Source organism: Chanodichthys erythropterus, chromosome 3, assembly GCF_024489055.1.
Source record: "Chanodichthys erythropterus isolate Z2021 chromosome 3, ASM2448905v1, whole genome shotgun sequence".
NCBI lineage: Eukaryota > Metazoa > Chordata > Actinopteri > Cypriniformes > Xenocyprididae > Chanodichthys > Chanodichthys erythropterus.
Window position 1 is genome coordinate 39,022,608 of NC_090223.1, and position 60,948 is coordinate 39,083,555.

The 60,948-nt window shown below is 40.0% G+C and overlaps 3 protein-coding genes and 1 long non-coding RNA gene across 6 annotated transcripts in view; 1 reads left to right on the forward strand and 3 right to left on the reverse strand.

Moving 5' to 3' along the window:
* LOC137017685 (uncharacterized) overlaps positions 1 to 7,047 on the forward strand; it is a 9,314-nt gene extending 2,267 nt beyond the window's left edge. The window contains exons 2-3 of the long non-coding RNA XR_010894633.1: positions 5,913 to 6,032; positions 6,337 to 7,047. This is a non-coding gene — a long non-coding RNA (uncharacterized lncRNA). The remainder of the gene's footprint in view (positions 1 to 5,912; positions 6,033 to 6,336) is intronic.
* The window catches only part of septin9a (septin 9a), a 103,444-nt gene extending 80,506 nt beyond the window's left edge, over positions 1 to 22,938 (reverse strand). For 2 of the 3 annotated variants that reach the window (XR_010894632.1, XM_067382168.1), the window contains exons 1-2: positions 22,702 to 22,938; positions 11,463 to 11,540 (exon numbers count right to left, since the gene is read on the reverse strand). Coding sequence is in view for 2 of the 3 variants with exons in the window: in XM_067382168.1 (XP_067238269.1) it covers positions 11,463 to 11,540; positions 22,702 to 22,726 (103 nt within the window). In the remaining variant the exon portion in view is untranslated. Of the gene's footprint in view, positions 1 to 7,053; positions 8,010 to 11,462; positions 11,541 to 22,701 lie in introns of those variants that run through there. The other variant, XM_067382170.1, reaches the window with a different exon arrangement.
* A 7,977-nt stretch (positions 22,939 to 30,915) lies between these two features.
* LOC137017686 (uncharacterized) lies at positions 30,916 to 34,171 on the reverse strand. Its single transcript, XM_067382173.1, has 4 exons — positions 34,053 to 34,171; positions 32,910 to 33,221; positions 32,157 to 32,302; positions 30,916 to 31,919 (listed from the first exon to the last, which is right to left on the reverse strand). Exons 1-4 carry the CDS (start codon positions 34,120 to 34,122, stop codon positions 31,830 to 31,832), a joined length of 618 nt encoding a protein of 205 aa, XP_067238274.1. The 5' UTR covers positions 34,123 to 34,171; the 3' UTR covers positions 30,916 to 31,829.
* Positions 34,172 to 40,521: 6,350 nt separating this feature from the next.
* Positions 40,522 to 55,009, reverse strand: LOC137004618 (nicotinamide riboside kinase 1-like). The gene is made up of 6 exons (XM_067365113.1): positions 54,836 to 55,009; positions 53,492 to 53,601; positions 42,485 to 42,556; positions 42,350 to 42,394; positions 40,683 to 40,744; positions 40,522 to 40,586 (listed from the first exon to the last, which is right to left on the reverse strand). The coding sequence occupies exons 1-6, from the start codon at positions 55,007 to 55,009 to the stop codon at positions 40,522 to 40,524; spliced, it is 528 nt and encodes a 175-aa protein (XP_067221214.1).
* Between the last annotated feature and the right edge of the window lie 5,939 nt (positions 55,010 to 60,948).

The following is a 60,948-nucleotide window of genomic DNA, read 5'->3' on the forward strand; positions in this document are numbered from 1 at the left end:
ACAAAGTATTTTTATCAGCTGAAAGGCAGAATACAAATGTTTTTATTAAGTAAGATATTATATAACAGCTTCAGGTTGTGTTTTAGTGTTGGTAGCATGTACTACATTGTCCCACACACACTTCGTCCCACATTTGGTTTGTTTGATGGTGGTGAGTGACCTATTTGGACTATATGCACGGAGCGTTCTTTAGAACTTCCGCATTAATATAAGCCAGCTCGAAAACTTCCGGTGAGATGTCATTTGCTGGTGTGTTGAGCATCAGCACTGTAATACTTAGTTTATAATCAGAATATAGTCACTTAAATAGTCAGGCATAGTATTAATTTAGTTATTCAAACGTAAGACAGCATAAAAAATAAATGTAGACGTACCTCATTGTTCCTCCTCAGCTAAATTCAATTCGACCATCAGTTTTCACACTTTTATGTGAAAAAAAGCTTCAAAAATTAAATATTTATTGTGCACTTTAGTTAGATTAATTGAATAAATGTGTGTTTTTACAAGAGTGCTGAAATCATTGATCTTGCACTGAACTGTCTGACAGCTGCTGTGATTACAAAGGGAAACCGCGGTGCTGCCTTTCTGTGTTCACAATTCACAATGAATGTTATTGTTTTTCTTAAGATTTTTTCATACTTCACATTGACAAAAATGTATTTTTAAACCTAGTTATTTTGTAATGTTTAATATTTAGTCAAAAACGAAGTGAAAAACGATTAGAGGAAATGGCTGATATATGCGCAAATAAATGTTACTTTGCCGCCACCTGCTGGTTAAAGTGGTAACTATTGTCTTTTTCTATTTTTAAATAACTGTTTTCTATCAAATGTTGAATATACTACATTTTTAAACGTTCCGTTTTTACAATGGGGACAATCTCAGAAGGATGAACAAATAATGTTTGTGATCATCACATTAAAATAACATTTGAAGTGCTGTGGAAAAATGCGTGTGTGTGTCTAATTACAGACACGGCGTTTTTAAACGTCCCAATAGCTTTGTCTTTATTGCGATAAATACGACTGGTTTATTAGCAAATTAGGTAAATGTGAAAACTGCATTAAAATATGAATACAACATTAAAAAGTCAACCATTGATGGTTTTGTGTCAATGTACAGCGACTACAGAATGAACAGCTAACAGTTCATAATGCATGCCCGAGCTGGCTTAACAACAACAACCAGGAAGTAACCGTGCATCGAGGGTATGCATCGACGTCACTTTCCCGCCGAAAATGCACTCCCTCAACTGGATTTAATAGGGGAAACTGCGAAAACGCGAGTAAAACAAACGATTACACTAAAGGTTGGGCTTGAAAGTGTTCCTTACAACTTGTCAAATAAACCTCATCCATGGATATTGACATGCAGCCAGGAGTTGTGTTTCCTTACATTTATATGCGCCTGATTTCGATGGCGGGGAAATACATGAAGCAAATCTGCCTGTGAATATTTTACAGTGGGTACGGAAAGTATTCAGACCCCCTTAAATTTTTCACTCTTTGTTATATTGCATCCATTTGCTAAAATTTTTCCTCATTAATGTACACACAGCACCACATATTGACAGAAAAACACAGAATTGTTGACATTTTTGCAGATTTATTAAAAAAGAAAAACTGAAATATCACATGGTCCTAAATATTCAGACCCTTTGCTGATTGGACTTGATTAGGAAAGCCACACACCTGTCTATATAAGTCCTTACAGCTCACAGTGCATGTCAGAGCAAATGAGAATCACGATTTTAGCAAATGGCTGCAATATAACAAAGAGTGAAAAATGTAAGGGGGTCTGAATACTTTCCGTACCCACTGTATATAACTACAATATAGGTAGGTTTAAATCTGCGTAATCACTTAAATTAGTGCTTTATATATATCGTCATATTGTCCAGCCCTGAAACATATATAGTTTTATAGTATAGTTTTTGTCAGCGTTGTTTATTTAAAAACACCCAATTATGCAGAATATAAGATGGAAAATATTTAATTGATGAGATGTCAACACAATATATAACAATACAATATATACGGTATGATTTTACCTCAAAATCCAACAATTTGACACAAAACGATAACTGCAAATCCACGTTTCTCTGCTGGAGTCCAGCTGTTTCTGTGAATTGCAGCAATCCATTTGCTTTTTTCTGTAGCTTTCGGCAGTCCTTAAATATATACCTCAGGTTTTGTGTCAAAGCTATTTGTAAAGTCAATCACAAAGCTCTTTCCCGTTTTGGATGTGTTTTATGTGTTTTTCGTGACATTCATGCTGAAATCCAGTGCTGCCGCTCAGTCTTTTGCCACTTAAGATGAGTTCAGACTGCACGATTTCGAAAAGGAGTCACTGTTCACACTGCATGACTATCTTGGCCAGCATTCAGTCGCTTCTGTGTTCACACTGCACGATGGATCGGCGACAAAAGGTTTCACACTGCATGACTTTACAATAGGAAGAATCGCCGACACCTCACTGAGTTTTCTCGTGAGACTGGGATTATTATTAAAAATGGTAGCCCGCAAGAAGCTTGCAATACGAATGCCTTTGCGCTGATTTGCAGCGAAAACAAGAAATAGAACTGACAAGAAGCCTTTTTCTGAAACGAAGCCATGCTTGCTGATATTGTGGTCTATAACTCCTCCCCGAACTCCCCGCTGCTCTGTATGTTGCTCTCTCATTGGCTGACTGTCATCGGCGATGTAGTTTTCAGTCAGAACACTTTTCACACAGCAGGATTTTGAATCGCCGACAGGTCCAGATATTTAGCATGCGATTCTCTCAGAACGCATTGCATGATTGTCACTCGTGTGAACGAGCACCAATTTGCCTGTGATTTCGCGCATTTGTTGGCGATTTCTCAAAACCTGTCGGCGAGCCAAAATCGGGGCTAAAATCGTGCAGTCTGAACTCGGCTTTAAGCCGCGCACACACTTAACGATTGTAAGGCCAAATATGAATGTAAATTGATACTTATGACTGATCGCGCTTAAACGCGTCCAGTCAAAGGCAGTTGCGTTCAGTCACCGATTAGAGTTGGTGTTCAAATTCCATGTGTAAGTATTTAAATCTGATTCAGTCGCAGGATCGCTGTATGTTGAGCACAGTCTTAGAATGTTTTAGCTAGTCGTGTTGTGTGCCCGGCTTTAGCGGGCGTGATGTAGAGGTCTACAAAGAAGACCCGAGACCCGAGGACCCGGGACCCGACCCGGGACACGTACGGGTTTGGGACTATATTTTAAATGGTCAGCCGGGTCCGGGTCGGGTCCTAATCTATTACTTCGGTTCCCGGGTCTGATTAACATTGTGTGTATACCCGAGCCGATTTGATTCGGAGATCACCCGGCCGTGTTGGGAGTCAGTCAGCGTTGTGCGTGTTTTGTAAATTGCAAATATGAGCCGGGAAATAAGGTGAAAAAACACGAGTGGACCCAGCCATCAGCAGCAGAGCGGGCGGAGTTAATGCAAGCAAACGGTGATCATCGAGTTTTCCTATTCCTATCGTGTGCAACAGTAATGCAAACAAACTTCAAATCTCAAGAACTGCTTGTAGCCTTGCACATTCACATTTAAATAACATTTAAATAACATAGCCTATTTCAAATCATTAACAAAATATGAACTATCACACGAATGTCGAATCTGTGACGCTTAAAGCTATGTTTCAGGTTGCTCCAGCTAACGCGCATGTCTCATGCGAGCGCACTTTCTTTCTCCCGTTTTTATAATAAAATTATGCCATCTTGTTATATCTAAAGTTTTGGTCAGACTCGGCTCAGAAAGCACAGAAATGAACGCAAATAAGTAATGCTAACGTCAGCGGCCATGTCACTGAACAAACAATCGTTATTATAGTTCAAAAGGGCAAACAGTCAAAGTTATTTTATTATGTGAGTTGACTCGAGTCTCTAGATACATCGAAATAATGCAGTTGTCATCTTCGTTTGTCATCGTGACAGCAAGTGAACTTTTAAAGCTGGAAAAATGATAGGATTAAGCATTTCAATCGGCAAGAGAGGAATAACGGATGAACTTTCTTGGCAAGTGCATCAGTCAGGTACAAGGGAGAAAGCTATAGCCTACTAATATTAGGTAAGACAACACGTTTTATTTTCGCCACTTGTTTATTGACTTATTAATAGCAATTTGCTGTGGAATAGACCTAGGCCTATGTGCCGATCGGGTCCAGACGGGTCCGGGTCCAGCTTAGACGGGTCCGGGTAGTATTTATGGCATTTCTCGGTTCTGCACGGGTTCGGGTCCAACTTTCGAAATAATAGTCGGGCCGGGTCGGTTCCGTGTATCACATTTACGGGTCTCTTCGGGTTCGGGTATGAATTTTTGGACCCGTGAAGACCTCTAGCGTGATGGTCGACAGTGACGTCACATGCATACCCTCTATAGTCCATTGGGGTTGGCCCAATTTGTAAACTCACATGCTAATTTCTGTTTCCATAGAAACTAGATTTGTTTGGCTTTGAACAAATGTCATATTAAGAGTCTTTTTTCAGTGCTGCGGTAAGGACTCAAAAGTGTGGGACAGGTGTATATGTAGAAGAAAAAAATCATAAATGATGAGTAAACATAAAAAGAACTTTAAGATGGTGTAAAGTAACATTTATATGAAACTAATTCATTTGAAATAATGTCATATTGTAAAAGAATTAGCTAATTTTATGCATCTCAGCATTGAAACCACAGGTGTGGGACATTAGCAAAAATGGTGTTTAGACCTTTAAATGCTTCAAAATTTCTCATTAAACAGTATTATTAATTCATTATTTTTTTTTTTAAGTCAAGGTGTGCAATGACACTGTGTTTATATGTATGAAGCTTTAGATGACAAATTTTAACATAAACCTTAAATTTCACTACTGGGACTTAAAAGTGTCTGTTGTTGCAGAACCACCCATGAAGCAAGATGAAGTTAAACGTTTAAAACAGTGTGTTGAAGACCATACTTTTCTCAAAAAAAGTTTTGAGGAAGTGGCTTGAGTGTACATGTGTATTTAAGGAGTCGTTTACTGCTTAATGTTGTGAAAACACTGCATTATGGTTATTCGGACAGCTGTAAACAGTCCTATTTCTATCGTCACACATCGTGGCAGTGTAGACGTTATTTCATTTGACACACACAAAAAAACAAGACTATAGCTTGAAGTAACGGAAGTATAGCCTGGGAAATATGCTGTACTGTGTCAAAAACATTTTGTGAAATTTTGATGTGACCCTTGGACAGTGTGATGTATTACATAAACTGCGCTTTTATCCCTCACAGGTTAATTCTAAGATTTTTTCACCACTTCCTGTTTTCCGTCTCTCTCTGTCTGTCTCTCTGTCTCTGTCTCTCTCTCTTTCAGTCTGTCCATCTATCTACACAGCTCTGATTCAATGTTCAAAATGAATTTGTTCATTCGGCTCTGCTTACACCATTTATTAGCTTTCCACTAACAAAAAGTACCATAGTATTAACACAGCTCGGAAACATAAAAAAATATATAATATGCAGATAAATGTATAGTCACTATCATTTTAATCACAATATTATGTGGACTTACTCAAGTATGTTTTCCCTAAACAAATTTTTAAAATTACATTAATAATAATTTTATGGTGTGTTTATCATTCTTTAGCTGTAAATCTCAAAAGACAAAACAAAAGGCAAACCAGCTAAAAATGAAATGATTCAATTACAATATTCAATATTTTAAAGTTTAGGCTTGGGTAAAGTGACAGAATCCTTCAAAAAGTGTTTAATCCTTTGATATTTGTTAAAATTTTTGGTTAAACAAAAGTGATACAGTTGAACATATTTAATGTCATTGGCCAAATGCAATGTAAATCAACCTATTAAACCCATTAATTCAATGTCCTATAAACCTAAAAGATCTGTAAACATTTGCATGTTGCAGGTGCCTTCACAAGTCATTAGGTTTCTCTCCAAAACCTTTACTCTCTCAGCTCCTCTCTGGTGGAATGAGCTGCCAACCTCCATTTGATCTACTGAGATCATCACAACTTTCAAAAAGCAGGTAAGACACACTTCATCCACAAGCACTTACTATTTCACAACCTTAATGCACTTAAATACTAACAAACAAATTTATTTTCTTCATAAAACCTGCCTTTGTACATTTATGAATATTGTTGGCTTTTAGAAGAATTGCTTAGTTCCTCTATTGTAAAGCTACTCTGGATATAAGCATCTGTTAAAAAAAGGCATAATACATTATTCATGTATTAACAGCATCAAATGTGTGCTAGAACCACATTTTCAATTCCAATACAGTATTTACTAATGAGATCATGTCGATTTGTTTCTTTTCTCTTCCCTAGTCCCTGCCAAATCCATTATAGACCCACCTGGGCTGATGGCTAACTATCTCAGCAGTGATCAGTGAGATCACAGAGATCATAAGAGTCATTGCTCATATATTTATCCTGGCATTGGCTCTCACTCAGAGCACCAGGTGTGTCAACTCGGATAAAGCATAAAGGCCGGTATTATATACTGTATTAACTTTTTTGAGTGTTGCACTGCGTTTTTTTTTTTCTGCCCGCCAGAACCTCTAAGAGTCCCTGGCACATTTACAAAAAGCCTGTGTGCTGACAGTGCAGAGCACACCACAGCACTGATACAGAGAGTTTCATCCACACACACAGCTCTCTTTATTGGCTGTTGTTACAGCCTGATGAGCGGGTTCCCTCTTCCAGTCAAAGCCTATGGAAAATCTAGCCCTGTCAACGGAAAATCTTACAAACGCACACTGCTCTGCAGCACCAACGCCACCAGGGACAAAAGTAGTATAGCGTAAATGCTTTGTCTGGTAGACAAGTCAAAAAAGCAACAAGAAGAACTAGATGAATCCGGTTTTAACTACAAAACGTGTGCAGAAGCAAAGTCTTCATTAGTCACAGATCCCAGCTAAAGCAACAAACACAGGACCACTGCCATAAGAATGTTACAGAGCAATGGAAAAGAGCGGAAAACAGACTTCAGCATGTGACAATCTCTTTGGGTTGTGTCCCAATGGTGGCGCACCGGTCTCTTACCTGCGATTTTGTCTCCCTCCATGGCTAAGCACACACCCTCCTCTGCCACATGTAGCCTGTCTCTCCTCCAACCCTTTTTTTGTTGGACTTCCTCTTTCACTCCCAGCGCTCCAACACTTTCTCCTCCTTGTTTGCTTTCCCTCGCTCTCCTTTGGCTTTTCCCTCCCTCTCTCTCTCTCTCCTCCTCTCTCTTTAACTCTACCCCAATCTTCTTGGTTTAATGTCTTCCGTGTGCCGCAATAATGAGCGGACGCAGAATTACGGCATGCCCATGTGCGGATCATATGGAGCGTTCTTGCTTTTTTCCTTTTTCTGTCCTCTCTCGTGTGTCCGTCTCTCTCTCTCTCTCTCTGTGTGTGTCCTCTGACACTGAGGCAGCATTGTGTGCAGGATGGAAACCCAAGGCCATGTGATATGAGCTTTTCGTCCCAAAATATCTCCTCTCAGCGGCTTGAGGAATCCTGGACAGCCCTCTGATTTTCTTCAGGGCTCTGGTGAGTCACGAGAGAAAGGTCGAGGAGATAGACGTGACCAACATCACACCCCTGTGATCGAAAACAAACACCTGAAACACTGACTCAGACCGTAGACAAACATTTTCATACGCTGCCTGGCACTCCTAATTTCAAGTACGGCCAAGACGCACAACGCAGATTCCTTTGTTTTCCTTTGTGTTGCTCAACGAGAGCAAATGCAGACCTCTATTTGAGAGCATTTGAAGTCAGGATGATGTGTCTTGTTCAGGAAGTGAGAATGACCTTTGGCTTTCCTTTCTGGGGGGTTGCAGGGTCGTCTGGCGAGCAGACAGCTGGGAGACGAGCCTAAATACTTGTGAAGAAAAACACCGGCCCAGATCAGTCTCCCCAGACTCATAGCATAAATATATAGATATTGTACTCTAATTAAATGATCTATTTATCAACATGATGTATATAATACAGACAATAAAATTGATTAACAAATGCCAATATGTTGAGTTGACCGATATCTTGCGCTTATAGTAAATTGGTGATTTGTAAAGCATTCCCACAACAGGCCTCTTAACACAGGAACAATACTGCCTCTATGAGAGAATTCATAGATCTACACCCACTGCCAGACTCACAGCCGTAAATTCCCAAACACATGACATTTCATAGACCTCAAAGAGATGTTGTGTCACAGTCTTACTGTAGCAACAGGCTCTGCTAGCAACATACAACACACTCTAGACCACTCAGAAGAGCTAACAGATCAACTGTGCTGTTTAAAATACTTAGAAATGTGGCCAAAAGTGCTTGATTAGTAAATTATTGAAAGTAATAGTTAGGGAATAATTATATGTATTTGAATGGATTTCCATATTTTCCGACCTGAGAAGTATGACCCATGTGAATCATGCAAAGACCTTAAAGGGTTAGTTCACCCAAAAATGAAAATTCTGTCATTAATTACTCACCCTCATGCCGTTCTACACCTGTAAGACCTTCATTAATCTTCAGAACACAAATTAATATATTTTACATAAAAGATATTTTTGATGAAATCTGATGGCTCAGTGAGGCCTACATTGGCAGCATAGCTCTCAAGATCCAGAAAGCTACTAAAGACGTATTTAAATGAGTTCATGTGACTACAGTGGTTCAACTTTAATGTTATGAAGTGACGAGGATACTTTTTGTGTGCCAAAAAAACAAAATAGTGACTTTATTCAACGATATCTAGAGATGCGCGACTTCAGAATACTGCTTCATGAAGCTTTGAAGCTTTACGAATCTTTTGTTGAATCAGTGGCTCGGAGCGTGTGTCAAACTGCCAAAATCAGTGTTTTGAAATCGCCCATCACTAGATATTGTTGAATAAAGTCGTTATTTAGTTTTTTTGGCACATTCTCGTCGCTTCATAACATTAAGGTTGAACCACTGTAGTCACATGAACTGTTTTAAATATGTCTTTAGTACCTTTCTGGGCATTGAAAGTGTTCATTATCTTGCTGTCAATGCAGGCCTCACTGAGCCATCGGATTTCATCAAAAATATCTTAATTTGTGTTCTGAAGATGAACGAAGGTCTTACAGGTGTGGAACGACATGAAATTAAAATAATCTTCAGCTTTACTCTTTTTGTATTTTTACAGAAGAAAGAAATTCATACAGGACACGAGGGTAAATAAATGATGACAATTTTAATTTTTAAGTACATGAAACAGTGTTACGTGCCAGTTGGTTTGAAAGGATTGTAATTTAATTGTATAAATATATAGTCACGCTAATCTGGGGAGGAGACTTATAATGGAGGAGAGGCTTTTGTACACTTTAGTGGTTTTTGTGTGTTTTTCTGCCAAAATATAAGCTCTGTGGCTTAAATAATAATGATAACAATTATTATTATTAAGTACTCAATATGGTCAAAGATGTTTAGCACAGTCTGTGCTTTCAATACAGTTTCAAGGACTTCTGGCATCTTATAAAGACACAGTAGCCAAATATCTCTTGTTTTAAGCAGACGTTCAGACTCCGTGACGCCAGGATATACTTTCTAACCAACAACATGTCATGTTTGTGAAGTGCAGCTAGCATAAAGACAGAACATGTTGACATTTTCCACAGCAAGTCAGTGACCGAAAGTCAATGCGTACAATATATATATATGTGTGTATATATATATATATATGTATGTATATATGTGTATATATATATAACTATAAATGTTAACTCTATTGTAGATTTTCTCTCTCTCTCTCTCTCTCTCTCTCTCTCTCTCTCTCTCTCTCTCTCTCTCATATATATATATATATATATATATATATATATATATATATATATATATATATATATATATTATACATATATGTGTGTTTATGTGTGCGTGTGTTAAGAAAAGTGTTAGCTTCACACTTAAATAATTAACAAGGTTAATGACACTAGATAAATTAAAATAGAACAAAAACTTAGAGAATTATTAAAGTTGTTTTTATGCTTCTTTAAAAAGTAATTTTTTATGTTGTCTGATAGCTGACACACATTAGCACACACACACACACAAAAAAACACAAGCACATGCACATACCTGTAACCACACATACAGTTGGAGCAAATCTGGTTTGTGTTTTATGTAAGAGTAAAAGAGTATGTAAGACTGCCTGGACAGCACACAAACAAAATTAGCTTTAATTAGCATTCTTTCTCCAGTGTGCGTCATTCATGAGCATGTGTTTATGTGTATATTTTGTTTGTGAAATCTGTCAGGCAGATCTCGGGATATTCAACCAGCCTTCATATGCATACATGCTGACTTTGCAAAAGCAGTCTGCGCTTCCCGCTGCGAGAGGATGCTTCAGTGGTGAGATACACACACACACACAGGCACGCATGTAAGGTGTGAACCCTCAAGCAAACACTTATGTGCAAAGAGTCCACGAATGTAAACATCAAAAATCATTTGCACTGTCCACTTCGAGAGAACGCTTCCTGAAAAACAGCAACAGATGCACAGAAAACTGCTCTATGTGGTTTCTCTCTCTCCAGATATATATATAACCTTCTTACAGAGAAAACAACCCAAATAGTCAACTGCTGTAACCACTGCCCCCCAAACACATGCACACAAACATTTAAAAACTGAATTACGCTTTACAAAAACACATTTAGGTATATTTAACATTAACTTAGATCAGTATGACTAATCAGTGACTATCAGTATATTTATACTCTACTGGTTTTGCTTCAAGATCCATATTACACTGGATATCAAGAGGAAATCCAACATGGTACCAAAAAATTGTTTATCGTTCAATTGCAAAATAAATAAAAATGCAACGGCACGAGTGATTTTTTTCACGAGTCATTGAGAAAAAAATATCTACCCAAATTAATTAAGAGTGTGTGTGTGTGTGTGTGTATTCTTGTATATATGGTTTATGAGGACAAAAAAACTGCATAATGACAATATTAGTAGTGATATTCTTTTAAATTAACATAACATGAACAACTTGGCTTTCAAATGTTATTTAAATTTCAACAGTTTTCATCAGCCAATAATTCACCAGACAAAACAAACTGTGTTCAGCATAAACCATGTTTATCGTTGCTGCAAACCCGTATCAAATGTTGTCTGGATCATATTTTTTCTCTTGGCATCTGCCTAATTTAGCTGCTTCTACCGCAGTACTGTAGAGTGTAATTGGATGCAGACATCATAAATGACAACAGAGGTTCCTCCTCCTTTTTTAAAAGCTAACAAATTTTACTATACTAACTACATAATTATACATACATTTGCTTTTTATGTTTTGCATTTAACAGGGTTTTTTCCCTCCTGTCCAGACCCAAGCAGATCAGATCTGTGACCCAATTTCTGGTGAAACCTCTGATCTATAGTGTATCACAATGAAGAACAACAGCAAACCCGTGCATGAATGTGAACACTTACCAGTACCAGTACCAGTAGGACTTGTTGCCTCTCCTCTCTCTGGCCTCCTCAGCCTGCCACCGGTGGACCTCGCAATGCCTGTCAGCACAGAAGACATAATAGAAACGCGTATCAGAATGATCTAATGAGGAGGAAGGATATAGAGGAAGATGTAAAGGACACGGTGTCCAGAAGAAATGAAGTAGAGGGAAGCAGATGTGTTGGAAACATACATCAGAGGAATGAAGCTCTGCCCACTCAATTAAGGGCTGCATGTGTCTGTAAAATCAAGTCAGATGGGTCACAAACACAGAGACAGATCAAACACTGCTGTCTTCTAATCTACAACCCTTCAGATTGGAATGATTAAAGTCGGCATGAAACGGATGTTGTGATAGTCTTTTCTTCTCTATTATGACTGATATCTGATTGAGGCCCCGTTCACACTAGTGCGTTTTTGTTTTAAAACGGCATTTTAAAATGAACACGATCCTCGTCTATATTGGCGCTTCCACAGCGTTTCAGAAATGATCTCAGTCTACACTACACGGCCAAAAACGCATGTCACATGACCGTTCATACACACTGGGAATGCGCGTACATACAGAGTGAACATGGGCAGACACGCCATCGTTTTCAAAAGTCTCCATACGGGGCCTGAAATGGCTTCTCAAACAAGAAAAAAAATGTAGGGTGGGACTTGATTTTGTCCATTAGGAATTGATTGGATCATTGGATGGTTGTGGTTTGCCACTGCTGTGATATCACATGAGTGACAGGTTGCCCTGCCCTCATGCCAGTAAGCACATCTTCAGAGAAGAGATGGCGCTTCAAGTCACTTTATGGTGTATCAGACGTCATACACAAGAAGTGATTCAATTTGGAGTTTTGCAAAGTGACAGTGTTTATAACTCACGACAGTGAGATACAGAGATGAATTTAAAGGTCAAACTGTAAAGGCCAAACTTGTTTGCACAGGTTTGAACTGTAATGTAGGTCATGCTATATGCTTGGTAGATGTGCAAATGATACTGGTAAATGTGATCATTTTAAAAACAAGCTGCATGGGGGAAAAGAGAAATACACAAATGCCTTTCCATAAGTGGGCCCATCTTATGAGCACATCCAAATTATATTTAACCTAAAAATAAAAAATAATGATATTTAGAAACATGAAACTTTTTTTTTTTTTTTTTTTTTAAATTATTTTCATGTACATTTAAGCTCCTAATTCTCATAACCGTAATGCATAAGAGACTTATTCTCATTACTGTAATTGTGGTAGCAATTTCTTGTAATGCCTTTAATTTATGCTGACTGTAACACATTCTATTACTGTAATTTTAATGAGAACTATACAACAAAAAAAAAAAAAAAAAACACGCTGCAAGAACAGAGAACATTATAATACAAAAAAAAATTTTAACAACAGTTTTCGTAAAGAGTTTGACTCATCTTGCCATTTCCTCCGAATATATCATTGAGAGATACCACAATCTATGTGTGTATAAATGTAAGTCCTTACAGTTCAGTAGTTTCACTGATACCGAGAAGTATGTAACAAAGAAAAAGCTAAGACAAGTTGAATGTGTGAATTTCCTGTGTGCCGCTAACATAGGAAACAATGAAACTCTTCGCTAGTCCCTACAATCATAACAGTTAATGTGTTTCACAGGGGACAAGGCATTAACTTGTTTCCATTCAGATGTGTTGTTTTAGTCATCGTTGCTGGCAAATTTCTGACACTTTGGTGAGTCGCTGAGTCAGTTTGCTCTTTCTGCGGAGGAAACTGTGTATTGGCTCTGTGATCGAATGTTTTGGCACCAGTAAAATGTCAACAGTTTGTTAAAGACTTATCTAAAATCTGCTGACACTTGTTAGTGGCATGCATCACAGATATAACAAAATGCAAACATAGAGATGGGGCCATTCGTTTTAATAACGCATCACTCTTGTCTTGTGTAAGTTTAACAGATAAAAATAGGCTACTTCAGAGAAACAGTGCCCTCTGACCACTACGTCGCTGGTTAAGACTAAATCAAACAAGCCCAGAAGCAGTTATTCAGTGCTTTGGTTTACCAAAATGCTAGACCACCAAAACTTTTCCAATGTATCAGCTGCTCTTTGGGTTAATTTTGCATGATAAACTCAGGCTGTCTCTGCTTTTATGCATTTAGATACTGATTTGGTTAGTAATTTGTTTTCTCACATACATAAACAAAAAAAAAAAAAAAAAACATTATAACTGTTTTTCCTGTCAAGCCTTCTGAGACCCTATTCAGCAAGTCTAAACATAAAAGCATAATGTGTTGAAATGCAATAAGCCACAAAGTACAGGAAATATTGACACAATGAAGGTAAAAAGGCTGAGTGACAGAAATAATATACCAGGTATACAATGTATATCATGTAACACTGTTTATATTAAATTAAACCTGCCTTCAGGGTGAATTCATACACGAAATTCAGTGACAAGCTGACAAAATGGATTTATATGTTATGAAGTGGCTGAAAATGTCCTCAGTATTATTGACACACTACAGAGATAAGAAAGGGTGAGATCATTTGGGTTGTTTTCTGTGTAAATAAGAGGGGTCCCTGCACATAACATTGGGACATGACTGAACAGGCCAGCATTGCCAAATACATACGCTCAAATGTGGGTTGCATCACATGCACTATGGCTTACTACTGTAGTTTGTTTAATTTTTTTATTTTGTACATTTTTTGTACAAATAGTGTCAATTTTCATTGTCAGAGTTTTTTTTTAATCAATTTTCTTCATCAGCCAGTGGAAGTAAAAATGCAACACATTTTATCAGTGCTACTTGTAACTTTAGCATTATTAAAGTTTTTACTTAAACAGAGAAGGCAGCAATTAAAATTAGGTTAATTAAAATAAAATAAAAAATTTTAAAAAAAATTGCATTAGTTATGTTAACAGATATAAAACATAAATAAATCCAATTAATTTTTTTACATACTAAGATTCTAACATATGTAATATCTACTCCTAATTGTCTATTTGAATTTTTATATATATATATATATATATATATTATTTGCCTTTGACATCTTTCCAACTGATTTTAATTTGGTAAAAACCCTATTTAAAAACCTATATAAATGGAAATAATTAATTTTGAAATCACTATTATTATGATTAAATGTTTAAAACATTGCACGTTTAGACATCCTGTTTCACAATCATAATGAATACGGAAGAAAAAATACAGACTACAAGTGTAAAAACAAGCTAAAATAAAACCCACAATTGAGCGACAGGTTATCACGCCCTTGTGTCAGTAAACGTCATCAGAGAAGAGATGTTGCTGCAAGAAGGATGGGAAGTTATTTTGTTTAAATATCATGAGGGCATGTGAATTAAAAAAAAAAATCAATAAATTATGTACATTGATAAATCATTTATAATTGCAGCAATATTCCATAAAAACAGGAGTTGTCAATTTTGATTTCATGGTGACTTTGTGTCATTTTTTCTGTTAAAAAACTTTATCCATCCCACAACTATTGTATAAGTAAAAAAAACTGTAGGTTGGTTCTACTGAAATGTGTAATCACTGTAAATCTGTGGCACTATCAAAACATCACTATGTTTTTAAACATCCCAGGGGTGCTTTTCCTTTACAATGACGCAACTCGCTGCTTCACTACAATAGTATAGTCTTGCGGAGCCAGAGCTTCAGACTGACGGCAGAAGGTCTGGACTCTATCACAGCTTTCATTGGCCAAGGACCGCCCAAGAGGACGTTTGACTGACATGTTACGCACCAAATCACAGTTCATTTTGTTCCACGTCATGTTTAGGGGCGTGAAAATGTAAAGTCGATGTCCCTACAATAACAGACCGGCGTGTATCTAATAAATTATTCATTCAAGAACGTTGTGCAAGTTTACTGCAACAATGAAGCTGTGAACTTCACATACTTTTAAAAAAATCCACTGTTTACTTGATCCTGGAAAGCCCTCATAATCACTATTATAAAAACGATGGCGTTCTTCTCCCACGAGGGGGGTTTGGCGTTACGCCATTAGTTTCTAGGCGGGCCACTGAAGGAACACGATACACACGTCTCCCGAACATCCTGTAGAATTCAACCAACCAGATGACGACTTCGAAAATCCTGAAGTGATTCCACTTAAGCGTGCCATATCAGACGTTCAGCCAACGGTCCGTGGGCGTGACGTCTGAGGCTTAGACTAATCATAGGACCCTGCATCTTTGAAGAAATCAACTAGCTAGTCACGACTGTTTCCCGAAACAGTATTGTCACAAATTTGTCGTTCAACCATGCTGGTTAATGATGTCACGCAGGTAGTGGAATAATAACTTATTTTAATGAATCTGTTTGAGATTGAATTAATGCTATATTGTTTTCTATAAATTACAGACATGGAGTTATTTTGCTTTATTTCCAGATTCAATCATCGGCTCATTCTTACATATAGAGCACACAGGCGCACTCTTCAAAAACGGTGTTTAAAATCTCTTAACAAATTAAAAGACGTGAATGACTTTTGTATACATTCGAAATAAAAGATATAGATTGTCAGCTTGCTTATTAAGGATTTATTAAGCCAACTTGTCATGTAAACAAGAACTACTTTTAACCACAACTCGAGAACTGTAGTTCCAACCACACAACTGTGCGATGCTGATTGTGAATGTTCGTTAGAACTATGTTTTCGGGAAACACAGACTCTTTGATAACGGTGACCATAGTTGGGAAACGCACCCCAGCCTGACATAGCAACACCGACTCGACCAGTGTTGGGAGTTTGGGGTGGTTTTATGTCTTTGATTGACCAATGACAGATAGGGGGAGTGTTTGGGAAGTTAGTTTGGAAACTATCATAATTTTTTCAGTTCTATACAGTGATGCTAGCAGAAATCTGTAGCCTTGCTGGACATGTGACACTGACAGTGACGGAAGGTAATCTTTAACTCCTCTCTCCTGATTCTGAGCTATAAACACCTTGTGAGATGAAGTGGCCATTATCAATCCATGACATTTCCGTGTCCACATTCGGTAATCACTAAAGATAACAGTCTTGAGTGACAAAAACTGAAGCAGCGAGACATGGAGGAGGTAGGAAAAGACCAAACCATCTGTCAGTTTCAGTGTCAAGTCAAGTGCTGTCAAAGGAAACATTTTAGCACATGTGAAATGTGTGACATGGTACCGAAAATGACTGTGATCAACCTTCCAAGTCGACATGCCTCTGGAGCAGAGAGGAATTTCAAAGCACTCTCGGCCTGGGTTAATTTTACAGGAGATTTGAGTTGCCGCTGACTCACCTGTCAGCTCGACTGTGATGACAGGGCAGGTCAGGAAAGGGGAGGGAGGCAGCGAAGGAAAAGGAGCCAGATACCGATTAAAAAAATGTGCTATAGTGCAGAGTCTCTATTGCCTCAGTAAGCTCTGTTGGGCAATGATCCAAAATAAAGGATTAACAAAGAGATTCATTCATCCGCTCAAAATCATTCACTTCTAGATGAGACATGGGAGACATTTTTTAGCATGAAACCTAACAGTATTCCACATGGAAGTATTGCAAGCAATCCAACTTGTAGTTTTTTTCCATAGGATCTTCACACTTAACATCGTCCAATAAACAAAATGGAGGCAGAAAATGACTCATAACAGTTCAGAAATCAGGAGTTCATCCAAGCATTCAACTGCTGCAGAAAGAGCTGACAGTGTGTCATGATTAATAAATGATCTGTGTGATTTGCGGCCTGTATGTGTGAACATGTCTAGTGGAGTCTTATTGTGTTAGTGTTTGATTTCTTCTCATTGTGAGTTACTGATTTACCTCAAGTGCTCAGGGTGTGTTACACGGTAAAGCACACATGTGCACACGCAATACAAAGTGTTGCATAATCTTTGAAAAATGTAAATCAATAAACAAAAAACTTGAAGTGCTTATGACTTTAAAGGGATATTTCAGCCAAAAAAATAAAGTCCTGTCATCATTTACTCACCCTTATGTTGTTCCATGTTGTGGTTTTTGTCTTTGCCCGTTGACATTCCTCCAATGGGCAAAAGCAGTTGAAACATTCTTCAAAATATCCAAGAAAGTCATATAGGTTTGGAACAACATGAAGTAAATGATGACAGAATTTTTATTTTTGGGTGAACTATCATTGTTCTTGCAGTGGAGGCCAAGGTTGTACTTGAGGGATAATCTCTGAATGAGCTCACATACACTGTGTGCTGCCAGAGAAAGAAGGAGAAAAAGGACTGACTGATTACATGATCCAACATGTGTGTGCTAGGAGTTGGGTGTGCTGTGACAATGACTTTGGCAGGCCTGAGGAAACGCTACATTCCTGCCAAATCATTGTGTACACAGAGAGTTCGGCTTATGGGTCTGTCGAGATTATAGGGAAGAAACATGCGGCTGTTCTCAATGGAAGTGCTCTATTTAGCGCCGCAGGCTCTGTTGCACAACGAGTAGTGTATATAAAACACTGGGAACAAGCAATGAATGTTCTCCATACTACAAAATGCAGCTGCCACTGTGATACAGGGAAGCAAACATGTTCAGTCACACAAATGAGTTGATGTGATTATCACCCTAAATGTGTCCATTGACAGATCAGTCTTGAGGTTTTCCTTAGGGTTGTAAAGGTCTTTCTTTCTAGGGTCACAAGGGTCTAGGGTCATTTTTAGTCAAGTAAAGTCAAATTTATTTATATACCGCTTTTTACAATTGGTAATTGTTTCAAAGCAGCTTTACATATTAGAAGCACAGAAAAAAAAAAAAAAGAAGTGGTTAAAAATAAGCTGTACAAGCAAGCGTGGTAATGTTTATTTAGTCTATTAATGTTTAGCTTTTTACCAAAATACTAAAAATCACCCTCATTCTGAAAACATCTTATCTTTATGTTCAGGAAATGGAAAAAATATAAAATATTAAAAAAAATATGATTTGGAGTTGTCAGACAACCCCCCCAAGATGGGGTTAGCCAGTCTTATTTCTTTTTCTTTCTTTTTTTTTCTTTCTCAAAAGTTTCCTGCAAATTATAAAGTTAGGTTAGCCTACAAGTTTAGTCAGTGTGCGTAGCCTATCTTTACTAGACTGCCAAAGAGGGGTAACCATAACAACAGAAAGATGCTTGCGTTTTCCATTGCAGTCGGTTTGGGCGGTACACGTCGATGATAAACAACACTGACAAATGATTATGTAGACCTATAAGTTTATTATAAATGTTCACATCACAAAAGTCGGCCTATAACAAAAAAGTTTATTGACATTTGGATAACTGCTATAGTGGCGCGAGACGACGAATCCCGCCAAGAATCTAATTCACACAATGCAAAACGTATGACATCCCAGGTAAAAAAGTAGTATACTTTAGTGTATTTGAAATATGAATGAAGTACATGAATTATAAAACAAGTATACTTCTACTTGTTGTACTTTATTTAAAGAGTATTTGATTTGTACTTTTTAAAAGTATACTTCAAAAAAGATGTAATTAAGTTCAACTTAATAGTCCAAACAGTAAGTATACTAATTTATCAGTAATCAAATTATTTTTGAAATGTACTTTTTGAAAGTGTACTTTGTTGTTAATGTATTTTAAATAGTATTGAAGTTTATTTTTTTTAAGTGTATTCAATTTGACATACTTAGAGTGGCAATTTAGTGTACTTATGGGAAGTATATATTTTTTGGAAATTAATTGTTAGTATACTTTTTTTAAAGTGTACTATGTTCTCACTTCATTAGAAGTGTGACTTCTGTACACTTTATACAGTACACTCTAAAATAAGTGTATTTTTAGTGGCATATCAGAGTACTCTCATAAAATATGTTAAAATACAAAAATGTATAGTGGTAATTTAGTGTACTTTTAGTAAGTACGCTTATTTGTAATACAAAGTATAATTTATTAAAGTGTACACTGATTTCACTTCATCTGTAGTGTAATCTTAGAGTCAGTCTGTTGTTCGTTATCTGGCCGGACTCGGTGTTCATCTTCAGTTCTCTCTTCACAGCAGTTCAGTCAGTGTACTGTTTGAGTACATGAATTACTCGGGGATATTGGTTTGTTTGAACTCAGAGGGAGTGTCAGCCACATTAAAAAAGTTAACAGCTTAAGTCATTTGTGGATTAATGTGTATTGGAGACGCGAACCGTTTAAAACGATTCAGTTCGATTTGGTGAACTGGTTCAAAAAGATCCGGTTACATCGAATGATTCGTTCGCGAACCGGATATCATCACAAACTGCTTTGTTTTGAACTCTCTCTCACAACAGATACGGAAAAGAAGACAATGCTGAATAAAGTCGTAGTTTTTGCTATTTTTGGACCAAAATGTATTTTCGATGCTTCAAAAAATTCTAACTGACCCTCTGATGTCACATGGACTACTTTGATGATGTTTTTCTTACCTTTAGAGCTCTCGGACTAAATCTAAAATATCTTAAACTTTGTTCCAAAGATAAACGGAGGTCTTACGGGTTTGGAACAACATGAGGGTAAGTTATTAATGACATAATTTTGCTATTTGGGTGAACTAACCCTTTAATTTGAAGAACATGCATGTTCACGTTATATCTTGGAATACAGACTTGACTTCCCAGATTACAAATTTGAAAATCCACTTAACTCTGCCATTTTTGATTTTCAAAACAGAAAAGTTCAAGTTCTTGTTTTAGCATGTTCATTTGTGCACTCAATACTTGGTTGGCAGCACATATTACAGCAAATGACTTGCTCCTAGCACAAATTACAGCATCAGTGAAGTGTGGCATGGAAGTGATCAGCCTGGCACTATTGGGCCTTCAGATCATCTGTATATTGTTGGATCGACTGTTTCTCATCTTTCTCTTGAAAATATCCCATAGATTCAGGTCAGGCATGTTGGCTGGCCAATAAAACACAGTAATATCATGGTCAGCAAACCACTTGGAAGTGTTTTTTGCACTGTGGGCAGGTGCTAAAGTCCTGCTGGAAAAGGAAATCAGCATCTCCATAAAGCTTGTCAGCAGATGGAGGCATAAAGTGCTCCAAAATCTCCTGGAAGATGGCTGCATTGACGTTGCACTTGATAAAACACAATGGACCAACACCAGCAGATGTCACGGCCCCCCAAATCATTACTGACTTCAGAAACTTCCCTCTAGACTTCAAGCAGCTTGGATTCTGTGCCTCTCCAGTCTTCCTTCAGACTCATGATGTCAACATGAAATGCAAAATTTACTTTTATCTGAAAAGAGGACTTTCGACCACTGTTCACTGTCCAGTTCTTTTTCTCCTTAGCCCAGGTAAGATGCTTCTGACGTTGTTTCTGTTTCAGAAGTGGCTTGGTAGTCCTTTTCCTGAAGATGTCTAAGTGTGGTGACTCTTGATGCTCTGACTCCGGCTTCATTTGACTCATTTTGAAGCTCTCCCAAGTGTTTGAATCGGCTTTACTTGACCGTATTCTCAAGCTTGTGGTCATCCCTGTTGCTTGTGCTCCTTTGCCTACCCAATTTCTTCCTTCTAGTCAACTTTGCATTTAATATGCTTTGATACATCACTCTGTAAACAGCCACCCCATTCAGTAATGACCATCTGTGACTTACTCTCTTTGTGGAGGGTGTCAATGATTGTCTCCTGGACCATTGCCAAGTCAGCAGTCTTCCCCATTAGTGTGGTTTCAAAGAACAAAAGATACCCGGAATTTATACTGTAGGGATGGTCATTTAATGAAACTCAAATGTAAATATTCTAATATTTTGAGATACTGGATTTTGGACTTTCATGAGCTGTATGCTCTAATCAACAAATTAAAAAAAAAAAAAAAAAAAAAAACTTTTGAAATGTTTTACTTTACATGTAGGGAATCTAGTATAAATGAAAGTTTCATTTTTTAAAATAATTTACAATGAAAAAATGAACTTTTTCACGATATTCTAATTATATGACCAGCACCTGTAGATATGCATGTGTAGTAAGTTGTTTGCCATTGTTCTGTTCCCGGCATTTCAGAGAAAGTCGACTGTTCAAGGTTCCTCCTTTTGCCAATATCTGCTTTTGTGTGTTACTTTAGTGTTAATAATAAAGATCCTTTTCTGAAATGCAATTTGTAATCTGTTGATTTAATGTATTTGAACTGAATTGTAATGTAATACACTTGTAGTGTAATACCAACATTCATGCTTAAGTATAACAAAATGGGGATAAAATTACAAATGAAATGTACTTTCAATTTGTTTCTACCTTACACTATAATAACATTGCACTGAAAGTACGTGTCTATGATGTTTAGGTTGTAATTGAACTTCACTTCAAAAACATTATTATTGTCATAGTGGGACACTTTAAAAGCACTAAATATAGTTAGGAAGTGCATTTGTAGATCACTTGAAATGTTACAGAGGCATACTAAATTAACTGTTTATAGTAATTATAAGTATGATAGCAGTATGCACAAAATGTACTTAAACACAACTATAATTTGCACTGCAATGCCTTTTTAAGTGTATTTACATTAGAATAGCAATACAATGCAATTGTACTGTAAGTGTGCTTAATTGCTCATGAATCTTGATTTTCATTAGTGTATTTTAGTGCACTTGAAGTTTAAAAAAAGTTGTTCCATTTTAGTATACAATTTACACTAGAAGTGTAGTTAAATAGATGTTAAGTTGAAGTTAATACATAATTGAATACACTTAACTATACTTGGATTTGACGAAAATAGTACAAAATGTAGAAAATATACTTAGTACACTTTATTAAAGTATATTTTTAATATAATTCTTTTTCACCTGGGATCCTTAAGGAAATAACCCCTAATTAATAATTGTACAAGACCCCAACGTTTGTCATAAAATAGCATATGTTTATCTAAAAAAGTTCTACAAAATAATTTCAGTAAACCAAGCCAAAGGGTATCTGATTTCCCTGAGCACAGCACATGAGCAAAACTACTTATTCATTGAAATTATGGGAGGTCATTTTCAGTTAATCGGTTAAGGCCTACGTATTAGCCTACAATGCCAATTTCTATTGTTTATAGCCCAAGATGATTATGCCTACTTGCCTTTTTAGAGATTATTTGCATACATGTTGTATAAGTCCTAAATCGACTGTTTATAATAAAAAGAGAATATCACAGCGCAAATAAACTTTTCAAGTTTGCTTTCACTTTTACATAGCGGTATCTAGATTAACTGCTATTTTATGAGAGATCACATCGGTTGTTGACAAAAAAACTTTAGGTGGTCCTGTACTCACCAGAATATGTTTTCTTCATGTTCATCGGGTCCTTTTTCTCCTGTGTATTTCAACTTTAGTCTATTAAGTCCGTATCTCAGATTGCAACATCTGAAATATGTTCGATAGTTGCGTTGAATTTCTCTCTGGCACTCCACAAAGCACATGTACCTCGATCAAAATGTATGTATTTAATTCGTCCTAATACTAAACCAACTAAATCGGTTAGAACTAAACTCCCACACACCTCCAGCTTTACCTGTCCACACACACCTATGGATAACTCCGCCTTAGGGATAGAGATAAGATACCTGAAGGTTTGAAGCTGGAACTGTTTGTTAGTCTAGTTGACAAATAACATGGATAACGTTTTTTTTTTTTTTTTTTTTAAGGTTAAAATTAGTATGACTGTAAATGTAATAGTAGTTTTGTAACTGATAACCAGTTCCATGATTTGGGTCAATATATAATTGAGGGAGTTTTCATGTCCATGAGATTTATCTTGCAAACATGATTATTAAAATAAAATTTTAAAAGTCTTCAGTGTTCTTCATGATCTTGTCTTTACAAATTTCATAGTTAATTATTATGGAAATAATCATATATTTATAAAAATTTACTAGATATCCCTAAAATGTCAACTAAATAACCGTCCGAAATGAATTACAACCACAATCTCATTACCTAAAAAAACATTTAAAAAAACTCATTTAAAAACAGTTTTAATTATATTATTTACATTAAGTTGAAGTAATTGTGAACAATGTGTCTTTTTGGGCAATATGTCACATTTTCAATAGAAATTGACAAATTGAATATATGTCCGAGAAGTTGCTGTCATCTAAGTTACCCATAGCAAATACACCCCAAATACAAGAGTGTGTTTTCCAAATCACATGACCTGCTCCACATGATGTCATTTCCTCCTGAAAAGAAAACTAGCAAGACTCCAAGGTATGTTCTCCCTCCACATTTTCAGTTATTTCACCTAAAGTAGTGCTTAGGGCAAATGTGTACTTATCATATGTCAACAATGTTACTACAATGAATTCATAAATAACTTTGAATTTCAATTCCACTCAGTTGTACATATACTATTTAGAAGAACCTCTCCGTAAAATGCCATGTGGTGTCTGGTGCTAGGCAACCATTTTGATTTTATCCCTAAAAACAGCAAAAATGTCAACTAAGTTACCAGTCACCTATGTTACTCTGCAAAGGTAACTTAGTTGACCAAGAGTAACATAGTTGACATTCATGACATGTTCTTATAGTTTTCAGGAGTTCATTTAATATTCTAATTGTACAGTAACTATAAAATACTTTGCAATAAATATTATAAAAGTAAACTTGTTTTCAGGCAAATGCCACGATTATCTGCTGCAGAAAAGATGTGCTCAGGTTGATTCCTGCCCCACAGCACGTGACAGCACGTCATGTTGAAATAAAAAGAGATATGTGGGAAGATATTGCCAAATCATATCTTACAGTTTTTCTCCATTGGTTTGGCTCATTTCTTGAAACAGAAATTACATTCTCAAAACTACATGGACAAACCTCTAAACCACTTGGCAATTGTTCACAACAGAATTGAATTTCTCATTCATTTTGCAAATTGCAAATGTCTAAGTACATGTCTCAATGTCTCACTACATCTTTGGGAATGATTAAGTACAGGTAGCCTACATTTAGCACAATTTCCAAGTGAATAGATCTTGTTGATCTAAACTGATTGTCGATTCTCAGTCTAATGGTTGTTTGCTCCAAAACGTGTCAGCGTCATTTCATTGTATAAGTCATCACACGCACAATAGTTTGTTCAATTGTCAAAATTAGTCAAGAACATAATACCATGAATACCATATATGAATCCTTGGAACATTTGATAAATTATTACAGCAATTGACAATCAGGTGAAACTAGAACTTGACTAACATGTAACATGTAAGTCAGTTACTGGTTGTCCATCATTATAACTTTTTTACAATTAAGCAGTTGTTCCCAAACTTGTTTGGCTTCAGTACCCACTTTACCTCATTTGTGTATCCAGGTAATCCAGGTATGAAAGTATTTGACTTATCTGACTTCAACATTTTGCCTAAAAACTGCAGCTTACTGTATGATGCAATTATCATTATAATCCTTATTTTGAAGAATATAACATACAATAAGAAAAAGGGTCAAAGAGCTGCAATTAGTGCCTCCCATGTAAATCTAATACTGTGGGTTTTACTGTAACATTTCAGTAAGTCTAGTCATTGATGATTTTCCCCCTCCCCTTTCTGTCAAATACCCCCTGTAGTACCTCTGCATAGGGCTACATGTACCCCAGGTTTGGAACCACTGGAGTAGTGGCCAGTAGTATAATGAAGTTGTGGAGAACATAGAACATTCCTATGTAATTGTCTGTAATGTAGTGTACTACTCTTCTGTATGACTGATTTGATGTAGAGAATAATGGCATTGGAAGGAAACGAGCGACCAGTGAAGAACTGTTAGTTGTGAAACTCCAGCTTTATTTACAGCACTGTAGGCTGCATATAATTTTCACTGTTTTTTGTTTGTGTGTTTATATTACAGTATATTATGCTGTATACATTTTCCTTTTACTCTGATGTATGGAAGTTACTTTATGTGTGTGAATGATAATGGTTACAATTTCCTTGGCAGTATGAGTGCAATATATGATGTCAAACCTTGGAGGCTACTCTTACCCTAAAATCCTGTCTTTTTTCAGTTTTACACACAATTGTATTCTGTTAGCTAGACAAAAACTGTACAGTAACCATTGTCAGTGAAGGACTGGACTAAGACTGAAAGGTGGACATGAGGGATATTTGCCATAGTGACAAAACATCTAAACATTTTGACTTGCAGTGCTTACACAATGCCAAAGGAACTAAGCATTTTGGGGGCACTGACTGTTTAAATGAGAAGGAAATTTAGTTTTGACACAAACAGTTTAAACTGATGTGCGTCTGTATTTCTCCTTTATGTCATGAAATATTCAACAGGTCTTGATTAAATGCAATAAAAGATTAGCTAACCTATAATAATTGATATAGTTTAGGATTGTGTTTGTTAAATACATCATCCTACTTTGTCATGTCCAGTCAACTATGTTACTTTTGTCAACTATGATACTGGGCTGTCAATTAAGTTACCATTATGTTTTTTTAAAAAATATATGTATTTCAATGGTTCCCTAATCTCCAAGTAAATATTTAGATACTGAGTAGCTGTCAAATATATACCTCAGCATAATTTAATCAAGAAAATTATCATGAATCAAGCAGTTTGGAAACAAAATATACAGACTGGTTACTTCAGTACTTGAAATTTGGGGTTTCAATTGAACAAAATGTGTATTTTCTTAATTAATTGGGTATTTTAATTGAAAAGGTAGGTAAATAGACACATATTCTTCCAAGAGTAATGATTTTTTTAAATGTCTGCCATTTACATAAAGTTAAAACTTATAGGTTTTGTCCGTAACATAGTTGACCAAATAATGAGTAAACTTCTTGTTTTTAAAACTAAATATCTGAAATCAATTATGCCTGAGCTTGGCAATTACTAAAAACAAAATATTTCAGGGATGATTTATCAGGGAAGATAATAATATTTTGTAAATAAATATATTTTTTCCCAGAAATAATTCAAACTCAAAATCTCCCACAATTATATATTGACCCATTTGCAAAATGATAAAAACAGTAAACATTTATGAAAAACAATTTAATTATTGATATTATTAAAAATATCAACACATATATTTTCGAGCCAGCAAATATTATTAAATTGTATAGGTAGATTATTAAGATTTAAAACATGAGACAACTTTCCCCAACCAGACATTTATAAAAAGTAACCGTAAAACAGAATAAACTTTTGGTTTATACATTTATTTGTATAGCGCTTTTCACAATACATATCATTTCAAAGCATATACCTTCAGTAGGGGAGAGTGGGGTGATTTGTGCCAGGGGGGAAGTAGTTCCACCCATTGTTTCTGGAAAACCATAGAAGAAATTGGTCATGTGACCACATAATTTTGTAAAGCCATCCATTTTACTCATCCTCCAAAGAAGAGAGACACATGGAAAGGACATTTTAGCTAAAAAAAAAAAAACTGTTTTTTTCCCTTTCAAAGTAAAATTTCTATGATCAAGGTTTTTTGATTGTAGTGAACAATTATAGACAAGTTTGTAAACATTTCACACAAGTTTTAATGCTTTAGCAGGCTACACAATGAGTCTATAGTTAGCATGATGTTAGCTCTTAACTGCTGGATCATGCTAGTTTTTCAAACTTGTGGATCCGGGGTGATTTGTGCCAGAGGGCCTGGGTTATGTTGTGCCAGTGGCACAACTCACCCCCATGTATGATTATTTTCAACATGTTATTAATTTGTAATTGTACATTGTACTCTTACATTTTAGCAGTTAAACTATGTGACATTCTTGATTTTAGACCAAAACCCATCATGCCACACACTTATAAAACACACTTTCTGAAGATGAAAAGCATGAAAGGGTCCAATGTTGTGCAAAAGGCATGAAAACAACCAATATTGTGTGAAAACTGAATGGAGATTATCAAATTATCATAAGATTTGTGAGTGATTTAGAGCACAGCAGAACTCAGTCAGATAAAGGCTTATTAATGAAAGTTCCTATCAAAAAAAATTAATTGTATTAAAAGGGCAACTATAAAAAAAGCCAGTGTTGGAGCAGCAAACAGGTATTTTCATCTTCAGAAAGATCTTTCTTCCTCCCAATATTGCATGAAAACTGTGAGTTGCTTAATAATGTGGAACAACCTTTAAGTAGGGTTTCCACAGACCGGGCAAATTATTTTGTCTGAGACTGATACCAGTTATTGTCACGGATCCCTTGTCCCCAGAACTCCATTTCCCATGATCCTCGTGTTTCCACACCTGCACTCACTTCCCTCATCTTCTCCTCCTCATCACGGATTGCCTGCACCTGTTCCTGATTGTCAGCACACCCTTTATATTGGACTCACTCCCTTCACTCTGTAAGGAACTCAGAACGAGCGTGTCTGAGTTCGGGACTCTTATGTTGAAGTGTTGTCATGTCTGTCTTCACCTTGTGCTTGCCCTCACTCCCTTGTTAGTTACTATGGTCACCCTAGTTAATTGCCTTGATGATTTTCCCCTCCCCCTTGTTACCTCATTAGCCCTCTCTGTATAAATAGGTCCCTGTTTTAGTCAGCGGGGGTTGGTTATTGTTGGAGTTTCTCAACTTAGTGTTTTTTGTTGTTCTCCCATGGTGTTCATGCCTTGTCTTGTCTTGTCTGGAGTTAATGTTATTGCCATGCCTGGATTCATACCTTGCTAACCCGTGGATTACTTTGTCATGCATGGAACCAAGTTTGTATTCATGTGACTTTTAGTGTGGAATAAACTGCTTGCATTTAGATCATCACCCTTCTTCATTTGAGACAACACAGCAGACGTTACACACTCCTTGTCCGTTCTAAATGTTATATTGATGTGTTTGGTTCTGTTGATCTCCTTCGTTATATTAATAAATACCTATCTATTGTGGATTTCCGTTGATGCCTCATCTCTGCAACACCAAACCGTAACAGAAGAACGGACCAATACCGCTGGATATCCACAAAGGATAAGATGGGAATTTTCCTCATCCTCGAGGCTCCAACTCCTTCTCAGCCTCTCGCAACTACATCTGCGGCCGACCGGCTGATCGGGCTCTTCCAGGTTGGCCGTTCACTGGAGAGGTATGTGGAGGAGTTTGTAGAGCTTGCTTTCCTGACTAACTGGTCAGATGCACTTTTGAACGCCCTGTTTCTGGATGGACTGGACGATGACACTATCCGTTTGGATGAACCTGAAAATTCCTTTTCCTTGAGCGAAACCATTAATCTAATTTTGTATTTAAACGGATCTAATTTCTTAGTCGATGAGGTTCAGGATAAGTGTCAATCCCGTGCAGTCCCTCCAGAAACAGAGGTGGCCAGGCCAGTTGGTCAGACTGCTTCTTCCTCCACATATCCCTCCAGTGAAGTGACTTCCTGGTCTACGCTGGACCCACAATCCTCCGTTGGGCCCAGAAGGCGTAGGAGGAGGAAGAAGCCCGCTCCAGCCCTCTCCGAGCACGCTCCAGCCCTCTCAGAGCACGCTCCAGTGGCAGTAGGGATTCTGGTGGAGTATGAGGGGATGGACTGGCCCTCTGCTCCAGCCGCCGCCGAGCCCTCAGCTCCAGCCGCCGCCGCCGCCGAGCAATCCGCTCCAGCCGCTTCAGTCTCAGCCGCCGAGTCAGTCGCTTCAGCCTCAGCCGCTACAGCCTCAGCCGCCGAGCAAACCGCTCCATGCTCCGCTGCCCACGAGCCCACTCCTGCCCACAAACCCACGCCATTCCTCAGGCTCCTGAAGTCCCTCCTTAGCCTCCACAAGTATTTTTTGGGGGGGGGCCAGGTACCCGTGGGCGGGGTACATGTGGGCGCCACACATGGGGGTGGGCTCCGAACACTGCCGTGGCAGCCCACTACACCTGACCCGCCGTGGCTGCCCACTGCTCCTGACCCGCCTTGGCAGCCCGCTGCACCTGACCTGCCATGGCTCATGGACCCGCCCTGGAGACCTCCACTCCTACCCATGCCTCTCCCTGCACCGGTATGAGGTCTCCAGGGTGCCCACCCCCCCTCCCCGGTGTTCCATCTACGGCGCGTGGTCGCGCCTACCGGGAGGGGGAGGTACTGTCACGGATCCCTTGTCCCCAGAACTCCATTTCCCATGATCCTCGTGTTTCCACACCTGCACTCACTTCCCTCGTCTTCTCCTCCTCATCACGGATTGCCTGCACCTGTTCCTGATTGTCAGCACACCCTTTATATTGGACTCACTCCCTTCACTCCTTGTCCGTTCTAAATGTTATATTGATGTGTTTGGTTCTGTTGATCTCCTTCGTTATATTAATAAATACCTATCTATTGTGGATTTCCGTTGATGCCTCATCTCTGCAACACCAAACCGTAACAGTTATAAGACATGGATAAATAAACAAACCTACATTTTCTTAGAAAAACTAAAATCTGAATGTTTATTCTACTGAAATCTTACTGATATGTCACTTGCATAATAATTTGGAACGTGGCATATTCTTATAATTGAGAGACAGCGTTCTATGTCAACAGGCATCTATTGCCAAAGCCTTTTTGCCTGAAATGATTCACAAATATCATATATTGTGTATTTAAGTTTTTTGCGTTTTCCCAAAAACTACAAAATATGACAACCTATTCCAACAGTTTAATAGGGTGACAATATCTAAATAAACCTTAAATGAGTATTTTTGTATTGAATTTGTCTTGCTTTCATATAGCATTACAGTTCATAACATTAAAATGTTCTGTTTTACTTCAGAAATGACTGGCACAAATTACCCCTACATATTCTCCCCAAAGGCACAACTTACCCCGCACCAGGGGCAAGTTGTGCCACGAGACCACTTTTTTTCCAAAAGCTATATTTCTGAAACAATTTATTTCAGATCCAAAGTTATTGTTCTCAGGCATGCACCACATCCTGAAATATATGTACATTCTTAAATTGAAGGCATTACTGCCATGGCCTCACTTTAAAGTCACTTTGAATAAAAACTGGCACAACTCACCCCACTTTCCCCTATAGCTGAGTCTGAATGTAAAAATTTTAGTTGGAAGGACAGTGAACTGTGTTTGACCCAATTAACATACAAAACAATTGTTGTCAACAAGCACAATTGTTTCAAAGCTATGAGTTATAGCACTTGCGAGAGGCTGTGGGACCTCCATAGCGCTACAGGAACATGGAAAGAGTTTAGTTTGTTCACATGGTGAGTATTGCCAAGTTGTGATGCTGTCGTGGGTTTTTCTGTATGCCAGGGCTTTCAGCTTCTGTAAAATGGACAATTTATCTTTAAAGTTTTTTTTTAGTGGTTTTAAACTTGTGTGAAATGACGTTATGGTTTTGGTTTTTGAAAGGCTGCATCACAAGAGAACTTGCTTCATATGCTGTCAAAAACAAAAACTTTCACAGGTTAAATGTTTCCAGTAACTAAGTACACATACAGTAAACGATAGACTTTTTTTTATTCGTATTTTCCAGAAAATGCTTGATTTTTGCTGATGGCAACATTTCCCAGGTACAATCTAAACTACACTAAATGTATTTTTAAATTCAAAAATAGGACTATGCAATTGTTTTGACAAACACTTTTAAACCCACACATTTTTTCACACATCCTCTTGTTTCTGGTAAGACTATCAACAGTTTTTCCCCTAAATGCATTTTTTTCACTTTGAGGTTTCAAACACCACTCAGATATGAATAAAGCCCTTTGAAAAACATCTGCATCTAGATGGACTAAAGTGAGAGGTAAGATTCTCTGAAGGAGAGGCAGATTTCCTTTAAAGGGGTCTTGACATGAATGTGTACACCACAGAAGGAAGTCTGCAGACTCGTCTCTGTCAAGCAGATTGTGAAAGCCCCCAAAGATAGCCCAAGACCACAAGGCAAATAAAAACAGACTGAAACTAAGGGGACATTTTCAAATCCTGTTTTGTCAGTGTGACATACATTTGCCATTATAAACACTTAAGTGTGTATTACTGAAGATATACACTGAGGTTATCAAAATATTTACATAAGACGTTTAAAGACAACATACAAAGTGGATTGCATTACATAAGTCACAAGATACAAATATATGTGTATTTAGAACCCACAAATGCATAGAAAGAGAATCAAAACATAGGATGCCTAAACTGAATCTCTCAATTAATGCTAAAGGATTTTAACTATCATACAAAGCTGAAGAAACACACAAAAAAAACTCTTATTTACATAGAATATAAGAAGACTTAGAATTTAGTAAAACCATAAAACCAGTTTCTCTGAATCTTTGAATGTGTTGCAATATTTCAAAAGAAATTTGTCAGAAAACCAACCTCAAATCAGATTGAACTCAATAAAGAAGGTCTGAATGAGTCACAGCAACATGTATAATATGATACAGAAATCACACTGAATATACTGTGTATGTACTGACCCTGGAACTACATTTACTAAGCAACAGGAAATTATATGGTTGTCAAATAGCTTTGTTATTTATGTGGATGTCTCATGTCCTTCGGGGAATGGTCATCACCTCGTACACTCCATTGGCAGACCTTTTCTCTTCTTCTCTCTTAGTTTTAAACACTTTCTTCATCTGGAACAGAAGAGAGGAACAATCACACTTGCTTATTAACCTAGACATATTTGCTGAAAATGCCTCTTAAAAAATAAGAAGAAAGTATAGGACATAGACAATAAGTTTGTAAAGATATGGCTGGAGATAACCAAGAATACACCCACAGACAAATCTGAAATTAGCACTTTTCCGTTTGAATATGTGCAATGCATTTCTGATGACCTTCAGATTTACAAACAGGTGTATGACATTCACCTTGGGCACCAGCCACACTCCTAGCACAAGGAGTAACAGTAGGAGCACACTGCCAGCTGTCAAAGCCGTCACTGGTATCAGTAAGTCATTCATGCCATTGGACTTTGTAGGACTTTTGGAAGAGGCCGAAATGATCTCTGGTGGATCTATGAAGAAGAATACAAATAAACTTCAGTAAAGCCAAATTCGTGTATCACTTGCTTCAAAACTATAACAGAACATTTTTTAACAAACCGTTATACGATGAAAGTCAAAATGAGTTTGAAAAAATAATAACTTAAAACAAATACTACCGTTTAAATGTTTGATATTAGAAAGAAGCCTCTTTTGTTCAAACATGGCTGAATTTATTTGATCAAAAATATAGTAAAAACAGTAATATTGTGAAATATTATTACGATTTTAAATTACTGTTTTCTATTTTTATGCTGATTTGCTGTTCAAGAAACATTCTTGTTATCCATGTTAAAAAAAGTTGTGCAGCTTAATATTTTTTGGAAATATACGTTTTTCAGGATTTTTCAATAATTACAAAGTTCAAAATGAAACATTTTCAATGTCACTTTGGTCAACATAAAGCATCCTTACTGAAGGTGTCTTAAAAAGGTATTTAAAAAAATAATTACTTAACCCAAACTTTTAAATGGTGTATAACTTAAATGATACATGCATGTATCATGAACTCAAAATTGTCTGTAATTACATGCTGAAAATTAAATCTCAATTAAAAAAAAAGAAGAAATGTTTACCCACCTTGAACCAAAAGAAAAAGTCCTGACTCTTCCATTGTACATATCCCAGAGAGAGGAAGGCAGGTGCACCAGTAAGCCCCAGAGTCTTCAGGACTTAGATTAAAGATGTCTATAGTTAGAGTCTTCTTGTCATTTTTGACTTCAACACGATCTTTGTAGTCTTTATGCAGAGTTAATTTGTCCTGTTTGAAATAATAGTAGAAGACTTCACGGCTGGCCGAACGTCGGCTGTACAGATACACACCCAGCGGTGCAGGTGTTTTAGGTGCAGGACACGTAAAGGTGTAATTGTCACCTTTATATTTGCTCACATCTAAAAATGATTCAAAGAAACAGTCTGGATCAGTTCACAGCATCCGTTAAAACAAACTCAAGATCATTCCATCCATCAAAAAAAAAAAAAAAAATAGTTTGACATGAAGGTTTGTGAGAGAAAACAAAAGAATCATGTGTTGAATGGTGATGAATCTGGCACTAAATGAGACCAAGACCTGGACAGTGAATGTACCTCATAAGATCTGCGATGTGTCACCTATTTTCTTATCATTATATAGTAATATTGCTTATTCCTTATAATTATCAGGTGAATGTTACATCTGATGTTGATAGTTTACGTTTGTTTTTATGCTTTAAAGGGACAGTTCACCTAAAAATTAAAATAAAAATATAAAATATATACTGTTTCTCATGTCGTCTTAAGAACCTTGTTCTGTGGAACATATTATTTTCAAGAATGTTCCAAACCAAACAGTTTTGGTGACCTTTGCCTTCCATTGTCCAATATGGACCAACAACAACAACAACAAAAAAGACATTCTTCAGAATATATTCCTTTATGATCCACAGAAGAAAGTAAGGTCTGGAACGACATGAGGGTGAGTAAATGTTGACAGAATTTTCATTTTTAGGTGAAATTTTACTCTCCATTTCATAAAAAATTGCTATCCATTTAATGTTAAGCAATGCTCTTATAAACCACGTTAACAATTATAAAGTTTTTAAACTGTCAAGCAGCATTTTGAAGTGAAAAAATAAATTTAGCACAGTCTAAAAAAAAGTAGGTCAAATCTAAACTAATGTAAATACTGCTGTAACACTTTGCAACCCACAAATTAAAATAACAGTAAAAAAACAAAGCACTAACCTTTACTTGCAACAAGGTTGCAGAAACAAAGAACAACCAACAACAAGAAGATGCTTTGCAGAGACTTCATTATTATTGCAGAAGGTGTATCTTAATCAGTGACCTGCATCTAAACACAGGAAACTGAAAATGAACGTCAGTCTGCACTGCAAGCGTATATATACATGCTCCAGCCCACAACCACTGATATCACTGTGACACCAAGCAAAAACATTTCCAAGAGTTTCCCTTATAAATGTCAAAAAACACGATCATTGGATTAATTTCACTTGTCAACTGAGGTGATGAGCTAGAATTTAATGGAAAAATGCAACAAGTAAACAGCCATTATGCAGAAATGCTACATGCGCCATATTAGTTCATCATTATTTACTCACCTCATGTGGTACCTAACCTGTATGACTTTCTTCTGTGGAACATAAAATAAGATATTTTGAAGAATGTTGGTAAACATTATTGAGTTCATTCTGCTAAATGAATACATAAAAAAGACTTTCCTCAATATATCCTTTTTTTATGATCCACAGATCAAAGTTATACTGGTTTGAAATGACAAGATTTTGGTTGAACTATCTCTTTAATGCCTACCATTCTCACAAATTCAGAAATCATACACCTCAACTTAAAGGTACACTATGTAACTTTTAGCCTTCTAGTGGTTAAAAAACAAAACTGCCTGTATTTTGCAGAAGAACATTGTTTTGGTCATGCTTCGGCTCTGGTGACTGGGTGAAAGAATATAGTTTTTTCTCATAACTAAAAAAAGAGATTATCCTACTGCTCATAAAACATTCATTAGGCCTTAGAGGCCTATAACAGTTTAGATGGAAAGGATGACTAGCTGAAAACTTTACTGTAGCTATAACCACTAATAGACACAGATGATACTTCCTCAAAAATAGGTTTTAGCACAGCACTACAACCACAATGAAATGACCCTTCACAAAAGATAATGCGGTAACACTTTACAATACGGTTCATTTGTTAAACATTAGTTAATGGATTAACTAACATGAACTAATAATGAGCAATACATTTGTTACTGTATTTACTAATCTTCGTTAGTGTTAGTTAATGAGAATACAGTTGTTCATTCTTTGTTCATGTTAGTTCACAGTGCATTAACTAATGTTAACAAGCTTTTAATAATGTATTAGTAAATGTTGAAATTAACATTAACAAAGATTAATAAATGCTGTATAAGTGCAGTTCATTATTAGTTCATGTTAACTAATGTAGTTAACTAATGTTAACTAATGAACCGTATTGTAAAGTGTTACCGATAATGCTTTATAATGAAATCTTTTAGAGCTACAAATGGCAATTTATCTGTTCAATAAAATACCTAACTCACCTGTTGAGTAACAAAAAAAAAAAAAAAAAAAAAAAAAAAACAGCATCTGTTTTACAACATTTCAAATCCCTGTTCTTGCCATCTCCAAAAAGCCAAGCCAGATTGTTTTATTACGAGCTCTGTCGCATTCAATATATTATTATTTTTTTTTAATTACAAGCGTCAATGTAACTGGAGCAACTTTTCTCTACGGATATGACGAGACACACACAGGCGAGTGACATATGTATGCAATTTCCCATAAAAACCATCCCGTATGGTCTAAAATATAAATGCTTATAATAGGCTTACCATAGAGAGAATCAAGAAGGATTGGTGATGTATTGAGTCATTGTTTAAATTTTGATAATTCTGAACAAAAAACGTTACATAAAGTACCTTTAATATCAGCAGCCATCAGATTTACAACAGTTCTGAGGCCTTATGCATTTATGTTATCTGACTTCAGTTATGCAGTCACTATAAAGCATTAGGCAGCAAGACAGGAAGCAAAACATTAATCATCAAAGAGATTCAAGTTCACATATAGGCCACCACAGATTCAAATCAGGGTCAACTTAACAGCACATCCTTGTCAAGCACTTGTCATCTGGACTGTACAATAGCGCTTTGGGTTGTTTTGGATCTTTCAAAGAACCTTCATCCCAACAAGAAGGCCACAGACCCTACAAAAGACTGGCTCACAAACCTTGGAAGCTCAAACGCACTTGCATGAAGTTGACCAGTGAGGTTTGTTCTAGCAAAGCAAACAAGCATGGGTGAGCTTCCGTATACCATGTTTGATGCTCTCTATGCATGTGCATTGTTTATTGTGAATAAAAGCTGAATTATATCTATTCATAATATATAGCGTGGTTGCGTCTTTAGAAGACTTGAATTAAATGACTAGATTATCTTTATGTCTTTATTAAAGTCCCCCTGTGGTGAAAATCAAGTTTAATGGTGTTTGTATCTCTATGTGGTGTTTTTAATATGCTTTAAGACAAACCACGTGCAAATTCATAAGTACGGAGCCCTGCACATGACATGCTGGAGAAAAAAATTGTAGGATAAAACGTGTGCACAATTTACTTTTTTTCTTGCATGTCATGTGCAGTGCTCTGTACATAAGTCAACACTATTGCTGAGTATTTTCTATTTAAAACTGCAATGAAAAAAAGACAGTCTCAAATCCGCGGTTTGAAATCGCTAGTGTTTTTGATGTCACCAACTACCTTGTAACCATGTCATGGTGCCAGCAGGCTTTAGCATATCATTAACTATGACCAAACTGAAGCAGGAGAGTCTCAAGAGAATATATTTCAGTATATTTTTCTGTTGATATAAAAAAAAATGGGGTAGATTTGGCAATATAGCAGGTGTATGATGTACAGTCAAACCAAAAATTATTTAGACATTTTTGATATATTTTACTAGTGTAAAAATTTGGAACCAAAAATTATTCAGACACTTTGACCTGACCATGTTTTGCTTAATGAATGTGCTATAGATTGTTGTATAACAATCACAGTTGGTGGCAAAATGCACTTTAATGAGAAAGAGAAATAAGACATTAATGAATGCTCTGATAAACATAAATAATTTAAAATGCATCAATCTAAGACCCAATGTGGAGAAGGGAAGAAGCAGATGCAGCGCATAGTGGAGACACTAAGTGAGACGCAGGAGGACTCCAGTCAGGAAGCACCCCACAGTACAGGAGACCTCTCAGCACCTGCTCCAACCCAAAACCACAGGAAGGACTCCCCTAATACTACCTCAGGCATCCAACCTACGACAGAGAAAGTGAGATGGCCCCAAGCAAACAACAACGCTGCATGGAATCAACTAGATGGGGACCTGGACAGAGTGCTTGAGGCCACATTAGCAGGATTAGCGGAGAAGAAGATCGACAGTATGACAACAATCATCATCACCACGGCCAGAGAGCGCTTTGGCACAGAAGAGAGAAAGGGTAGCAGCGGAACTCGGGTAAATCAGCCTAACAGGAGGGCAAGAGAGATCTTGCAATTGAGGAGGGAGATCAAGACCCTCAACAAGCAGTTCAGAACATCAAGTGCTGAAGAAAGAAAGGGCATAAAAGATCTAACCAGTGGACTTCGAGGGCAACTCTGCAGACTGAGAAGGGCAGAAAGGTCTCTGAAACTAAGGAAGGAGAAGGAGGCCAAGCGGGCACAGTTTATTAAGGACCCATACAGGTTTACTAAAACCCTGCTGGGGGAAGCAAGATCTGGAAGATTGTCCAGCCCTAAGGAAGTTGTAGAGGAGTTCCTCAAGGAGAGCCACAGTGATGCCCTCAGGAACCAGGTTTGTGGTGCACACCCAAAGATCAGCAGAACTGCAGAAACTCCTGAGGAAGAGTTTGATACCAGTGAACCAACATGGAGAGAAGTCCAGGACATTGTACAGAAAGCCCGTTCAGCATCTGTCCCAGGACCAAGCGGTATACCGTATAAAGTATACAAGAGATGCCCGATGCTCCTCCGCAGGTTATGGAAACTGTTGCGAAGGATATGGACAAAAGGTATCATTCCATCATCCTGGAAAAGAGCAGAGGGGTGCTTTGTACCCAAGGAATTGGACTCCGCTGACATCAGTCAGTTCCAAACCATATCTCTCCTAAGCGTCGAATGCAAGGTGTTCTTTTCTGTCCTGGCAAAGAGGATGACTACCTACATGGTGAAGAACAAATATGTCGACACATCAGTCCAGAAGGGCGGCATTCCAGGTTTCTCCGGGTGCTTGGAACATACGGGAATCCTCAACCAGCTGATCCGGGAGGCCAAGAAGAGTAAAGGAAACCTAACAGTTGTCTGGCTCGACTTGGCTAATGCATATGGTTCAATCCCACATGGCCTCATCAACACGGCTATGGAACACTACCATATTCCCCACCGCACCAGGGATATAATTACCAGCTACTTCGGAGGATTTAAATTACAGTTCAGAACAGCCCACTTCACAACGCAGTGGCAGGACCTTGAAAAGGGAATCGTGACAGGCTGCACCATCTCCCCCATCCTGTTTGTCATGGGAATGAACCTGCTTATAACAGCTGCAGGAAAGGAATCCAGGGGGCCATCAATGGAGTCTGGTACCCGCCAACCGCCAATAAGAGGCTTTATGGATGACCTTACCATAACAACTTCAACCCATGTGCAAGCGAGGTGGATCCTGAAGGTTCTTGATGACGTGGCAACATGGGCTCGGATGAAGTTCAAACCAAGGAAATCAAGAAGTATGGTGATCAGAAGGGGGAAAGTGACCAGCGAGTTCCAGCTGCAAGTACAGGGGGAGACGATACCATCGATTGAGGAAAACCCAATTAAGTACCTAGGGAAATGGTATGACGCATCCTTGACCGACAGATGTAACGTTTCCAGGACAGAGAAACAGGCAGATGCATGGCTGAGTAAGATTGAGGGGTCAGGACTGCCAGGAAAGTTTAAGGCTTGGCTCTTCCAGCATGGTCTGCTGCCACGACTCATGTGACAATCTATGAAGTACCCATGACAACAGTGGAAGGAGTCGAGAGGCGAGTAAACAAACACCTTCGCAAGTGGCTCGGAATCCCACCAAGCTTCACGTCAGTAGGGCTTTATACCAGGTCTGGTCAGGTACAACTACCCCTTTCATCAGTGGTGGAAGAGTTCAAGGTGGCAAAGTGTCGGGTTGTGATGATGTACCAAGACTCCACTGATGAAAAAGTCAGAAGAGCAGGCGTCACTACAAGATCAGGACGCAAATGGGTGGCTGACACATCAGTGGCACAAGCTGAAAGGGCATTAAAGCTGAAGGACATCATCGGGAACCCATGCATAGGGAGGCAAGGACTCGGATCTACCCACTTCCAGCAATGGGGAAAAGCAGACCCACGGCAAAGGAGGGACATGATTCAAGCAGAGGTCCGACACCTCGTGGAAGAAAGGCGCAGGTCTAGAGCTGTCGAACTCGGAGCACAAGGGGCCTGGACAAAGTGGGACTTGCCGAAGCGGAAGATCACATGGTCTGAGATCTGGAGACTGGAGCCCTTTCGTATCTCCTTCCTGCTCCGTTCAGTGTATGACACCCTTCCGTCACCAACAAACCTCCACAGATGGGGAATGAGGGAGGACCCATTGTGTAGGCTATGTGGAGGGAGGGGAACAATGGCGCACATACTGGCAGGATGCAAAACAGCTCTTAGCCAAGGAAGATACAGGTGGCGCCATGACAAGGTTCTCAGTGCACTGGCTGACATCTTGGAGCGGGAGAGGCAGAAAAAGCACCAGCCCAGTACAAGGCCGGCAACATCTATTCAGTTCGTCAGAGAAGGGGAGAAACCACCAGTCCCCAAGAAGACTAAGAAAAGCCTCTTGCTAGCAGCACAAGCCTGGGAGATGAGGGTGGACCTGGGAAGTAAACTAGTCTTCCCACAGGTTGTGCAAACACAGCTGAGGCCAGACATGGTCTTATGTTCCGAGGAGGCAAGGAAAATAATCTTGATCGAACTGACAGTCCCGTGGGAAGACGGGTGCGAGGAGGCCTATGAGCAGAAAGCCACCAAGTATCAGGACCTCGTAGAGCAGTGTAGGGCCAAAGGGTGGCAGACCTGGCTATTCCCAGTTGAGGTCGGGTGTAGGGGCTTCCCGGCACAGTCTGTGTGGAAGACACTCACAGCTCTGGGCTTACAAGGTAGGGAGAGGAAGACAGCTGTTCGTAGGTTGGGTGAGGCAGCAGAAAGAGCGTCTTGCTGGCTCTGGAGTAGGAGGGAGGAGTTGAGCTGGGGGCCAGGAGGAGGTGGGTAGTGATTGGCCACCACTGCCGACCCGCCAACTGGAGGGTGTTGTGGTTCAGGGTTGAAACACCCTGTGAAAGTTGGACGCCACCTGACGACATCTTCTCCTGGCTGAAAGCTACAGTCATGTACTATAGTTAGTGACTGGGTTAGACAGCATCAGTATAGATGTATCCAATAGTACACTTCCTGAAACAGTCAGCTTGTTGGTCCTCGCGATCTAGGAATTAAATTCAAAGAGAGAAAGAATTGATGTTAATTGCAAAATGATCATAATTGCTGTGATATTAGTGCTGAATTACTCACATAATAACTAATCTCTGTGTAACCATAAGCATTTACTGAATGTCTGCAAGAACTGCTGAGAGCAACGTCTCTCTCTTCTGTGTGCCATCCAGAAACTCTGTATAAAGTGCAAAGACTTTCAGCCACCCACAATTCACCACAATAAGAGTAAATTAACTCGGTGTGCTTATTGAGCTTTAAAATAACACAGAACCTATGTCATTTACAGCTTCTTCCATCGCTTTTCTGTTTTTCAGGTACATGGGCCAAACATACCTGTCACAGATCCCTTGTTCCCTTGGACTCCATTTCCCAAGATCCTCCTGTTCTCCACACCTGCACTCACTTCCCTCGTCAGCTCCTCATCTTCACTCATCACCTGCACCTGGACTTGATTATCTTCACTCCCTTTATATGGCACTCACTCCCTGCACTCCTTGTCGGTTCTTTGTTGTGTACATGTGTATGTTGGTGTTCCTGCCTTTGTTTATTGAAGTAAAGAGTATATGTTTGTGGAAATCCGTATCTGCCTCGTCTCTCGACCTACATACCGTAACAGAAGAACCGACCAGTACCGACCGGATTTCCACAAAATAATATGGAGACTTTCCCCGGCTCCCTGGCTCCAGCTCCTCCAAAGCCTCTCACCCATCTTTCAACCGGCGATCGCCTAATCGGGCTCCTGCAGGTAGGTCGTTCGCTGGAGAGGTATGTGGAGGAGTTCGTTGAGCTTGCTGCTTTGTCTGACTGGCCTGAAGCATGTTTGATCTCCTTGTTTCTGGATGGACTAGACGACGACACTATCCGTTTTGGTGAACCCAATTATCGTTTCTCCTTAAGCGAAACTATAAATTCCATTTTATGGTTAAATGACTCCAAATTCGTAGTTGATTGGGTTCAGGATAGGTGTCTGTCTCTAGTCCATCCAGAAACATGGTTGGCCGGGCCAGTCAGTCAGCCACCGTCTTCCTCCGCATACCCCTCCAGCGAACTCCCTGCCTGTCCTACACGGAACCCACACTCCTCCACTGGGTCCCGAAAGCGGAGGAGGAGGAAGCAAGCCGCTCCAGTCCCTCCAGAGCCCGCTCCAGTCTCTCCAGAATCCGCTCCAGTCTCTCCAGAGCCCACTCCAACCCTCTCCAAGCCTGCTGCTGAGCTCTCTCCAGTGTCCGCCAGCGAGCCCACTCCCGTTCCAACGGGCATTCTAATTGTGTTTGAGGGGATGGACTCTCCAGCCGCCGCCGCCGAGCCTGCCGCTTCTGCCCGTCGCGAGCCCTTTATTATGATGAACTTTGCTTTAAAAGTCTCTAATTCAAGAACTGTTTACCCTCCCTGCCTCCCTCTCCCGCCTCCTCCCACGTGTGTCTACATCGCTTCTCCACCGCAAGCCCCTTCATCCTGCACTCCACCTCGGCCCTCTGACCCATTACCTCCACCTTGGCTCCAACCTCCCTCATCTCCACCATTGCCCATCAGTCCACCAGCTTCACCAGCCTCCATCCTTCCTCCGGTCAAGCATTGGTCCCTCATCAGCCCACCCTCACCTCAGGACTACACTCCTCCATTTTCACTCCATCACTTCGTCCCTCTGTTCGCTTGGCTTCTTCACTCCCTCCTGCTTTTCCTTTGTTGTCTGTCATCCTGCCTCCGCTGCGGCCTTCTGGAGCCCTGCCTACACCTCGGTCGGCAGAGCCGCCGGTGTCGCCATGGTCCTACAGATGGGGGGGGGGGGTAATGTCACAGATCCCTTATTCCCTTGGACTCCATTTCCCAAGACACTCCTGTTCTCCACACCTGCACTCACTTCCCTCGTCAGCTCTTCATCTTCACTCATCACCTGCACCTGGACTTGATTATCTTCACTACATACCGTAACAATACCCATCAAGGTAGCCTGGTGGATCTGGAGGCACATAGACTCTTGAGCTATAAATTAGAAAGAGATGAAGGTGACAGTCTCAGTCAAAAACACTGATGTTCATCAAACCACTCTTCTAACAGGAGTCTCATTCCTACCTTCTTCTCTCTTTGCATGTCTCATAAGGGATCTGCAGGAAGTACTTCTTGTTGAACAAGCTATTAAGATGCCTGGAAGTACAACACAGATCCATGAAAACACATTAAACTGTTCATGATGGCAGAATCCACACCCAAACTGAACTGAATTGGCCCACTGACAGGTGATGGCACAATGGCACCTGGCAAGAGGTGGGATATATTAAGTCAGGCATACACTACGATTTCAGCAATGTTTTTGTTAAATACCAACTCTCACTGTATGAGAAAATAGCATGTGATGTAAAGCCAAAGCTCATGATTTATGTGCTCACACTATATGGAACGACTGTCTAGCTGCAAGTTGACTGCTCACACTATAGAGAATGTGAAGCTATGTCATGCCAAGTTGCATGCTGGGACAGTACCTCCATCTTAAGAGGATCACCCTATAATACTCATACTGAAATTAATACAGATACCTGCACCTTTTGTCTTGTTTTTGCCTTTAAATTCAATATTCACATTCTTCATGGTATTGTTTGCAGGGAAGAGAAGCTATTTTAATGCATTGCATGATAATTTGACGCTGCGTGGTAACGCATTGGGAACCTTCTGCGTGATGTCGTCACTGAAGCACTCATGTATCTAACCAATCGCGTAGCGAGACGTCAGAGACGGGTGACGTCACGGACCAGGAAACTATAAAGCATACCCGGATGCAGAGCACGCTAGCTTCTGTGTCTTCAACAAAGCGCTCTATGTTATCTTGTCTGTCTTATTTGGTGTTGTTTGTCTCCCTATTATTGACAAAATATCTCTTCGTCTGAGGACAAGAGTTGCACTACACCATATATATATTTCTGTCATGACAACTCTCGGAGTGTTTGGTATGGTAATGGATATGACAATGTAGATATTTTTGGTCTTGGCGGAATAGATCTGCTACGCTGCTGCTGCTGCTTAATTGCTGCTGCTGCTGTTGATTATTGCTGCTGCTGCTGCTGCTGTTGATTATTGCTGCTGCTGCTGCTGCAGAGCAAGTACGGGACTTGCTACTGCCAATACATACACGATCCGCTGCTGTGAGCAAGTAAGACATGCTGCTGCTGTACGATATAGCGTACATGAATAACCGTAGCAGATCTATACAGGTGGAGCTGGGGAAGGTGGAGGGTTTCTGAAGCACGCTGCGCTACTAAGCAATGCTAACTCATGTATTTAAAGATTAAGCACGCAGCTCATTGGCTACTAAAACAGGAGGAACCAATCATCTGTGACCTATAGATAATGATGTGATGATTAGCAGGTGTGTTAAAGGACCTATTAGCCTGCGCCATCTAGAGTTTCATGCCAGAACTTTGTATTTCTGTCATGACAACTCTCTGAGTGTTTGGTATGGTAATGGATATGACAATGTAGATATTTTTGGTCTTGGCGGAATAGATCTGCTACGCTGCTGCTGCTGCTTAATTGCTGCTGCTGCTGTTGATTATTGATGCTGCTGCTGCTGTTCATTATTGCTGCTGCTGCTGCAGAGCAAGTACGGGACTTGCTACTGCCAATACATACATGACCCGCTGCTGTGAGCAAGTAAGACATGCTGCTGCTGTACGATATAGCGTACATGAATAACCCCCCAACAAAGCAGGTGACATGATATTGGACAATACAAGCCGGTGTATTGTATGTCAGAGATCCCCCATCAAAGCAGAAGGCAAGATGATGATTCACCCTAACCCCCCAGCAGATCTGCCGCCAAAACATATGTACTGCTGCTGCTCCGAAGAGCCATAGGAACCGTGTGTATACTATCTATGTGTGCCCGGCCCATTTTTTGCCACGACAGTGGGCTGTAAGGCTTGGCTCTAGTGGTCTATTAGACTATGTGTGCCTGGGCTACCACGCCGAATGGCTTAACTCTAGTGGTCTATTAGACTATGTGTGCCTGGGCTATCACGCCGAATGGCTTAACTCTAGTGGTCTATTAGACTATGTGTGCCTGGGCTACCACGCCGAATGGCTTAGCTCTAGTGGCCTATGTCTATGTGTGTCTGAGCCAAAAGCTCAAACATACCAATTAGAACGCGCATAATGTGTGGCTTTAACAAATGGTAAAACGTTGCAGGCTAATAGAGATGAGAAACCCTCCACGACCACCTGAGCAAATAATTGTATAATGACGTAGCATCGTTTGAAATGTCATTGGACCCTGTATACTCCTAAAAGTAACTCATTTGGATGAACGGAAAATTAATGAGCATGACTCCAACATGCCTCAGCTGACCCAGCCCAAACATGTAGGTACATGAAACATCAGCCTTGAAGAGTTGTTGAGTTGAGCAATACTATGAAACATTTAGATTTAGAGTCATAATATGAATGAGATTAATAAAACTCAATATTTTTAATTAATATTCTATTTGTCTAAGTTGCATTCTAATGCATTTCTATTATATCTTTGTCCCATATAAAATGGTTATGTCGGTTGATGCAATTTGACAGTGAATCCTATAACATCATTTCTCAGCGTGCAACCGGCTGTCGGTCCTCACATATAAACACAAATGAAACGTATGGCCGCGAGCGTGTAAAACGTTCACTTATCTCAGTAGCGAACTCAAGTTCGGCTACGTCAATGGCTGACTACCACACTACAAAGTGTCTTTTATTTACGCTCCTGTTAATGAATACCTCTGCATTTTAAGCAAAGAGAGATTTCTGACAGTCATGCAGCCACCGCTCAGATCAACAAAGCGCGTCCATAATTCGGCTACACTTCCAGCCGCTGCAACACGCTGCATAGAAAACGCCTAATGTTATCCAGAGCGCAACACGTTTATACTATACAGATTATAACACAAAATACACATTAAGCATACTGAGGCGCTCTTGCCTCGTTGGAGAACTGCCTTGGCACGCTCTAGAGTAAGCAGAAATGATAAATATCATTATACGTGAAATCCATTAATTAAATGACTTACTGACCTTGCAAAATCGCTGTTCGTCCTGTAGTATGAAAAGTATATGCCCAATAAAATCCGAATACGCTGCTCATGTACTTAGTATGTAAATAAGATGAAAACATTGTTTGCATTTTAATCAGGATATATTCACATTGCATGATCACTCATTAGCCGACACAAACTCATCTCAAACTCATAGCAACAGGTTACTTTAGCCCTGCACGCACCGCAACGTCTGCTGCGTTCTATGTTATGTTGTTGATATCCGCTCCATTGCTATCTGAATTGTTATCCATACTACTGCTGCTGCTGCTGCTGTACAAAATACTTGCTGTAGTTTCGTTAGAATGTGATACAAGGCGAAACCTGTTTCCGTTTAAGTTCAGCAAGCTTGTCTGTATCATTATACACATGCATATGCGCTAGCTGCTAAAATGCTTAGTAATTCTCTCAAAGCATTAACAGACTGTTGATATGACATAGAATTGGTAAAGCAGACTACGCAAAATGCAGTGATATAGTGTAAAACCCATGTACTTATCTTAGATGATTCTGAAGCACGCTGCGCTACTAAGCAATGCTAACTCATGTATTTAAAGATTAAGCACGCAGCTCATTGGCTACTAAAACAGGAGGAACCAATCATCTGTGACCTATAGATAATGATGTGATGATTAGCAGGTGTGTTAAAGGACCTATTAGCCTGCGCCATCTAGAGTTTCATGCCAGAACTTTATATATATATATATATATATATATATATATATATATATATATATATATATATATATATATATATATATGTAAGAAAGACAGTTATAATGGCGGAAGAAAAACGATTCAAGAAGTGTGTGCATCCCTGTCCCAGATATATTCCGGATGGGGACACACACGATATGTGTGTCGTTTGTCTGGGGGTTGAGCATGCCCAGGCAGCTCTCGAGGGAGCTGTCTGCGTGCATTGCGAGAAACTAACCCTCAGAGTGTTGAGATCTCGCCGGGCACTCTTCGAGGAGGGTGCCTCGGCGAGTGTTCCTCGCGGGTCGGGTCCTGCTGCTGCTGAGGCGCAGCGCCGGCTGTTGTCGTGGGGTTCGCAGATGGAGCTGGCGGAGGGGGTTGAGACGGGCCCAGCCTTATATCACCCTTTACCCGCCAGCCCCAGTGTCTGTTCTCAGGCAGCGGAAGCACGCATAGTGGTTTCTTCCCCCCAGAGAGAGGCACCGGCGCTTCATCTCTCTTCCTCCGAGGAGGTTGATGTGGTGAGCGTCGAGACTGGGGAAGAGGACCCGCCATCCTCTTCCCCAGCATGTGAGGAGCTCCTGGAGGTAGTGACCAGGGCTGTTGCCAAATTAAAAATCAATTGGCCAGCAGAGCAGGCAGAGCCTAGACCTAAAAGCAACCAGGATGAGCGCTTTCTGCCCGCTCGATCGCTACCCCAGCGTCGGGGTTTGCCTTTTTTCACTGACCTTCACACTGAGGTGTCGAGGTCTTGGAAAAGGCCCGTGCAACATCGCGTGTTCAGCCCCCAAACATCCGTATACAGCAATATAGTGGGGTTGAAACGGCACGGTTATGCGGCGATGCCCCGGGTCGAAGAGACGCTCGCGGGCTATCTCTCGCCCGAGTCGGCATCGTCGCTAAAAGCCCCGACATTGCCCACCTTAAGAACTACATCAAGCTTTGTGGGCAAAGCATACATGGCAGCAGGTCAGGCGGCGGCATGTCCTCACACCATGTCGCTGCTTCAAGCCTATCAAGCAGACCTGCTGGGGGAGATTGATGAGAGTGGGGAGGCCACATATGATTGCATCCAAGAGATCAGGATGGCAACTGATCTCGCTCTCCGTGCCACCAAAGAGACGGCCAAAGAAATCGGCCGGTCTATGGCAGCCTTGGTGGCCACGGAGAGACATTTGTGGCTGAACCTCTCGGACATAAGGGAGCAAGATAAAGCTGCCCTTATGGACGCGCCGCTGTCCCCTGCGGGCCTCTTCGGCGATGCTGTAAATACAGTCGTCGAGAGGTTCCAGGAGGCTAAAAAACAGTCAGCGGCGTTCCAGAGGTTCATCCCCCGCCGCTCTATTCCCCCCGAGGCTGCTGAGCGGGAGCAGCCTCGGCCGTCCACGAGCTCCTCAGCGCACCACAGAGCACAACAAAAAGTGAGCGTGGCCACCCGAGCTCCCCCGCAGCTTGGGGATCGGGGCGGTCCGCTCAGAAGAAGCGGGGCGGTCGGGGCGGTCCGCTCAGAAGAAGCCTTCCAAGGGCAAAACGGACCTGCGGGCCGTTATCATCGCTAGGAAAACCTTAAATGCGGTCCTGACATCTGTGGGTCAGGACCCAATGAGGGTGGTCCCCTCCGGAGGAAGCCGGGAAAAAATACATCTAATCCCCGCTCCCCTTCGGCACCCTCAGGGGATCAGTCCGTCAACCCTGCCACCCAGTGTGCGTCAGGGCACGGCGGTCCCCGCCGGTCCTTCGAGGAGGGCCGGCCACTTGATTCGGTTGTCATCTGCCGGCGTGCTGCGTCAGAGCACCGAGCCAAGTGTTCAAAAAACACCAGAGGCCAGTCTCGAGAGACTGGTTCCCTTAGTAGATTTTTGGGCAGAGTGGAAACTTCTTCCAAATATATCGAATTGGGTGCTGCTCATGATAGAAAAGGGTTACAGAATACAGTTCGGGTCTCACCTGCCCAGATTCAACGGGGTCCTTCCCACAGTGGTGACCCCCGAGCAGTCTCTGGTGATGGAACAAGAGGTTATGACACTCTTGCAAAAAGGAGCTATAGAAAGGGTCTCTCCTCCCAGCAAGCTGTTACTTCATTGTTCCGAAAAAGGATGGAGGACTACGTCCTATCATAGATTTAAGCGTGTTAAATCGCTCAATCCAGAAGCTCAAGTTCAAGATGCTTACACTCAAACAGATTATCCCACAGATCAGGTCCGAGGACTGGTTTGTGGCGATAGACCTGAAAGATGCATACTTTCATGTGTCCATCCATCCTTCTCACAGGAAGTTCATCAGGTTTACTTTTGGGGGCGAAGCTTACCAGTACAGGGTTCTTCCGTTTGGCCTATCGTTATCACCCCGCACATTCACGAAGTGTGTGGATGCGGCGCTGGCCCCGCTGAGGCTTCAGGGCATCCGCGTACTGAATTACATCGACGATTGGTTGATTCTAGCTCAGTCAGAGCAACTGGCAGTCCAGCATCGAGATGTTGTTCTGCGTCACATGGAGAGGCTTGGGTTGAGGCTCAACGCCAAAAAGAGTGTGCTAGTTCCGGTTCAAACTATCACTTATCTGGGTGTAGTTTGGGACTCCACCACGATGCGGGCACATCTGTCTCCCGCTCGTGTGAGTGCCATTTTAGCAGCCATGAAAGGGGTGAAACTAGGTCAGTCACTCACTGTAAAACAGTTCCAGAGACTGTTGGGTCTGATGGCAGCTGCGTCCAACGTGATACCTTTTGGCCTTCTGCACATGAGACCCTTACAGTGGTGGCTCAGGACCAGGGGATTTTCCCCGAGGGGAAATCCTTTTCGCATGATCAAAGTCTCACGACGATGCCTTCGTGCTCTGGTCATGTGGAAAGATCCCTGGTTCCTGTCCCAGGGACCCGTGCTGGGGACTTCTGGTCGTCGTGTAATGCTTACGACAGATGCTTCCCTCACGGGCTGGGGGGCGATCATGAGTGGCCGTCCAGCTCAGGGCTCATGGGAGGTCCATCAGTTCTCCTGGCACATAAATCGGCTGGAGATGATGGTGGTGTTTCTGGCATTAAAACACTTTCTCCCAGACCTGAGAGGCCATCATGTGTTGGTCCGCACGGACAACACTGCTGTGGTCGCCTATATAAATCATCAGGGGGGTTTGCGGTCTCGCCAACTTTATTACTTGGCCCGTCAGATTCTCCTGTGGGCTCCCTGAGAGCAGCTTACATCCCGGGGCAACAAAATATGGGAGCGGACGCCCTGTCGAGGCAGGGCCCGAGGCCCGGGGAGTGGAGACTTCATCCAGAAGTGGTGGATCTCCTATGGACAAATTTCGGTCACGCAGAAGTCGACCTCTTTGCCTTGGGGGAGTCAACCCAGTGTCCACTCTGGTACTCCCTCACCCATCCAGCACCTCTGGGACTGGATGCCATGGTACAGACGTGGCCGAGGCGGTGTCTGTATGCATTTCCCCCGATCGCCTCGCTCCCGGGAGTTCTGGAGAAAGTACGCCGGGAGGGGGTCAGCCTAATACTGGTGGCCCCCTTTTGGCCAACCAGAATATGGTTCTCGGACCTAGTGTCCCTATTAGACGGCTCCCCAATGGAGCTTCCCCTCAGACAGGACCTCCTGTCACAAACGGGCGGTCTGATAATACATCCCCGCCCAGAATTATGGAAACTATGGGCCTGGCCTCTGAGGGGGCCAGGTTCGTAGATGCTGGTCTCCCAACTGAGGTTGTGGAAACCATATTAAACTCCAGAGCTCCCGCCACGAGGAAGCTTTACTCATACAAGTGGAATCTGTTTTCTGCCTGGTGCAGACGCATTAATGTGGACCCTGTCCACGCTTCTGTTAGCCACGTGATTATATTTCTCCAAGAAAAGTTCTTGGAGGGCTTATCCCCTTCAACATTGAAGGTTTATGTTTCGGCTATATCTGCCTTTCATATTCCCCTTGAAGGTGGCCTCTCGGTGGGTCGAGACCCCCTGGTCACTCGCTTCCTCCGTGGCACACTGAGGTTGAGGCCTCCAGTGCGCACAAGGGTTCCGGCCTGGGACCTGGCCGTGGTTTTACAAGGGTTGGCTGAGGCGCCCTTTGAACCACTAGAGGAGGTCCCTGAGAGGTTCCTCACTCTAAAGACTATCCTTTTACTTGCTATCACTTCTCTGAAAAGGATAGGAGATTTACAAGCACTGTCAGTTGCTCCTTCATATCTCGAATTCGCCCCAGGAATGGTGAAAGCATTCCTGCATCCTAGACCGGGCTATGTCCCTAAGGTCCCTACCCACGTTCCAGGTCCCATCGTGCTCCAGGCCTTCTATCCTCCTCCTTTTAAATCCTTGGATCAGGAAAGACTGAATCTGCTCTGCCCTGTAAGGGCTTTGGAAACTTACATCCACAGAGCTGCCCTGTGGCGTAAGACTGATCAGCTTTTTGTCTGTTATGGGTCCCCTAAGAAAGGGGGCCCTGCATCTAAGCAGAGGATGAGCAAGTGGGTGGTCGAGGCCATCACACTTGCATATGATGCGGCCGGACAGCCTTCTCCTTTAAATGTTCGTGCCCATTCTACGTGGGGTATGGCGGCATCAAAGGCTTTGATGTCAGGTGTCTCCATCGGTGACATCTGTGATGCAGCTGGCTGGTCATGCCAGCACACGTTTGTGAGGTTTTATAACCTTGATGTCGGCTCCACTCCGGGGTCATCAGTTCTGTCAAGATAACTTGGCAAGTATTTGCCACTACGGCACAGTTGGGATAGCGTTCCCAATGCGTTACCACGCAGCGTCGACAGTTCCCACGAAAGGGAACGTCTCAGGTTACAGATGTAACCCTGGTTCCCTGAGTAGGGAACGAGACGCTGCGTCTCTTGCCGTACCCCCTGCATACTTGCGAGCATTTGTCTCAGACTTATCCAGAAGCTAGCGTGCTCTGCATCCGGGTATGCTTTATAGTTTCCTGGTCCGTGACGTCACCCGTCTCTGACGTCTCGCTACGCGATTGGTTAGATACATGAGTGCTTCAGTGACGACATCATGCAGAAGGTTCCCAATGCGTTACCATGCAGCGTCTCATTCCCTACTCAGGGAACCAGGGTTACATCTGTAACCCGAGACGTTTTCACTGTAGTTTTGCAGAATTCTGTTCACAAAGTATCTTGTTACCATGAAAACAGTGTCACTAGCTGGGCATTTAAATGTCCAAATAAAAATATGTGTTCAACAAGCTAAAAGAAGTCGATCCATCTCTTTGTTGGAATTGTTTAAATGTAACTGAAATTTCATTGTTGTCATTGTAAACATTCCCATGGTCATGAAGAGGAATGAGAGATTGTGGGTCACAGACAGACAGTGTCACGCTGTTTTTTTTTAAAAAATATTTATTTTAACACATGACAGCCAAAATCAAACCCCTAGAAATGATAAAGGCTCATTAAGGAAAGTCAAACCATTTAATTGTATTAAAAGTCACTGTTGAGCAACAAACAGGTATTTGAAGCTGCTGGAGTCTCAAGAGCCTCTACATACAGGCTGGCATTTGTGCATAAAGCTGCATTTCAGCCACCCCTATCCAAAGCTCCCAAAGAGAAACATTTACAGGGTAGTTGCCTCTAAATTCTCCAAATCTCAATCCGACTGAGCATCTATGGGATGTGCTGGACCAGATCGAATCCATGGAGGCCCCACTTCACAACTTGCAGGACTTAAAGAGCACCTATTATGCAAAATCCACTTTTACATGTTGTTTGGACATAAATATGTGTTGGCAGGGTGTGAACACAATATACCCACTCCTTTTTTTTAAAATCCCCATTAAACCAAAGCAGTCTCATTAGACATGAAACATTTTCGTTCACTGTTCCTTGCTAGTGGAATGATCTCCCCAACTTCATCTGGAATGTAGAATCCCATTCCCTAGTGATATTCAAAAGACAGCTGAAAATGTCTTTCGAGAGCACTTAATCTCATTAAAAAAAAAAAAAAAAATCTATGCTTTAATCCCTCCCTATAGCTTATGCTACTCTAAGCAATGCCTGAAACTTGTATTGTGAGCACTTCTTGTGTCTATTTGCCTCTTCATGATGAATCGCTTTTATTCCTCACTTGTAAAAGCCATTTCACACCACACAGACAAACGCCAACAAACAAGTTAGCAGTTGGATTTAGAATTTTATGAAAAATAACTGTCATGTTCACAATGCCCCAACAAACATCAACAAACACTGATTGAACATGGTCATTCAGGTGAAAACAATCTCCGCCCAACTTGCCTCAGTTAAGGTCAATGTTCATGACTCCACCATAAGAAAGAGACTGGGCAAAAATGGCCTGCATGGCAGAGTTCCAAGATGAAAACCGCTGCTGAGCAAAAAGAACATAAAGACTCATCTCAGTTTTGCCAGAAAACATCTTGATGATCCCCAAGACTTTTGGGAAAATACTCCGTGGACTGACGAGACAAAAGTTGAACTTTTTGGAAGGTGTGTTTCCCATTACGTCTGGTGTAAAAGTAACAGCATTTCAGAAAAAGAACATCATACCAACAGTAAAATATGGTGGTGGTAGTGTGATGGTCTGGACCTGTTTTGCTGCTTCAGGACCTGGAAGACTTGCTGTGATAAATGAATTCTGCTGTCTACCAAAAAATCCTGAAGGACAATGTCTGGCCATCTGTTTATGACCTCAAGCTGAAGTGAACTTGGGTTCTGCAGCAGGACAATGATCCAAAACACACCAGCAAGTCCACCTCTGAATGGCTGAAGAAAAACAAAACGAAGACTTTGGAGTGGCCTAGTCAAAGTCCTGACCTTAATCCTGTTGAGATGCTGTGGCATGACCTTAAAAAGGCGATTCATGCTCGAAAAACCTCCAATGTGGCTGAATTACAACAATTCTGCAAAGATGAGTGGGGCAAAATTCCTCCACAGCGCTGTAACCGACTCATTGAAAGTTATTGCAAATGCTTTATTGCAGTTGTTGCTGCTAAGAGTGGCCCAACCAGTTATTAGGTTTAGGGGCAAGCACTTTTTCACACAGGGCCATGTAGGTTTGGATTTTGTTTTCCCTTCATAATAAAAACCTTCATTTTAAAACCGTTTGATGATCTGAAACATTAAAGTGACAAACACGCAAAAAAAATAAAAATCAGGAAGGGGGCAAGCACTTTTGTTTCAAAGATGAAATTGAAACAACATGGGAAAGTAATTGATGAGAGAATTGTAATTTTTGGGTAAGTTCTGTCTAATCTTGCTTTGTAGACTGTACAAAAACTTCATCCAGTATGGCTTTGTCTTAAAGCGTAGTCTATTGAACTAAAATCTTAATAAAACAAACAATCTAATAAAAAACATAACCTATGATTAAAAATGAGGAATCCCTCCACTATAAGAACAAACACATTGGGTGGCTCTGATGCTGTGGATTTCACTGCAAAACCACGAGATGTCATGAAGTGCTCAGGATCCTCAGGGCATTTTGTTTAAAAAAAAAATTGTATAATATATATAAATATATATACAGGGGTTGGACAATGAAACTGGCAATATAGTGTTGGAGGTTTTACGCCTATATACCTGTACACTGTGTTCCTAATTATTATGAAGGTGACATCAGTAGGATTTTTGTACATGATAATAAACAATTTTCAAAGAAAGTGCTTGTTTTATTTCTCAAATCTTTTTAGATAACTGGTATCAATCTCAGACAGGATTGTTTAATAGTTTTCTCAGGTCTTCTTAGATAAATGGAAAACCAACATAAAGAGGTTGTCACAGTTCTCACGCAAGAGCACAGAAGAACTCGCTCAGATAAAGGCTTATTAAAGAAAGTTTCTATCAAATAAATTAATTGTATTTAAAGGGCAGCCATAAAAAAGCCACTGTTGATCAACAAACAGGTTTTTGAAGCTGCAGGAGATTCTGGAAGCGTTCCATGCAGGCTGGCATTTGTTCATAAAGCTGCATTTCAGTCACCCCTATCCAAAGCTCACAAAGAGAAACAATTACAGTGGGTGTAGAAATACATGAAGACTCATTTTTAAATGGTTTTATTTGAATGTTTATTGTACTGAAATCCTACTGATATGTCACTTGCATAATAATTTGGAATGCAGTGTATGTGCGCAGCCTGGTGGCCAATCTTCACAGATTTTACATTCCATCAGTAAGAGCAGAGTGCAAAGGTTGAATTAGCAGAGCAATAGCAACTATTGCAATACATACAACATAACGGGAGACATGTCAGAGTTCAAAAGAGGACAAATTGTTGGTGCACATCTCACTGGCTCATCTGTGACCAAAACAGCAAGTCTTTGTGGTGTATCGAGAGCTATGGTATACAGGGTAATGTCGGCATAACACCACGTAGGACGAACCACATTCAACAGGTATAACTGTAGGTATAACTGTTGACGCCTGAAGAAGCTGTCTGAAAGGGACGTCCAGGTACTAACCCGGATTGTCTCCAAAAAAAACACAACCACAGCAGCCCAACTCACTACAGAATTAAATGTGCACCTCAACTCTCCTGTTTCCACCAAAACTGTTCATCAGGAGTCAATATTCATGGTTGGGCTGCTATAGCCAAACCTTTGGTCACTACTGCCAATGGCAAATGTTCAATGGTGCCAACAGTGCAATTCTTGGGCTGTGGAGAATGTGAAACATTTATTGTTTACTGATGAGTCCAGCTTCACTGACTTTCCCACATCTGTGGGAGTTACGGTGTGGAGAAGCCCCAAAGAGGCTGTTACGTGCACAGAGTGAAGCACTGGTTGAAACAGTGATGGTTTGGGCTGCAATATCATGGCATTCTTTAATGTGCTTGATGGGCATGTCACTGCCAAAGGCTACTGAACCATTCTGGAGGACCATGTGCACCTAATGGTTCAGACATTGTACCCTGAAGGGGGTGCCATGCATCAGCATGATAATACACCAATACACCCAGCAAAACTTGTGACAAAATGGTTTTTCGTGAACATGAAAGTGAAGTTAAACATCTCCCATGGCCTGCAGTGTCATCTTATCTAAATATTTTTGGGTATTTTGGGGAGAGCAAGTCAGAAAACATTTTCCTCCACCACACCACACAGTGACTTGGCTACTGTTCTGGAAAAGGAATGGTTTAAAATCCCTCTGGACACTGTGCAAGACTATGTTTCATTCCCAAGACTAATTAATGCTGTACTGGCCACAAATGAAGGCACTACACACTACACCATACTAATAATCTAATCTTATTGGTTGAGCTGCCGACGTGACCTACTCTGCAACAGAATCGCGTTTTGGTTTTCCAGTCACGCGACAGGACGACTGGAAAGTTGGAAACGGAAAGTTTCATGCCTCCGCTGGAACTAGCAGCTTGAAAGGGCTCCTCATAGTACTGCTGTTGTTATTGAAAAGGCACACAGCATGGAGGTGGCAGTGAGAGAAGCCGGGTTGTCGCCGCATATATTTCATGAGTTCACATATCCATATAATTAAATAGTGTAAAGTTATGCGTATTTGGTGTGCTGTCCGGGGAGAGGGCTCGGAGCTCGGAATTTTGGCCTGAACCCAGAGTACTCCCCCCGGTGTGGTAAAAGTTGATAGAACTATAAGTGAGAAAATGGGGTGGAGGAGGGATGCTGATAAACTCTCAGATGAACAGAAGTCAGTGTGCTGAATTTATACCTCTTGACAATGGTTGAGTTGATTAACTGAATGCTCTCCACCTGTGCTAATTAGGTTAATTATCTGAACTTGCTCCTCCCGAATTTTGTTAATAAAACATCATTAAGGGTGTGTCTCAGTCAGCTCCCTAGTTCAGTAAGTGTTTCGCGCACACATCGAATCTTGCAAGCAGGTTTAAACGTTTCTCGCGTCAGTCTCTTGCTGGGTCGCGTGAGAAAAGTCGTGGCTTTCTTTCACCGCAGTGCCACAGCAACAGCTGTGCTCACAGAAAAGCAAAAGATGCTTACGATGCTTTGCTTTAAGAAGTTCTGCTCACATATTGCGTCTTTTCCATGTGCACGTCAGTTATTTCAAATTTAGCCACACGGCAGGCGTGCTCATAATGGAAGCAACGTAGTTGCAACGCACATGCGGTGTGTTTTCCAGGCGCATCGAGATGAAAATTTCTCAACTTTTCAGAATGTCGCAAGTGCACCGCAGGTCATGTGACAAGAACCAACCGTTCAGCTATGGCCTTTCTGAAACAAAACATCAAAATCTCAGCCGAACAGCTGATCATAGCAGGGTGGTTTTGATATCTTATCTCCATAAATATATCTAGTAGTAAAGGGCTAGAAATCAATTTATCCTTTGCTGAAACTTCCTACTCCTCTTGGAGAGAGCGGTTCATGGTTGCATCGCAATGACTGACGCCACGGGAGCACAAGCGCTTTGGAAAGAAATAAATGACTTAGTCGAGAGCGCACCCAAGTGATGCGCCAGCACAAATGGCTCTGCTCCTGGGTGTGCCTCATACATCCTGAAAAGTGAAGCTGCGGGCTCTTTGATCGCCCCCTGGTGGCTGGATGCAGTACAGGTCATAAACCTCACCCTCTCCATTCAAACAAATGGGAATGAGTCAAAACAAAAAAATAAATTGCGCTTCAAATAAAATGGTTTTGATCATTTAAGGTAGTTGTTACCGTGCTGATATATATTCAATTGTTTGTTTTTGTGATAAGTTTGATTTTAGCTAGCAATTTGATGCTATAGAAACGGGGCGTGTCGTTATGATTGACAGTTGTGCCTCAAATCCATTCAGAATCAATGTAAACAATATAACAGTATAAATACTCACATAATCCGACGCATGCATGCCGAACACTTTGTAAAGGTCCATTTGAGGGTTATATTAGCTGTGTAAACTTTGTTTATGCACTGTTCAAGGCAAGCAGGAGCTCCGTGGGTGGAAAGCATGAGATTTAAAGGGCCAGTAGCCCTGAATCGGCTCATTTAATGATGCCCCAAAATAGGCAGTTAAAAAAATTAATTTAAAAAAATCTATGGGGTATTTTGAGCTGAAACTTCAGACACATTCAGGGGACACCTTAGACTTATATTACATCTTTTTTTAAAAAAAGTTCTAGGGCACCTTTAACCCATTAGGCAGAGTTCTTTAAATGAACTGAGGAGGGCAGTAATACACCTTTGATGCGTCCAGGCTACCGCAACTCTCACAAGAAGAAGAGGAAGCAATTTTTGCTGAATACTAGGGATATAACGATATCAAAATCTCATGATACAATACCTCGATATGAAGTCCACAATACGATATTTATTGCAATATTTAAAAAAAGAAAAGAAGACTTGGAAAAAAAGTCCCATAAGTGTTAATCAATGATTGAACATTACAATGATACAAATGAACCATGTCATATCCCATCCTCTTTCCTTTATCCTCTAACCATAACTGTTGTTTAGAGGTATGAGGTATAGTATGAGTTGGGTCAAATTACCTAAAACTCCCCTCTACCAAATAAAATAATTGAACCAGATGGCCCTTGACAAAGGTAACACCTATTATTTTTTCTAACATTCTCAAGAGTTGTATTTGTTAACATTAGTTAATGCACTGGGAAGTACAATGAACAAACTATGAACAGATGCATTTTTATTAACTAACGTCAAATATTAACAAATTAACCTCATTGTAAAGTGTTACCACAAATTTAACACAAATAAGATGCTTGAACACACATGTAGATCCAGACAGGTGAAACCGAATATTTTTGTCATAAAGACTTCACTTGTTTCTAAAAGAATGATTCAGTGATAAAAACATTTTTAACAGTAATTTGTTGCTACCTAGTGGCATAACAATGCAATCGATATGGTTGTTATTAGAAACACTTTCAAAAACTGATTTATACTATTTTGATCGGTAAAGTAGACATCATCGTTTATCTGAATAATACAATTTTGTATGCTTCTGTGATAATTTAAATATTTGTAACAGAATGATACTGTGTTTGACAAGATTGTTTGTGAAGCTGTTTATCTACACATGACAACTGATCTCTTTAGATCAACGGCAGTGCGAACGTACAATTGAATGTCGCCATTTTATAGTCATTGATGAATTAGATCATGTGGATGATGAAATCGAGAACGCAATCTTTTAAAGATTAATCGTGCAGCTCGCCTTTGTGCACCTCTCTCTCTGCATTGATATTTAAGTGGCACAAGGGCTTTTCAGTACATTCATTGCTATAATATTAATGGAGTCAGACATCTCTATCAAAGGATACGCTCCTCGCACTTCCCCAACCCATCAAACCAGAACCATTTTCAGAACCGGGCTGAAAAAATTTTTCCCTGAAGACATATTGTTTCATGATAATATTAACACAATTTTGCTATCGCGATACCATGATATTGATAATATCATTACATCCCTACAGAATACTTTATTTTTCTTCTGCAAAACTTTATTTATTTTTTTTGCAATAGGCCTACTTTTTGCAAATACATGGCATTGATTTGACTCCATAGAACTGCTTATATAGGCCTACTGACGACACTCCTCTGAGCCAATCGGATAGTTCGGAGCGGTCGCCTGGTAATCGGCAGCAGGTGTCCGCAATTTGCACAGACAACAGAGAGAAAAAAGAAGCAGAGAAATCCAACACTTAAACTCAGAAACTCATTAAAGAAAAACATGTCACAGGACATAACAAGTCACAAATAGTTAGCCTATATTTCAGAACACACATATAAATTGATTCATTAAAAAAATAATTTAATAAATGCATAGTTAAAATAGGTTAAAAAAAGAGAGAATCAAAGCATCACAGTCCATTTCATGCTAAAGGATTTTAACTATCATGCAAAGCTGAAAAAAAAAAATACAAAAATTAACTCTTATTTACAGAGGATAGAAGAAGACTGAGAATTTAGTAAAACCAAAAAGTAAAGACATTTAGAAAGAGGAAACATCTCTCTCTCTCATGTATACTCTGTCTATCAGGGAATGGTCATCACCTCGTACACTCCATTGGCAGACCTTTTCTCTTCTTCTCTCTTACTTCTAAACACTTTCTTTATCTGGAACAGAAGAGAGGAACAATCACACTTGCTTATTAACCTAGACATATTTGCTAAAAAATGCCTCTTAAAAAAAATAAGAAGAAAGTATAGGTCATAGACAATAAGTTTGTAAAGATATGGCTGGAGATAACCAAGAATACACCCACAGACAAATCTGAAATCAGCACTTTCCCGTTTGGATATGTGCAATGCATTTCTGATGACCTTCAGATTTACAAACAGGTGTATGACATTCACCTTGGGCACCAGCCACACTCCTAGCACAAGGAGTAACAGTAGGAGCACACTGCCAGCTGTCAAAGCCGTCACTGGTATCAGTAAGTCATTCATGCCATTGGACTTTGAAGGACTTTTGGAAGAGGGAATGATCTCTGGTGGATCTATGAAGAAGAATACAAATAACTTCAGTAAAGCCAAATTCATGCATTACTTGCTTCAAAACTATAACAGAACATTTTTAACAAACCGTTATACAATGAAAGTCAAAATGTATACTGTGTACACTGAATTTAGTAGGTAAGAACAGCCTTATTTTTTTATTTATTTTTTTTTGACAGGAAAAATGCATTTGTTTATTTTTATTTTCTTAGATTCTTAGAATAAATACTTCAAATGTTTGGGATTGGTAAGATTTTGATGCTTTTGAAAGAAGCCTCTTTTGCTCAACCAAGGCTGAATTTATTTGATCAAAAATATATAAATTTATAATTACAGTTTTCTATTTTTATGCTGATTTGCTTTTCAAGAAACATTCTTATTGTTATAAATGTTAAAAACAGTTGTGCTGCTTAATATTTTTGTGGAAATCATAATACGTTTTCAGGATTTTTCAATGAATACTGTGATAGAAATATTTTATGTCAACATGAAATGTACAGAAAATGCAGACTAAGGATGCTCTGGTCAATGACCATCTAGACTTACCCAAAAAGTGCTTAAAATAGTAGGTCATATGATTTGCTTAGATCATTACAAACCAATCACCAGAACAAATCACAGTGAAGACGACATTGATTTTTACTCAACTGTAAAACTTAAAATTATATGATGTGTTTTCTTGCCATTCTTTTTATGTCGTTACTACTGAAAAGCAGTATTTGAAACACTGCTAAAATTTATATTTTATTCTGTGATAATTCTGGAGTGGCAAAGCTTTTTCTTAGGGTGGCAGTTGCCACCCCGTGCCACCCCGGCAGATCCGCCCCTGCTCGGTTGTTGGAACCAGTGATCGCCCGGCCGTAAATTAAACTTAATTTCTGCAAAGAGCAACTTGGAAGTCGTGTCAGGTATATCCTGCGCAGCTAAGGAATAGAAGTACTAAAGATCCTACGCTCAAAAGACAACAAAAGTAACAGCTAAAGTGTGATTGATGTAGTCATAGTAGCTGATTGATGTAGTGATAGGATGCCATCACCATACTTCAGAGAAGTATTGTATTGTAAGTATTCAGGGAATTCAAAACAATTCAGTTCAGGTTCAAGTTCAGAAGTATACATCGCTTATGTCACTTTTGATCAACATAAAGCATTCTTACTGAATAAAAAATTATAATAATTCTGAACCCAAACTTTTAAGTGTATATCTTAAATTATACTTGTCACTACAGGTATTGTGAATTCTAAATTGTCTGTATTTACACTCTGAAAATTGAATGTAAATTAAAAACAAAACAGAAATATTTACTCACCTTGAACCAAAAGAAAAACCCCTGACTCTTCCATTGTACATATCCCAGAGAGAGGAAGGCAGGTGCACCAGTAAGCCCCAGAGTC

Coding starts and splice junctions, on each gene's coding strand:
- LOC137017686 (XM_067382173.1), bottom strand. CDS start 34,122: ATGAAGTCTCTGCAAAGCATCTTCTTGTTGTTGGTTGTTCTTTGTTTC. Junction 32,303..32,909: donor ACTTTTTCTTTTGGTTCAAG/GTGGGTAAACAT, acceptor TCTTCTTCATAG/ATCCACCAGAGATCATTTCG. Junction 31,920..32,156: donor GAGTGTGGCTGGTGCCCAAG/GTGAATGTCATA, acceptor CTTCTGTTCCAG/ATGAAGAAAGTGTTTAAAAC.
- LOC137004618 (XM_067365113.1), bottom strand. CDS start 55,009: ATGGTCCTCCAGAATGGTTCAGTAGCCTTTGGCAGTGACATGCCCATC. Junction 53,602..54,835: donor ACTCCCACAGATGTGGGAAA/GTCAGTGAAGCT, acceptor AAATGCCCTGAG/GATCCTGAGCACTTCATGAC. Junction 42,557..53,491: donor TTCCTCATTTTTAATCATAG/GTTATGTTTTTT, acceptor TTGTACTTCCAG/GCATCTTAATAGCTTGTTCA.